Source organism: Mercenaria mercenaria, chromosome 5 (assembly GCF_021730395.1).
Source record: "Mercenaria mercenaria strain notata chromosome 5, MADL_Memer_1, whole genome shotgun sequence".
NCBI lineage: Eukaryota > Metazoa > Mollusca > Bivalvia > Venerida > Veneridae > Mercenaria > Mercenaria mercenaria.
The window spans coordinates 21,975,004-22,039,554 of NC_069365.1; the positions used below are offsets into that span (position 1 = coordinate 21,975,004).

Below are 64,551 nucleotides of genomic sequence, written 5' to 3' on the forward strand. Positions count from 1 at the left end.
AAATGTTAAACATATTGTTATACTAGTATTGTCTTGTGCTGGGAATAGGAAAGTGTGATTATGTCAGAAAATGTTTATGAGATATGCACGCAACAGTATCGGACGGACATACATAGGTACGAACAAAGGCAAATATAACTGCCCTCAACTCCCTAAAAGAATTGTTTGGCTGTCATAAATATACATAGTTAAACAAGGATCATCGATTGATATGCTTCCACGATCATGATTCGCTACGTTTTTGTACGATTCAGTTTGTTCTTAGTAGGGATAAACAGTTGAATAAAACACAAAACACGTTCTCAAACGTAGCTACTAACATGCTTACACCAATTACAACCAATAAATGCCATTTCAGTTTTATAGAGCAGATCGTCAATAAATAAAAAAAATGAATGGCCTTTGATAATATTGCCGCCGATATGATAGCCCTGAAGGGCAATTTAAAATAATTACTTAAAATTCATAACTTAAAAGTAAATTATGAAAGTTACATGATTAAAACTTCACAAGCTTATTATGATGTGCACGAGAAGCAAGCATATGCATCTGGCGACAATCTTCAAATAGTACATCAACGGACAGGATGAACAACTCTGGCCAGGTCAAATGACTTTGTAATATTGTTACATGTACATACGTTTTTAAACGCTTCGATTGTTTGTACTTGTACAGTTTAGAATAGAAATTATAATTATAATTTACCAAAATATCCCAAGTGTGTAGCATTTACTACTCGGTATTTAGCAGAAAATATTCCTTTTGAAAATTTGCCATTTTCATTGCGTAAGAGTAACACTTTAAACTGTAGATGTTGTTTGAAAACTGAATATACACGAATTTTTTTAATTGATATGTAGCTTTGAATTTTAACTAGAATATGTCTGTAGGACACAGGGTGTGCCCCCACCCCGACTAGTACATATGTCACAAATAAGGGGAAATAATTCAAATGTTTGCAGTCTTAATAGGGTATAGCCTAAACAAACATTTTATGAAAAGGATTCATTATTCTAGGCCATATACTTTTAGAGCTATGAGCATAAAAAAACAAAACTCCACTATTTTGCTGTTTCATAACTTTGTAATAAGCGCTAAGATTCTCAAGAAGAATGCCAAGTGGGCAAGGTAACATTATGATTAAGACTCTAGCAATGTTACATGAATTTACATCATTCACAAATACTTTTTGAGCTAGGCACATAATTAGGTAAAAATGTGCATTGTTTGACTATTTCAGGGGCCATAATTTATAAAAATATGGGAAGAAGCCAGCCAAAAATAAAGGTTTTCAGGTTTTTATCATGATAAAGACTCATGCAAGTTTTCATCCATTTATATCATATACTTTTTGAGCTAGGTGCACCAAAAGGTGAATATGTGCAATTTTTACTATCTCAGGGGCCATATCTCTGAAAATAGAGGCGGAGCCAGACAAAAGGTAGAAGGTGCGCAAGTTCGTATCATGATAAAGACTCATGCAAGGTTTAATTAAATTATATGTAATACTTTTTGTGTTAGGCGCGTCAGAAAGTGAAAATGAGCATTTTGACTATTTCAGGGGCCATAACGCTGAAGATGTGGTGCTGATCCAAATAAAAAATAGAAGGTGCGCAAGCTCATATCATGATAAAAACTCATGCAAGATTTTATAAATTTTTATTAGATACTTTTGGAGCTTGGTACGTTACAAGGTGAAAATGTACATTTTTGACTAATTCAGGGGTCATAACTGAAAATATGGGGCAGACCCAGATGATAAATAAGAAATGCGCAAGTTCATGTCATGTTTAAGACTCGTACTCGTGCAAGGTTTTCATGAATCTACATCAAATACCTTTTGAGCTAGGTGTGTCACAAGGTGAAAATGTGCTTTTTCAGGGGCCATAACTAATATAAAATAGGGGGCGGGACCAGGCGAAAAAGTTCATATCATGATAAATACTCATTCAAGGTTTCATTAATTTTTATCAAATACTTATAGAGCTAGGCGCATCCCAAACGTCGGACGGACGGATGTGCGGACGCACGCTCGGACAAGACCAAATCTATGTGCCCTACCACCCGTGGGGGGGGGCCACAGAAACCTCCCCCCCCCCCCCCCACCACACACACACATTTTTTCAAGCCTGTACATAATGAACATCGGCACCTACCTGTGTTATATATATATAACTGTGTTGTGAGAAACAGCATTTAGTTTAAATACAGAGCTTAGTTTTGTGCAGTCTATGTGGACCGAACAGAAGAAAAAAAAGTAAACACAATGGTAACTTTATGACAATTATTGATATCTGCTCTCTTGAATCTAACGGTCGATTGATCTCTCCTGACAAAGTTTAAAAACAAAATATTTAAAGAAAAATGAACAACCAACTTAAGCGGAGCATCAATAGTATTTTTAATAATACTAGAGACAAAAAAACTTGCTGAGATTAATGTCTCTAGTCTCATTAATGCATTTGCGTTTTAAAAATGGAAAAAAAATAAAAACATTTACATTATTTTTAAGACGTTTATTCACACCAATATTTTGCTTATTCACACATGACTTTCAAAAACAAATACCTATTCACAATTAGGGAAAACAGTGAAACGCTCTTATTTAGTTTTGATCCCTTTCTCGCCGAAACAGAGTCACGTGTAGGGTGTAGTTTCCGATGTATTGTTTAAGCCGTGTTAGAAATTTGCTAGGAAGGCCATTTTCAAATGTAAACCGTAACAAGCCCATTCAGTTTTTGTACGTTTATTGTTATTTTATATATCTAAAGCCATTTTATTCATATTTGATTTTATGGAAAGTTTATAGAATTAACGGAAACTCATTTTAAGTAATGTGAATTCAACAAATTGAAAATTCATTAAAAACTGAAATTTAAGGTGACTCTGGAAAACTGAATTTTTCTTTCCCTTTACATAAGAAGTATTTTTTGCAGGGTCTTACCAGAGTTTCACCCTAACGGTAATACTTTACCATCATGTAAGAGGATGAATATGAACATGTACTGTTTAAAAATATAAAGTGAAGATATACCTCATAGTATGATCAGTAAGTAAGCATACGTTTCATATTTTACGATACCTTTTCAATTCATATCTTTTCAATATTTCCATTTAATATGCAGAGTGTTTCAGAAAAGAGCTACATTTAACTGATTAAGCACTATAACAATGAAAAGATCAAGGTACCAGTTTGGAAGTAGGTGTTTCCTCCACGTCAGTTCTAATTATACGTTACTTTGTGCAATATTTCGAACAATATATAGGATGAAATCAGAAACCATTGTTATCAATATATTAGTGATTATTTTTCTGAAACTTATTACGCTAAGCGTAAGTTATTCCAGACTTCTGCAAGCTTAAATTTGATTTTAATGTATTTATATGAATGACATACTTTGAATCTCAGTAAAGTAATCTACAAGAAATCATACAGAAAGTATCGATCGTAAAGGAGCAGAATTCTTCTTTTTATAGCAACGTTCAGATGAAAATTAAACAACTAATCAAAACTAAGCTCTGTGACGTACAATAGAATAACGAAGGCTTTAATACGAGTCTTTTAACGCAACATTTCAGAATGACAGCAGGCTCGGTTTGATATTAAGTCTGATGGTTAGACGTAAAGAAATATACATAACCATTAACACCTTTAGAATCCCCTTAAGCAGATCTTCATTTGTATATTTAATGGTCAGATTTAATTTCGTTTACGGTTAAGAAATAAATGAAGAAAGAAAACTTACCTTTAGAACTAATTCTATCTAATTACACTAGTCGACAACAGCACTTCAAAGATAATATTGAGTATAAATATTTACGATTACCTCATCAGCTCAATACATTCAATCTATAATCACGGCGTTCAGTCGTTACTTTGAAAACCCGGATAAGTAACGTGTGATCTCGACTCAAAGTGGGCGGTTTCGATAATGTTTGTGAAGAAAGTTCTCTTTTTCTGTTATTTAGAAGTTATACAGCGCAAGGTGTGATCCGAGCATTGCAGAAAACTCGTTTCTATTTGTTTTCCAGTAAATCTTTTCTCGATTACTTCGGAAAACCATGCCAAATTAGCAGGTAAACAATGTCGTGGTACAGAAAAAAAAACATAATTTCCAGTTCATTACCTGGTAAACATACACTATTATAAATTCCATGATATCAATGGTCTATACATGTTACACGTTTATGCTACAAATGATAAAATAAATTTCATGGAAGACCGATATAAGGCTATTCATGAAGGACGCAGGTGTGACAAGACGGTCGAACCGAGGACAACACTTACTAGAACAGTTTAACACGTAGAGCCTCACTTCTGGGAATTCACATCAGTGCGAGATAAGAAAACCACGGGAATATCGTTACCGGGTTGTGACATCACCAGGAATAATGTCGTCTGGTGGAAGACGCTAAAATGTATAACATATGGTAAGCATCACCACAAATACAATTCAAAGGGCTAACTGCTAAGTTGGGTTCACCATACATCCATAGGCTCCCATAAATAATACGTGCTAGTTATACATAGTAAACGTGCTATTAAGTTCATAGGTCATTTGAATATAATACGCAACTTAGTCTTCTATCAATTCTCAAGTTAATAACATACAAGTCTAACTAAAATTAAAGTATATTCTAACACGATCCGCAGTAGTTGCTATATAAACATATAGCGAAATCGCCTATACATGAATCTACGATAAAATATAGCTCTTCCATTCCGCCATACGATTGTAACATGACTGTGAGATTTACTCTGCTTCGACCCGTTATATACAGTATAATACCAACTAAATATTCGGCTTTTTCAGTGCTAGTAGTAATAAAAAGTACATCAAATTTTCTGAAACAAACAATTTCTAACTGATGAATTTATTTGTTTATATTTTACCGTAAGAAAATGTTTCAGCCCGGTAAGTTTCAATTTCAACACCAGTGCATCTATGTCTGGTCGTGTGTGTAGTTTACAATTTTTGCGTTGAAGGCACCACAAATGTCAACTAGATTCTACTTTGACAGTAAATAAATCATAACTCATGTTCGAATCTTCCAGACTCAAGTGTTTATGTGTTTATATGCCGCCGCAATGTTCTGGCGTGTATGTTTCAGTGCCATCATGTAGGTGACGTGTACTATTTTTAGAAACTGCATATATAAACTTTGAATTAAGTATTTACCTCTGATTTCTATACCCGACCTTACATGTTATTGAAAATAACATTTTCACGGCAATACCTACTTAACACTTTAATTAAAATTTACTGAATATCGGAAAATTCCGTTTGATGCAACGCTTTCTATTCGTGGGGAGGTTTTTATAATAGCATATGGCCAGCCGAATGACATATCGCGCTAAAATGTAGTGCTGTAAAATGCGAAGAATTTGCGTGGTTAGAATCGAAATAATAAATATGTTCCAATAATTTTATCAGTTAATAAAATATGGGCAGTCGTTCGGATGCGAATATTAAATCACTCGTGCTACGCACTCGTGATTTAATTATTACGCATCCGAACTCCTGCCCATATTTTATTAACTGATAAAATATAGGCACATATTTATTATTTCTTAAATAAAGACATGAGAAGATAATGGTGAAAAAGCATAGACAAGAGGATAATTAACTGCAGCTTTTATTTACAACCACAAATTAACGTAATGCAATACAAAAAAAAGATAATGCAACGATAACTATATATTATCAACTACCATGGAACAAAACGGACACTTGATAGTTATGGAACACACAGGTACACAACATCTTTAAATTGCAATTAAATATTTAATATACGGTACTATACTAATATTTATAGTATAACATACATTCTAACACGATCCGCAGCAGTTGCTATATAAACATATAGCGAAATCGCCTATACATGAATCTACGATAAAATATAGCTCTTCCATTCCGCCCTACGATTGTAACACGACTGAGATTCTACTCTGCTTCCGTTATATACCGACTAAATACTCGACTTTTTCAGTGTAATGTAGTAGTAATAAAAAGTACATCAAATTTTCTGAAACAAACAATATCTAACTGATAAATTTATTTGTTTATATTTTACCGTAAGAATATGTTTCAGCCCTGTAAGTTTCAACTTCAACACCAGTGCATCTATGTCTGGTCGTGTGTGTAGTTTACAATTTCTGCGTTGTAGGCACCACAAATGTCAACTAAATTCTACTTTGACAGTAAATAAATTATAATTAATTTTCCAATCTTCCAGACTCAAGTTTTTACGTGTTTATATGCCGCCGCAATGTTCTGGCGTGTATGTTTCAGTGCCATCATGTAGGTGACGTGTACTATTTTTAGAAACTGCATATATAAACCTTGAATTAAGTATTTACCTCTGATTTCTATATCCGACCTTAGATGTTATTGAAAATAACATTTTCACGGCAATAACTACTTAATACTTTAATTAAAATTTACTGAATATCGGAAAATTCCGTTTGATGCAACGCTTTCCATTCGTGGGGAGGTTTTTATAATAGCATATGGCCAGCTGAATGACAATCGCGCTAAAATATAGTGCTGTAAAATGCGAAGAATTTACGTGGTTAGAATCGAAATAATAAATATGTTCCAATAATTTTATCAGTTAATAAAATATGGGCAGTCGTTCGGATGCGTAATAATTAAATCACGAGTGCGTAGCACGAGTGATTTAATTATTACGCATCCGAACTCCTGCCCATATTTTATTAACTGATAAAATATAGGCACATATTTATTATTTCTTAAATACAATACAATGCAGTTTCGTGGTATTGTTTTGGCGTTGTCCGTCCAAATGTTCGTCCGTCCGTGCGTCTGTGTGTTCGTCCGTCCGAAATTGAAAATGCATATGATTCAAAAAGACTTTAGTGTTAAAGCTAGAATCACCAGACCTTAAATAAATATAAAGCAGTACACGACCTTTGCTCATTCGTAGAATTATCCCTTCGGCACAGTTAAAACAGAAATTTCAATGTTGATTTGTTTGAAAGAAAATGCTTATAATTCATAAATTATTCCAGGTAGAATAATCACATCCCACAGAAATAATAATTAGTACTTGACTTTTGCTCACATATGATATTATCCTCATTGACTCAGTAAAGGCAGATATTTCCCCCTTAATTTGTTTTGAATATAAAATGAAAATGCTTTGTATAATTCAAAAAGTATATCAGCTAGAATCATCAGACATCACATATGTTTTACTTACACATGGTATAATCCCTTTTACTAAGAAGAAGTGTATTCCCCCTTAATATGGTAAAACAAAGTGTTGAAAATGCTTATTATTTAAAAAGTACTTTTAAAATTCAGACACGGTGATCCTGTCTTTAGTCCTACACATTGACCTAGGGCATTAAACGTACCATATAAAAGCTGTTTCTCAAGAGGTACTGTTGCAATGTAAGATAAGTCCACAAATTTCCCCTAACTGTTAGCATAACATTTCAAGTGTTCTGCTGGAGTATTCAGTTGGACAACACTACAAAATTTTCACTTTATCTTTCTTGTCCTTATTACTTCCATTAATTATGATAAGAAGAAAAACAACATAATATTATAATAAATGCAATATCGCGCTTTTGAAAAACGACAATGTGACACGACACTACGATATTCTTGTCGTGTGTCATGTCGCATTGTCATGATGTCGCGTCGCATTGTCGTATGTCGATCGTGTCGCGATGTTGTGTAGCATTGTCATGCGTCTACCTCAAAGCCCGACAGACGGCATATGACATGGTCCTAAAAAGATTCCGTATAAACTGGTCATTAATGTATCGTTAGGCATATATATTAATAAGTTATAATGATACTGTTTATGTGAGATATATTAGTCAGAAAGTCAATTGAAGTACGAGAAGTAACCGAAACAAACATTGTTTGCGTACGTACAAAGTCATTATTTCAGCCTGCTAATCAATACTATCTTCCGCTCCAGCATTGCAATATAAATGAGTACTATAAACTGGGTTTTCATCTTTTCTTCATTCTGTTTACCTTTACAAAAGTCACAGATTAAGTGTTATATAACATATATGACACTTTATTTATCTAATCATCAGGAAATACCCTAATTAGGTCATATTCGTTTTTTGAAAATGATTTAAACTCACGTTAGTCATCTTAAAATTTAATATCTCTGCGGTCTGCAGTATAAACACCCTACTTTTGGTTTCAAGTAAACATCTCGAAAAATGCAAATGTAATCAAACGTTTTCTTATTTCATGTCAATTTGTATAAGCGCCAAAATTAGAGCATAAAGAAAAAATTACATGACTTAACCGGAAGGAATAACAAATATCTCCCTTAACAACTATCGGTTGAATGAGCATGCAATATAAGATTTTGTGGATGTGATATTTACGTGTGAACTTTAACTGCTGAATTAACTTTAAATCTAGTCTGAAAAATGTGATGTCTATAACCATGATTAAGAAATAAAGGTAGTGTTAACTAGTGAGGAAATAATTTATCATGGTAAGTAATTTGATGATTTTATGTTCGACATTTATACTTGTTACATTGTTTTAAAGTAACATTTCATTGCTTTTTTTATTGAAAAATATGAAATACTTAAAACTTAAATCCATGGCCCTGATCCGAAATATTGTATTTCTTAAAGTTTAATAACTATTAATTAAACGATATAATTGCTGATTAACCCGCCGCATAGAAAGAGAGATAATTCTATCAGGAATACTTGTTTTGTTGTAACTGGTTAAACATTTGCACTGTCCTCTAGTTTCGATGAATATATATCACACGCTTTGTATTTCTTTTAAATTAAATATACTATGGATGACAACAATATGATGCTAGCATTTCAACAGGTTTAGGCTGCTTGTAACCTTAAAATAACTTTATATTCAAGATAATCATGGACTGGTGAGACATTCTGGTCCTTTCTCTAAAGAAAACTTTAAAGGTGTCATCGGAAAAGCGATGAGCTAAACTTTATTTTGATAATTTTATTATTATTATGCAGAACTGAAATATTTACTTATGTGATTAAAATATTGGCAAAAAAGTTGCAATATAGTGTTGAGGTTATCAAGCCAACCAGTTCATAATTTTCAAAAGATGTCTTTGGAAAGGTTAATAAAACTGCTATTCGGAAACAATATATGTGCAAAATACAGTCTTTACTTTAAAGCTATATCTTAGTTTAACAGTTATTAAATATACTTCAAGTCAATATTTTACAAATAATTATTTAAAGAGCTCTGTTATTATCAATTTGCGTAAGTGACAGATGTATGTTTATACGCAATTATAAAGATATAAGTTTAAACGTGTTTCTTTCAAATAGGTCAAGAAATAAAGGGATATTCAGGGTTTTTTTCAAGAGACAGGTCCATGTATTTTTTTATACTTTCTACCTTTCTACTAAAATAACTTTTTACAATAAATTGCAAATCATTTAAACAGGAACCTAATTTTGACATTCCGACAGACACACAGCCAAGTACTTTTGATGCACACGGAATGAGACAGCATGTGAATGAAGCCACTCACGTCGGTGGACACATCCTGGATGTTGTCATTATAAGAGATAATGATGACATCGTGTCAAACATTGAAGTCACTGATCCAGGTCTCTGTGTGCGTGCGTGCGTGCGTGCGTGTGTGTGTGTGTTCGGGTTTAACGTTTTGTTCAGTCATATAAACGACGGTGTCTACTTGTAGCTGTGAGCACAGTGCCCAACTTTATAGTGCTGCCTCACTGACACCGGGCTGACCAGTCCTAACACTACCCTCTTAATGCTGAGCACCAAGCGAGGAAGCTACTAGTACCATTTTTTACGTCTTTGGTATGACGCGGCCGAGGCTCGAACCCAGGACCTCCCGCACTCGAAGCGGACGATCTATCACTAGGCTACTGAGGCGGTTCCAAGTCTATCTGACAACAGCGGCAAGGCCTCTTGCGATCATTTTTCCATCACTTTCAAAGCAAAGGCGGCCAGACCTCCATCAGTGAGAAAAACTGTTTCCTTTCGAAAACCTAGAGCAATTGATTTTAACTCATTCAAAGGGGATCTTCTGAACACAGAGTCTTTGAAGGCAATCATGCAAATGACAGATGTTGACGAGTTAGTTAACACATACACTCAAAAACTGACATCAATTATTGATAAGCTTGCACCATTGCGCACAAAAATCATCATTCAGAGACCAACTTGTCCCTGGTATACACAAGAACTTCATGATGCTCAACATTTAAGGCGCAAGTTGGAACAGAAATGGCGCAAATCAAGACTGATAATAGAACACCAGTAGAGAACAGTGTGCAACAGTAAATACATTGTAGGTTTCTAAAAAAGGCAATCATAATTTCTACTCCGATAAGGTAGATCTTGCCAAAATAATTCAAAGAGTCTTCAAAATCACAAAGCACATGTGCTACAAATGACATTACTTTGCTAAAAGAAGCATCTTCCAAACAACTCGCACAAAAAAACAAACAAAGACAGTATCAAGCAGGGAATGCCACGTACAAAACTCGCAGCCTCCCCAAAACTAAACCTACAGCACGTAGACGTGCACACACACACACACACACACACACACACACACACGCGCGCACACACACACACAAAGCCAACAGATGAGGACAAAACGAACAAACATAGGAACAGAGTGGGGCACCACCTTGGAACGGTCAGCGGCAAAACCACCACTGGGGAGCATAAACCGGTTTTTGGTGCGCACCCAACCTCACTCTTACCCCCACCATGTTCCAAAGACACGGGACACTGTAAATAAAAGTAATCCCTTCCAGGTGAATCTCTAACACACACGTAATGGAAACAAAAAGGCATGGCATGTAAAAGACTTCAGTGACTCTTTCATAAACAAAATAGACGAAATTCGGACAGACATAACATCCTGTTCTGTATCTGGCATTTCTGATGACACTGAAACACACCCACCGATGGCGGACTGCCTAAACAGTTTTTCTCCAGCTACACCAGAAGAATATTATACAGTCATCCCAAGTAAGTCGTGTGAATTAGACCCAATACCAACTTGGCTCTGAAAGAAATGCCTTGATGATCTCCTTCCAACTATGTCAAAAAATTATCAACACATCGCTGAAAACTGCATAATTATGTTCCAAAAGAATTCAAAAAGTCTCATGTTAGACCTCTTTTGAAAAAAAACAGACCCTGATTCCAATGAACTAAAGAACTACAGGCCTGTATCAAACCTACCTTTTGTCTCAAAAGTGCTAGAAAAAGTAGTAGATAAACGCATTGAGTGCCACCTTATTTCGAAGAATCTACATGAACAGCACCAGTCTGCATACAGACAGCATCACAGAAACTACACTTCTCAAAGTTCAAAATGACATTCTTCAATCCCTTGAACAAAACGAAATAATAATTTTGGAAATGCATGACTTATCAGCTGCGTTTGATACCAGCGACCATGAAACGTTGTTAAAAAGCTTGGAAAAAGACTTAGGGATTATTGGAAAATCACTTGAGTGGATGACTTCTTATCTGAATGACCGCTACCAAACAGTCTCAGTAAATTGCCAACTGTCTACACCAGTCCACATAAAATACAGTGTACCACAAGGTTCTGTTCTAGGACCGGAAAACTATATCATGTACATAAAATCCGTCGGTTCAATCTGCAGAAGCCATGGACTGAGTCATCACTTTCATGCCGATGGCTCACAACTATACTTGTCGTTTAAGCCAAAAATGTTTCCTACAAACATGAAGCCCCATCTCTAATTGAGATCTATCTCAAAGACATAATCTCATGGATGCATCTTCAAAATTGACAAAATTAAGGTCATTTTGTTTTATACAAATCACACAAAAACTCCCGAAGATATCTGTTTGAAAGTAGGACCCTTTCGGATTAAACTATCAATTTGTGTGAAGTACATTTGTATCTCGGTGCTAGAATGGATTCAAACATGGTCATGACACAGCATGTTAACTCTCTATCTAGTGCTAGTTATGCACAACTTCGGCAAATGGGCCATATTAGGCAGTACATCACAGCTGATGCTACCAAGTCTCTAGTGACCTTTCTGGTTACATCGAAAGTAGCCTACTGTAACTCGCAGCTGTATGGAATGTAAAAAAGACACACTGCAAAAAAAAATTCGATGTGTACAAAACACAGCAGGCCGCATCATAACCAAGACTCCGCAATACAATCACATCACACTAGTTTTGAAGGAGTTGCATTGGCTTCCGGCTTAGCACCGAATTGAGTTCAACATCTTAACACTTACATATACAAAGCCATGCACAATGAATCTTCCAAGTACATTGTCGATATGCTGGACATGGACAAGCCTCGTAGAGACTTTAGGTTGGCAAATGGCCCAGTCTTTTGAGTCGAACATTAAAGTATTGTGACAGAGTTTCAAGCATGCAGCTCCAAAGCTTTGAAATGCCTTAGAGATTCACCTGGAGGGGATTACTTTTATTTACACTGTCCCGTGTCTTTGAAACATTGTGAGGGTAAGAGTGAGGTTGGGTGCGCACCATAAACCGGTTTAAGCTCCCCAGTGGTGTTTTTGCCACTGACCGTTCCAAGGCAGTGTCCCATTGTGTTCCTTTGTTTGTTCGTTTTGTGTGTGTGTGTGTGTGTGTGTGTGTGTGTGTGTGTTTGTGGTGTGCACGTTTGCGTGCTGTGGGTTTCGTTTTGGGGAGGTTGCGTTTTTGGTGCGTGACATTTCCTGTTTGATACTTGTCTTTGGTTTTTTCCTAGCAAGCATCAAAGATTCAAGCTCACTGTCCGCATTTAAAAAATCTTTGAAAACGTATCCCTTTCACACATGTTATATAAAATAACATAATCTGAAATGCTGTTGAAAATGGCGTTAAACCCAAAACAAACAAACAAAGAAAATCATGACAGGTTTGTTTCTTGTTGAGAAAGGGACTGCTCTCCTTTAATAAATTAACGTTGAGCCAAAATTTAAGGACAATCTCGTTTTAATTACTATTCCTTTTAATCCTTTACCAATGTAATTACATGTATGTATGTATGTATGTGCGTACGTACATGTATGTGTTCTTTAATGTTTTGTAATGCACTTTTGAACGCACATATTTTGTATGAAAAGAGTGCTTTATAAATGTGGTATAATAATAATAATAATGATAATAATAATCAACATTAATAATTTCACCAAAAATGTAATTACATGAGTATCTTGAAGATGAAATATGGTATCTTTTAGCAATGTTCATGTGTTATTGTAGCCAGACAACAATGGGTCAGGTTACAAATCATGAAAAGTATACATCAACACTGTAACAGACAGAACAAATAAAATTCGCATTGAATGAAAAGTGCGAAACATCGTTATTATAATCATTAAGGGTCACAGTGACGACAGTTCGCGGCATATTCATAACATTTCTTTTTATTATAATTTAAAAGAAAACAAAAAGTTTTTACCTGTGCATCAGAAGTATCCAGCATTGGAAGTGTCATCTGTAAACTGTACAGATTTCAAACAAAATGATAATTTAACAGGTGAAATCGTTCTGAATCTTTCGTCTCCACCTATCAGTCTTGAAAACAGTCATTTCGTACCAGAAGAGAGGACGATTATTATTTTTCAAAAATGGTACGTTAAAGTGAACTCAACATTTTTGTTTTTCGGCGACGCCGTCTTAATTCGTTTTCGTTTTCCTATGCCACGTGACTTCAGTTTGCCAATCAAACTACTTGATAACGCATTATAGATAATTTATCAAAACGGAAGATTTATGCAACACTCTGCCTGATTGGACGAGAGTGTCAATTTCTTTCACTCTGTTGACTGTGCTACGCTGAGTGAAATGTAGACAAAGCGTTTATCCTAAACGACGCTGCTCACAGTTTGAAAGCCAACTTTGGCTCAGTATATTTAGCAAGAATATTGATATATCTCAAAATAATAAGTAAGTTTAATAAATATGATAAAAACCTGTTCAAATACCAACATATATCAAATTAAAGAAAGAGCTGAGTACGGTCTGCGTATCACATGAATAAGAGTGTGATAAGAGTCTTTTATGTAGAGAAGTGCTTTTTAAAAGATTTTCCTTGTTATAATTGAATTGTCGTCTGTATATGAAAAGGTTTCTTGCTTTTGTGACTTATTCAGTTTGCATATTAAAATGAGTACTTGTTTGCTTTGATATATTTGTTACAAATTATTTAACTGATTTATTATATATGAATATTTTTTTTAGTATTGTATGCAAGTATTGAACTCAGTTGAAATCTGTTTCATTATATATATGCTATATAATGACTGAATCTCATTTTACACTGAAATGAAGGTACGTTGCATACAGTTTATCTGTGTGATATAACTACGGTCAAACTTTGCTTAAGCGGCGCTTATGAAACAGAAATATTGAAATAATAACAATTGTATGTTTTGCTTGACCTTCACTTTTTATAGGTGTGACGTCATTGTCCAAAGATTCACGAATAGCGAATATGCATTTGTTAAAGCGGGATCAGTTGGCCTATTTTAGAAATAAATAAAAATAATAAATAAAAAAATCCTTTAATTGATTTTTTCTCATGTATTCTAATCAAACTTGATTTGTAGCATCTTTATTAGGCCCGCAGCCAACTTTGTTGAGCTGGGACATTTGACCCCTTTAAGGGGCTGCTAGAGCTAAAACTAGAAATGCCTTTATACAGCGTCTCATGAACAGCTTGGTGGATCTTTGTCATACTTGGTCTGGAGCATCATTATAAGGTCCTCTTCCAAATTTATTTATATAGGAACTTGGGCCCTATTAGGGACCACTATAGCTAAAAGTAGATATGCCTTTCTTCGCATTAACCACTAAAATGTAATGGATTTTTATCAAACTCGATGTGTAACAATATCGTAAGGTCTCCTGCTATTTTGTTACAAATGGGAATAGGGACCAATTTAGCTAAAAATATACACGTTTAATGACCTCTTCTCATGAACCGCTTTATGAATCTTCATCGAACTACTGCTGTAATTATTCGTCTAAGGATATACGAAACAAAATTGCAACCCTACGAAACCTTTGCGAAAAATTAAAAGAGAACCATTTAAATTGTTAAAGTGCGGTGTTTAGTTTTGCAATTTGAAAAATGTTAGATGAAAGATGAATGTTAGATGAAAAATTTATAAACTTCTTTCCTTATTACAATTCGCCGACCATCATTTTTAAAGATATTTCTTGTTAATATTTCTGCTGGCAAGCGGTAATGTACATTCTCATTAGGGACCAAGTAACGTTTTTTAAAAAGTCTGCGGCAATGTTCAGGAATAATATTACTAAATAGGTAATCAAGCAGCTCTTCCGGGCCACATTCGGATAATGGCGGAAAGAAAAAATCCTCAATATTTTCCCAGTTAAAGTGGCATTTTCATATTTGATGTAAGCCAGTTCCTGTTTTTATTTCATGGTGGACCTGTACTTGACATTTTGGAAGCATGTTCAGGGACATTTCTTGCATTTATAGAAATGTAAACAAACCTTATTACTCATGTTTTCATACCCACATCTTAGCTGTTAGTTTGGAACATATTCTATATTATTCACATGTCAGACAAGAAAAATCTCTCTTAGAAAATATATGACTCCTACTTTTCTAGGTGTGTTTTGGTGGTTTATAGGTCATTCAAGAACATAAGGCTGGTAAATCTTTATTTTAAAAAATAGGCCTGGCAATGTGTATATAGAGCATATAGCAAAATCATGCTTTCATCGGTCATGGAAGTTACTTAAGCCAATGATCAGAAAAATCACTAAACACAGTGATTTTTTTTGCCCGGTCATTTAGCTGTAAGATTTGGTTCCCCTTCATTTATAGGTCAACATCACTTAGATAAGTGAATACTTTAAAGTTCACTAATCAATTAAACAAGTCATTTCTTGAATTAAATTAAATTGGGTAACTCTATTTTTTACCACGGTTCCGTTTACAGTAGTTTCTTCCCTTGATATACCGCAAAACACTTAAACAAGTGATCTCAAAGAATAATCTACATTTCAAATTATAATTTGATACACAATTTATGTGATAGGGCTATGTTTATTTTCAGTTTGGGCTGTTTTTATTGGCTCAGTTTTTCTGATCGCTCGATGTCCGGCGTCCGTCGTCTGTTGTCTGTCAACATTTAGCTTGTGTATGCGACAGAGGCTTATGTTTCAACTGATCCTTTTGGAATTTGGTAAGAATGGTTACCTTGATAAAATCTAGGCCGAATTTGAAAATGGGCCATCTGGGGTCAAAAACTAGGTCACTAGGTCAATCAAAGGAAAACCTTGTGTATGCGATAGAAGTTGTATTTTTCAATTAATCTTTATGAATTTTGGTCAGAATAATAAACCTTGATGGAATCTAGGCCGAGTTTGAAAATGTATCATCTGGGGTCAAAAGCTAGGTCACTAGGTCAAATCAAAGAAAAACCTTGTGTATGCGATAGAGGCTGTATTGTTCTATTGATCGTCATGAAGTTTGGTCAAAATGATTGCATTGACAAAATCTAGGTTGAGTTCGAATATGGGTCATCTGGGATCCAGAATTAAGTCACTAGGTCAAATCAAAGAAAAACTTAGTGTATGCGATAGAGGCCATATTTTTTTCAATTGATCTTCCTGAAATTAAGTCATAATGATTGCCTTGATAAAATCTTCGATAAATTTGATTATGGGTCATTTTGGGTCAATAAGTAGGTCACTAGGTTAAATGTCTGGAATTCCGAATTAACTAATTTTTCCTCCCGCGGAAATATATCCGCTTATAATACAGTAATCCGTTCCTCTGTAGTCATAAAATAATCCTGAAACTGGCGAGTTATTCTAAACGCATTTAAATGCAAAGGTATTTCTTGTAAAATGTATACGTATGCTGATTGCGGCTGTGTCAGTAAGGAGGTTCTAAATTCGGAGGCGGCATATACATGCGCACGTTACAATTGTATACATTTAGGTACATGTAAACGTCCATCTTTGTAAGCAGTTTAGCTGTTTAACCAAATGCATGTTTGAAAACAATAATTATTTAGTTATGCAGAAAAGCTTAGTATCAGGATATCTTTTATCATTTTTTATAACCCAAGGTCTATCGTGGATATCCTGATTTTATTTTTTATTATATCTTATTTATCCACACATTGGATTTAAAATAAAAGCAAAACCTTATTATCAAAGTTATTTCATTTTATTTTTACCCATTTATTTTATCATGAACACAACCTTCCGTTATTACATCCAACTTATTTCGAGTCCTTTTTAGTCGACACAAGTCATTCTATTTATGTAAGGCTTTCCCGCCAAGAATACTATTTAAAAACAAAAGAAAGGCATGAAAACATGAAATACATGTTAAATGTAATCCACGAATATAAGTGCCGACGGAGAACTTAAATAAAAGAATAGGGTCCGCCGGAAAATATAAACAATATATTTTATACAATCGCAAAGTCTGCGACAAGGTCTGTGTGTCTGAATCATCTTATTAAATCACGTTGAAGGAAAAAAATCTTCCTGATTCGATAACAGAACAAACAAAGGGATTGAAACAACCATCTATTTGTTCCTATAAATTTATCATTTGTAACATGACAATAATGGGAAATATTTCTTAGTACATTGTACGTTGCTAATAATGACAATACGAGAACCATGTTTTAATGCATTCAATCGTGCACAAGATATCTTGTTTGAACACGCGTTTGAAATGAGTCATGGAATAGGAATACACTTTAACTATTCAAATACACTTGAGGTTCATATAAAGAGCTTACTTGAGGTTTATATGAGACGTAGTCTTAGGTGGTACAGAATACTAAAAGTGTTTTGTTTTAATTTTTAGAAGCAAGAGAGAAAGTTCCAGGAGCCATGTCCAGGCAATAATGTAAGTAGGAATGTCTTTGTCATTTTGGAACATATTTCTGTGTAAAACATAGCTCTTATTATTTTGTCTTCTGGTACATGGACATGTATGCCTTAAATGGAACACTAGGGCTAATATGAAATAGAAAACATTTATTTTTCGTGCTCATCTCATAGAAATTTGTGCAACTAAAGGCTTATGTTTTCTTCACATTTCTTGCATTAAATCGTCGCCTTTGTTAGAAATAGTATACCTACGCCGTCATGCAAATTAGGGTTATATATATATATCGAAAGACTTTTAAGAATGAAAAAAAATGACAGCGCAATTACCTTTCTAAATACAACATTTACCTGTGCATGAACCTGCCTTTCCTTATTTTCGTACATATTAAATTCAATAGATCGAACACCTGTCTGCATCTATGGACTGTTCAATACAGTACTATTATCACAAAAATGATAATCTTGAATGTATTCAATATTGAATTGTTGGCACAAAATATCACTGCGAAAAATATGTGCATATACGGGAGTATACGGTCCCTTATATGTCTAATAGATCGAGTATCATATAAAAGGTATCTTTCCTGAAAGTATGATCAAAACCTACGCCTTAAACATACTTTTGGACATTGACAATCCCTAACTTTGAATACTGACATAAACTGTTGAAACGTGTTTATGCTAAGTATGAATGAACGGATCCATGTGAGAAAAAAATGAATGTCCAATTAAAGAATACGGGATTCCCGTATATGGAATGTTCCATATACGGGAAAAATGTTTCCGTATACGCCCGTATATTAGGAGTATACGGAATGCGTACACTCCCGTATACGGAACTATTTTCCGCAGTATATTATCTAAATTTGAATTTCAACATTGTTTTCAAATTAAACCTTTTTGCTTGTAGCTGTATTGTAAACTAGAAATGCTGTGACATTAACTGTGATGTATACACTTGCATGCTTATGTTTAACTTGTGTGAGATATAAAGTTCTATATTAACTGTGACGTTATTCAACAATGTTCAAGATATTCATGCACCGATGATTTAAAATATGGTTGAAATATGTGCCCAGGATGGAACACAGAACTCAGCCAACATTTGCATGTTTTGTTAGGATATTGTGCAATGCCACTGTCTTGATTCAATGATGATGTTTACATTATTTCCTTTAATTGATTATATATTCTGAAATATTTTTATGAATACTGGAAGCACATTAAGTGACACAAATAATACTGTTTATCGTTGAGACTATCAACTTAAATCAGTTGGTACTTGTATTTTAAGGGGATACCATATCTGAACGTAAAGGTTGTTCCAAATGATAAAACATTCTACAGCTAATTAACATACATGTACTAGTAATATACCAAACGTACAGAGTCAAGTTCATAGGTAACTATAAAAGATAACGTCCAAAAATATGTATTGACTATTACCAGGACACAAGGGTACGTGGGCAGCCTGTTAAGTTACATTGGTGGACAACCTATTTTCCGGAAAAGTGTCAATAAACTTTTTGACAGATATGCTGATGTTGTCAGTTACGTATTTAATGAAATGACTCATGGCAAGCATAAGATAGCACATTTTAAATTATTAATGAAGTAATGTTTTGGAACTATACTGGAATAAGCTTTCGTGAAGTGAAAATTGGTCCGACGAAATAACATCATCGAATTTATTGTTAAATGCTAAATTCCTTATTTTTATATTACCGCTTTCAATTTAATTAAAGTCTACACGCGTGACATTCCAGTGATCGTAAGTACTACTCAAACAAGTTTACAATTTTGGTACAAACTTCGTCTTATAAGTTAAGAAACATTTTCTAACTGTGATATATTTATACCTAATTTGTATTTATGTTGTTTTTAGTATTTCTCATAATTTAAGTCACTGAATTTTGCAGCCGTTAATAGCAGTTGCAATACATTTTGATATGGAGACGTCTGCTTGGGCTTTCTGTTTCCGACACGACCTTGAAAAAGATTTATCAAGTATCAGCAGTAGATATTGGAGTGGTGTGGACAATTTATCTGTTAGGACACCGGCATGTTTACTAGTCAAACCGGATGGAAAAAGTCTACACACCTTTGGAGCAGATGCACAAAAGCAATACACATTGTTCGAAGAAGATGGTAGACATAAACAGTACTACCTTTTCAAAACAATTGCGACGACATTAGCAAAGAACTTTAGAGAGGTATCTGGTGTTTGTTTTTAGCCCGGATGAAATGTAATGACCTTGGTTAACAAAAATGTATGTCAAGAGAAGTTGTATAATTTAACAATATGCATTCATTTATGTTGACTTGATATATACACAGGTGACTTAGTTGATTCTTTTATGATAAGATATCCGACACTACCGCCTGTGAAAGTACGGACTTCCACTTACATTAGAGTTTGGAGAGAAGTATCGATTTAATTGTTTGATGTAACTGTTTTGCACTGTATTTACCCAGGAAAGGGAATCACAAGTTCTCATCAACGACGAAATGGGAAAACCTCTTCCTGCGCTCACTGTATTTTCTCTGGCGCTATCGTTTTTCAAAGAAGATATACAAGAGGTATTCAGAAGACTCCAGATTGATTTTGATACTGACCTGTATGTGGTTCTGACTGTGCCCGAAGTGTTTCAAGACATTGGAGCAATCGATTTTATGTGTAAAGCAGCATCGAACGTAAGAATTGTTAATACTTGTCAGTAACATTTTGCAGCAGACCTGATTGTTGTAAGACTGTGTTTTTAGGCATATATTTTCTAACTCTCGTAGCGTTCTGCGCCCCTTCTCTCTCCTAGTAAAATGTGCAATGTATGCGATTAAGGCAGATATGGGTGATTAATAACATTCTAATGTTAATGGTCACCACCAGCCTGTTTAACAGGTACATTACTCTAAACAGGACAGGCACAAGGTACAGGCACAGGTTAAACCTCATTCGAACTAATAATTTATATGTCCAGTGTCTTTGATATTTACTTAAGATTCGTCTTAATGTATTTTAGTGTTTATAAAGTGTGCTATTATAGTCGTCTCGTCAGAATTTTACACAAACCCTAGGTCGTTAGGGATGCGAATGGTAACTTTAAAATCAAATACTAGAAAGTTATTAAACTAATTTGCCTAGTTTTTAAATTGTCTACTGTCCGTTTAAATGTATGGCTAGATACGCTATCGTAATAGAACAGCAAAATACTCCCCGAAAAACGTATACATGATATTCTATATTCTTTTTCTATATAAAATTTAGTTCATTTTCCGAGAATTCGATATTATCATAGCACTCAAAGAGACTAAAGCCCAAGCGCTAAATCGATACGGCATCACCTTGACAAATGAGCACAATATATAAATGCTACAAGACCCACTTGTTATTTGAAACTGTGCTTAAATGAATGATCTTTCATTGTAAATGGGCCACATAACTGAATATTTCAACGCATTATTGAAACATGATGGTAAGATATATATCTATCAGTTGATTTATTTAAAATTGTTGTATATCAATATGTATTTTTCATATATATATATGAGGAAACGATGGCTTTCTGAAGATCATACATCAATTTGTTATGTACGGTAACCATAATACAAAACTAAGAATATAAATAGGTTTGGTTTTTTACAGGTAACATACTTTACATACCTTAAGAAAAATATATCAGTCATATTAATTCATTAATTCGCATGTCTTATTTGTATATTATACACTTTCAGGCAGGATTTAATGTTAAAAGGGTATCTGTCGTGACGGAAGTTGACGCAGTGTCAATTTATTACCAACATCTCTCATTAAATCAGTCTGCGATATATGACCATTTTCGCCGTACAAACCAACTCACTCGCTCATCAGATCAAACGTTTGGCAAGGAAACAATGTTCAGATGTACCCCAGGAATGACCTACATGATTGCCAATGCAGGAGGTAAATTCAGATTCAGAAATACATAAGTCGCGTACAACAGAAACCTATAAGTTTCACTTTATTTGTGCATTGTCTTATAATGCACGTTAACATGTTTTTCCTTATATATATCCTTTGTTACTGTACAATGGTTTATACATGCTATGTATTTATTTCATGCTTTCGGATGCAAGAGAAAAAATTGTTTGTTTTCACAGTGAAAAATAAATATCAATAAATGTTTCACTCTGTAATCCGTTAGGACTACTTTAGTTCTCTTTGGGCTCCCTCAAACACTGTCTTTCATTGCGACGTTTAGAGTAGTTTCAAGTGAAAGGGCCTGTTTTGTAAGTTTTAAGCCGTAAAATGTCGCCCGTTGTTATATTTTCTGGTCCTTTGGGATCATTGATTTCAACTTATTTAGATTCGAAGATTGAATGCTGCTTACACCGATACTTGGGGGCATGGGCAGTATTGTATTTTCCATTACTGCTCATTAACAGAGCCAATCCAACCGGGTCTGCAATTTTCACTGTTTGTCTTGTTCACGGTCCTTCCGAGGGATCTAATTTTCAGATCTTATTAGATTAAATTTGAAGATTGTTTAATATACTCACGTCCAGCACATCAAAATCTTGCATTGCATTAATAAATGACCAAAAAATTTGTATATTACCATGCTGGTAAACAAATATCCACTTTTCTCATTTAATGTACATGTTGGCAAGAATAAATCCTTCGGCTGTTGATTTTAACTACACTTTGAATGAAAAAAACATATCAGCATCCGTTATGCCTTTGTCAATAGGAACAATGAAGTGTATCCTTTTACACGCTTAAGCAAAATAAAAAAATACACCATTACCGTGAATTTAAGTAAAAAATATCTACAGATTTTTTTTTAACATTTCACAATCCGCATGCTTTCCAGTATGGCCGCCGTATCAGCAGTTAATTGACATGTAAATATTACTCCGCTGCTATGTAGTAAGAAAGTTGCGATGGTTTAAATTTAGCACTTCTTATATATGTCATATTAAATATGAAGATGATTTCCTGATGAGCTTTGGAAGAAGTTTTGCACATTTTGATTTTGCATATTGGTATTAGATCACGTATGCTTTGGTCCGTATTTTGAGCTAACAGTGGGGAACATTAAATCGAACAAAATGAAAAGTGTCGTACATTTTGTCATGATTTATGTTTATGGTGATTTTTATACGCCCGTTTGAAAAACGGGACGTATTATGGGAACGCCCATGGCAGGCGGATGGGCTGGCGGGCGGGTGGATTTCGGGCGGCGTCCACAGACTTTGTCCGGAGCATATCTTCTACCTGCATGGAGGGATTTTGATGAAACATGGCACATTTGTTCACCATCATGAGACGGAGTGTCGTGCTCAAGAACCAAGTCCCTAGGTCTAAGGTCAAGGTCACACTTACAGGTCAAAAGTCAAATTCAAGAATGACTTTGTCCGAAGCATGGCTTCTTCATGCATAGAGGGATTTTGATGAAAGTCAGCAAAATTGTTCATCATTGTTGAGACGGAGTGTCATACGAAGGAAAGAGGTCCCTAGGTCTAAGGTCAAGGTCAAATGATACAAGCATGAAAACTTTGTCCGGAGCATCATTCTTCATGCATGAAGGGATTTTGATTTAACTTGGCACAAATGTTCACCGCCACGAGGCGGAGTGTCATGCGCAAGAACCAGGTCTCTAGGTCTGAGGTCAAGGTCACACTTAGAGGTCAAAGAATACAAGAATGAAAACTTTGTCCTGAGCATTTCTTCTTCGTGCATAGAGGGATTTTGATATAACTTGGCACAAATGTTCACCACCACGAGGCGGAGTGTCAAGCGCGAGAACCAGGTCCCTAGGTCTAAGGTCAAGGTCACACTTATTGGTCAAAGGATACAAGAATGAAATCCTTGTCCGGAGCATTTCTTCTTCGTGCATAGAGGGATTTTGATATAACATGGCACAAATCTTCACCACTATGAGACGGAGTGTCATGCGCAAAAACCAGGTCCCTAGGTCTAAGGACAAGGTCACGCTTAGAGGCCAAAGTTCAGATACAAGAATGACTGTCCGAAGCATTTCTTCTTCATGCATGGAGGGATTTTGATGTAACTTGGCACAATTATATATCATCATGAGACGAAGTGTTATGCACAGTTGCCTTCTTTAGAATTACTTCCTTTTGTTGTCACTATAAATAACTTATATTTTAACTTTTTCATTACTAGTCGTAGGGAAAAATCGAGACCATTTTTCTGTAGTACAACACGCATGCTACAACATGCATGCTACATCCAATTTCAATACCGCCTCGGTTGCGGGAGGTCGTGGGTTCGATCCCCGGCCGCGTCATACCAAAGACGTAAATAATGGTACTAGCAGCTTCCTCGCTTGACGCTCAGCATTAAGGGGATAGTGCTAGGACTGGTCAGCCCGGTGTCAGTATAATGTGACTGGGTGGGGTATCATGCCACGTGTCTACGGCGTGATATTCCAGTGAGGCAGCACTATAAAGTTGGGCATTGTGCTCACTGCTACAAGTACACACCGTCGTTTATATGACTGAAAAATTGTTGAAAAAGACGTTAAACCCGAACACACACACACATCCAATTTCGATGTGTATTTTGACCAATCTCTACCTGGTAAAGATTTTTATGGGGACTTTTTTAGCTCAAAATCAGGTGAATCTTTTAGTATGGTCTTTTGTCCGTCGTCCGTCCACAATTGAGCTTGTGTTCACGATAGCGCTTTCATTTCTTATTTGATTTGAACCAAACTTGCACATAACTTGTATCTCTATTAGATATCGATTCCTGTCGAAATCCAGCCATATTGTACGATGGGTCTTAGAGTTGTGCCCCATGAAATGGCTAAAATCTGCACAATTGAGCTTGTGTTCACGATAGCGCTTTCATTTCTTATTTGATTTGAACAAAACTTGTACAAAACTTGTATCTCTATCACATCTTGGTCCCTTTCGAAAACCAGCCATATTGCACGATGGGTCTTGGAGTTATGTCCCCTAAAATGGCTAAAATTGCAGATTTTAGCCTTGTGTTCACGATAGCGCTTTTATTTATTTTTGCATGTTCACCAAACTTGTTTAACTCACCTCACCGAATTTCTAGAAAATTTGTTCAAATTATGGCTCCAGGGTCAAAATTGGCTCCGCCCCAGGGATAACTTGTTTTTTTTTTATATAGACTTGTATAGGAAAATATTTAAAAATCTTTTTGTCTGAATCTACAATGGCTAGAGTTTAGATATTTGGTGTGTAGTATTGTCTAGTAGACCTCTACCAAAAATATACAAATCGTGGCCCTGCAGTCAAAATTGGCCCCACCCTGGGGACTACTTGTTTTTACATAGACTTATATAGGAAAATCTTAAAAAACTTTCTGTCTGAAACCACAATGACTAGAGCTTAGATATTTGGTGTATATCATTATCTAGTTGACTTCTACCAAGATTGTTCAAATCATGGCCCTGGGGTCAAGATTGTCCCCGCCCCAGGGGATACTTGTTTTTACATAGACGTATATAGGAAAAACACTTGATTTAAAAAATTCATAAAAAATAGAAGACATGATATTTGAACCTGGAGAAAAAAATACGTATTATGATTTTCATCAAGGATTGCTTTGGTCGAGATGTTGAGGGTGTGGGCCCAACCGGGTTGGCCGAGCCTATATTGCACCATTATCTCCTGTGAAACTGTTGAGCCAAATTTAAGGAAACTTTACAGGAATGATCCTTGGGTGGTCCTCTACCAAAATTGTTCAAATAACATTTTCAGTCATTAACTTTTTCTCCTACAGCCATAGTGTCTCATTGGCTTGTCAGGTGAGCGACCCAGGGCCACTTGGCCCTCTTGTTTAACTTCTCTTAGTTGTTTCTATGAATAACTTATATTGTAACTTTTTATAATTGACCGTAGGGAAAAACCAAGACTACTTTTCTGTGGTGCAACATAAATGCTACTTTCCAATGTTTGGTGTATTTTAAGGTATCTCTATCTGGTAAGGAGTTTTTTGTGGGCTTAGAAAAACGAAATACTTACAGTGATTACTAAACAACCACAATATTAAAATTCCATTTGCAAATACAGGTGCTGGAGTAAAGAAATTTGCTGTGACGGGTGTATATTGTGACATTCTGGCACTCTTTTTGTATTGAATTAAATTCTATTCCACACAAAACATAAAAAGATATTCTCCTTTTTATTTCATGTTTGCAGTGCAAGATATACTGTATGCAAGGTCAATCATGATTTACTCTTATTATAAAGCGAGCTGTTCAACAACATCCAGATCTGCATTATGGATTTTAATATTGCTTTTGCCAAAGTAGTTTATATAGCATTCTGTTTTTATTTGTGTAGTGACATTTCATATTCAATTTATAGGTCAATCAACAAGCATAGCTGTCCATGAAATGGTGCGTATAGGTGTTGTTAAAGAAAACACAGTCGTTAGTATATACAAAGGCGGGTACAGTATGGTAATTAAAGCCTTCGAAGAGTTCTGTCAAAATGTATTCACCAAGGATGTGTTTGAAAAATTCAAATCCACTTCGAAGGAACTCTGGTTAAGCATGAAAAAAGAATTTGAAATTACGACACGTTTGTTCAGACCATCAGACTTTTCGACTGTTAGGATAAAATTTCCACCAGAACTAGAAACCTTGTTTGAATAAGAAAAACGTACACTACTGAAAACTTCAATAAGTGCCTCAAAATTTTCTGAAGATCTTAAAATTACTGCGAACAAAATTGCAATAAGCTCAGCATTATTTTGCAAATTCATCAGACCAGCAGTTGAACGGACAATGTCGAATATTCGTTTAGCTTTAAGTTATTCAGCTGTCGAAGGCGTTGTAATTTTTGGACAATTCGCCGAATTACCCATGTTCCAAGATGAAGTACTGACATCTTTCAAAGATGTCAAAGTAATGCTTGATCCGGCTGAGAAGTTGCCGCTCTGAAAGGATCTGTTATTATCGGCTTACGTTTCGGATGTATCGGGAAAATTGAACGGGTAAGTGTAAAACAGATATCATTTTAGCTTTATGCGAAACGCAGAGCATGTAAGGCCAAACGTATTGTATTTTGCTCTTTATCCTATTTAAAAAGTTCAAGTCAATTAGTTTTCACCTTGTACGTGTATGCTTTCGCCCATCATTACTGAAAGTGTTGTCCTTCTACAGTTTTTAAGGGTCCTAATCCAAAGATTGATAGCCATAAAAACTGCAGACAGAAAATAAATGATATCATTAACATCGGAAAATTAATAGATATTTGGAGATTATGTAATCCATCAAAATTACAATATACATGGCATTCAAATACAATTCCAATCATCTCCAGTAGACTTGACTATTTTTTATTATCTGAGTGTTTAACGCACTATGTCAAAAATTGCACTATACAACCAGGCTACCAAACAGACCATTCATTGGTTGAACTAGAATTGGATTTTATTAACACAAAAAAAGGCCCTGGTTATTTTAAATTAAACAACAGCATTTTACTTGAAAAAGAATATCAATCAATAATAAGAAATGCCATTCGAGAAACCGTAACAATTAATAAGGATGCAAACCCAAACATTCTATGGGAAGTCATTAAAGGCACTATAAGAAATCAAACAATAAAATATTCCACCCATAGAAAACGAGAAGAAAATAAAATTGAAAAAGAAATAAACAAAAATATAGAAGTATTGGAAGAAAAGATTTTAAGCGAAAATAATAATAGCATTAATATAAAAACTTTAAAGGAAGAACTTGACAAAAAACAGCAGGAATTAAATCAAATCATTGATAACAGAATTAATGGAATGTTGATCAGAGCAAAAGCAATAAGTATTGAAGGAAATGAAAAAAATACAAAATATTTTGCAGCCTTAGAAAAAAGAAACGCAGAAAAAAAAACAATATACAAATTGAAAATCAACGATAAAGAAATAACTTCTCAAAATGAAATTTTAAAGGCAGAAGCAGAATTCTATAAACAGCTATATAACAAAAAAGAATCCAAAACTTGTGATTATGATTTCTTTAGACCCAATTCGCGAACTTTAAATGAAAACGAAAAACAAAAATGTGAAGGGATATTAAACGAAAATGAATGTTTCGAAGCTCTTAAGGAGATGAAGAATCAAAAAAGTCCAGGTTCAGATGGCATGTCTGTTGAATTTTATAAGATATTTTGGACAGAGATTAAAACGTACTTTATTCAATCTATTAACTACTCTTACAACACCGGACATCTGACTAGTTTGCAGAAACAAGGTATTATTTCGCTTATGCCGAAACCAAATAAAGACACACAAATTTTGAGTAACTGGCGCCCTATAAGTCTATTAAATGTAGATTACAAAATTGCCGCCAAAACCATAGCAAACAGGATAAAAAAGATTATCAATTCTATCATAAGCAGTGCACAGACAGGATTCATAAAAGGCAGATATATAGGGGAAAATGTTAGGTTAATATATGAAATAATAGATTTCGCACAACAAAATAAAATACCAGGACTTTTACTGTTCGCAGATTTCGAAAAAGCTTTCGATACACTAGATCATAACTTTATGATAAGGTGTTTAAAACACTTCAATTTTGGTGATTCTCTTATACAGTGGGTAAAATTATTTTATAATGATATAACCAGTATGGTAATAAATAATGGCTATCTATCAAAACCCTTTTCAATACTACGTGGAGTGAGACAAGGCTGTCCTCTTTCCTCTTCCTTATTTATTATTTGCATTCGCAGATTTCGAAAAAGCTTTCGATACACTAGATCATAACTTTATGATAAGGTGTTTAAAACACTTCAATTTTGGTGATTCTCTTATACAGTGGGTAAAATTATTTTATAATGATATAACCAGTATGGTAATAAATAATGGCTATCTATCAAAACCCTTTTCAATACTACGTGGAGTGAGACAAGGCTGTCCTCTTTCCTCTTCCTTATTTATTATTTGCATTGAAATCCTCTCAAATTATATCGAGACTGATGAGATCATAAAAGGCATAACAGTTAATAATGTTGAAATAAAACAATCCCTGTTTGCAGATGATGCAACCTTTATCAATAATGGTGCAAAACATTCATTTGAACAACTAATAGATGTTATATCGAACTTCGAGTGTATATCTGGATTGAAACTTAATATCAACAAAACTAACATACTAAGGATAGGATCATTAAAAGATACAAACCTCCAGTACTGTAAAGATAAAATGTTTAATTGGACATCCGAGTCAGCTCAAACATTAGGAATGATATTTACAAATGATAAAAAAGACAGCATAAAGTTAAACCTGATACCCAAGATTCAAAATTTTACTAACTGTTTAAAACAATGGGAACATAGAAAACTAACACTACTTGGAAAAGTAACTGTTATAAAATCATTAGCTTTACCAAAACTAATTTACCCTCTTACAGTGTTACCAAACCCATCAAATGAAGTAATGAAAGAGATTAAAACACAATTGTTTAAATTCTTGTGGGATAATAAACCAGATAAAATTAATAGGGAGATTATTATACTGGACTACAAAATGGGTGGTATAAAAATGATAAATCTAGATTACTTCATAAATGCTATAAAAGCTTGTTGGATCAGAAGGATAATAGATAAAAGCAACCAAGGACAATGGAAGATCTTTTATAGTACATTATTATCTAATGTTGGAGGAGAACTTTTATTTGAATGTAATTATTCTCAGAAAGAAATTGAAACTATATGTAAATCCAACATTTTTATGAAAGATTTATTGACAGCTTGGGTAAATATTAATACACAGGACAACAATAAGAGCATAAGTAAACAGGTAATATGGAATAACACAAGCATAAAACTTGAAAATAAAACATTTTCTATAAAGACTGGTACGAAAAGGGAATAAAGCATTTGGAACATTTATTTGATTACAGAACAAAAGCTTTCTATACTTTTGACGAATTTAAATTTTTATATAATATAGAAAACAATCAATTCTTGAAGTACTACAATCTTATAGCAAGCATTCCACAAACTGTTAAACAGGTGCTTAAGCAAGAGAATATATCTTATGCACGAAATGAATTACTTATAGATAAATTAAGAAAGACAAAAGAACCAAATAAACTACTTTACGACACGCAAAGAAGAAACAGACCAAAACCAATAATTAAGTCGGAAATGAAATGGTCAGCGATTATATCAGAGAACCCCTCTTGTTGGTCAAACATATACATGCAAACACAGAAAGCAACAATAGATACAAAAATACGAAGTTTTCAATACAAACATCTGATGAGAATTCTCCCAACAAACAAATCATTATTTAAATACAAATTAACAGAATCAAATTTATGTTATTTCTGCAATATGCATGTTGAAAACATTAGAACATATGTTTTGGGAATGTAACTGTGTACAACAACTATGGAACAAATTACATATGTACCTTGACAAGAAAAATCTCAAACACAATTTAGCTTAGAGGTAGTCAGTTTTGGTATCGCTGAAAGGAACGTAAAACGAAAAAATGTGATAAACTTTATAATATTTCTAATGAAATCTTACATTTTTCAAATCAAAAATAGAAAACAAACACTCAGTTTTGACAGTTTCATATCATATCTTAAAATCAGGATAAAACTTGAAAAAGAAATTGCATTATCAAATGACAAAATAAACCAACATAATATCAAATGGTCTGGTTTTGAGGTATGAATGTAGATGCTGTTGGCTATAACAATAATAAAAAAAAAAAGAAAATATCTTACATATTTTATTCTTCATCTATATAATAAAATGATACTTTCTAGACAGTGTGCCTACAAATTGATTTTTACATGATTGTAGCATAAATAACCATTACAATTTTTAGACAATTATATGAGTTTGGAGACGATCTAAACATCCAATAATATCTACTCTTTTTAACTTTTTTCTCTCTTAGATGTTTTGTTCTCTAATTTTTTTCATCTAAAAATATATATATAGAAAAAGTCTTCTTGTGACATCCATTACTACAAATGTTTGTTTAATTAGATGACCATAAAATACATGTTTTGTATCTATTGTTAAAAACATTTGTCCAAGTCATCATATTTTGTAAATGTATGAAGATTGAAAAATAAATTATAAAAAAAAAAAATCCAAAGTCTACGTATTTTACTACAAAATGGTAAATTGCTCCTACATTCCCAAATCAGATAGTATTTGTCCTAATCCGATTTACGAAAGCTGTGACATTTTACATAATTTCGAAACTTGTGTTGTTGATTATAATATATTGGATATATACTACTAACAAATAAAGCAATGGAACACTGCTTTGTAATTAAATTTCAGATTGATACAGTGACAGTTAGCTCAGTTTTACATTTTTGCAGTTTGTTTTTAACAGTCACCAGGATGTCTGTGCAAATCCCAGATTTTGGTAATTTTACTACCATTTCCACACATCTACTATAGTTAAGATGGTAGTTTAGGGGTCAAGGGGAAATAAATGGCACAATTTTATTATATTTGAAATATATTTATGTACAAAATGATCAATTGAAATATTGTCCAATCGAACTTTTCCAAACCACGATTGAATATACACTGTCCAGTTGGATATATAAAAAATGCATTCAGAAAATTTTCCCATATTTTTGCGAACTTAAATTGTGTCTGGGCGGACATAGTGAAGTTTTATAAGTTGTGTAAAATTGCTTGGATAATGTTAAAATGGTATGATTTAAGAACGTTAACATCATGAAATAATCTTGAAAATCCGAATGCAATTGTCTCCAGTTTTTTTCGTTTTTTTTTTTTTGTTTTTATTTGCTGGAAAACGACCGCTCGGAAAATTTTCTGATTAAATGTTTTAAAAGCTGAAAAAAATTCAATTGAAAACTTTATTTTTGTTTTTGTATGTGTAAACATAACTGAAAATGTGTACACTTTAAGTGATTGTGCAATAATCACTTGGAAGTGAGACAACTGAAAATACTTTCACGCGCACATAGCGTAAGTAACAATGAAACAAATTGCCTTGTTTTTAGGTGAGGTATTTTTTATATTCGCAAAACCAGCCAAATTATTTTTGATTTTATTATAGGCTTATTTACGTTGAAATACTCATTTTCAATCTAATCTGAGCGCGGGGACCAACAGCGCGTATATTAAAATGACGACAGATGTCTTTTCACATAAGACGCCATTATAAACATCCTCCATACTTTTTCATTAGCCATCATTAGAAGTATTTATCAACATCGTCATCGTTATACCTCATCTTTATGATTATCAGCCATTATTAGTATTTATTGTCAGCTTTATCATACAGTAATCATTATTCCCATTAATTATTACCATTCATTAGCCGCAATATCAGCAGATTTTATTCATTTCAATAATATATATCCAAAGAAAATATTTTTTTCATTAATTCTTTCTGGGAGTATCATACGATATATGTTTATTGATTTAAGAGCAATTTACATACGCAAACAATTGCAACAAGCTTGATATATATATATTTATTTCAGAAAAGTGGTAGTTTAGGTATTAGAATATATACACATATTTAAAACTGGAAACAAAAGTCACATTTACTAAACTGGATATTTTTCCAACGTTTTATGTAAGAAAAGAAATTCAGCATTCTAAATTTGAAACAAATCCAATTGGATTTTACATTTTTTAAACACAGGTTTGATGGCATAGTCAAATGACATGATGCTATTAATTAAATTGGCTGGAAAGTCGCCATATGACCTATAATAGTGCCGGTGCGACGTTAAACATCCCCCACCCCCAAAATGCTTTATTCAGGTCGATGGCTGATGGGGTTGGCCAAGGGTCATGATACACAAAAGTCCATCCCACTTTTCCATATTGCCCTCTATCTATCTGAGTGTCATACAATATTGTAAATCAACGATGTCACCGATAAACTCACTGAAGAACTGACGGTTTGGTTGGGTTAACGGGATGGGGGTAAGAGTAAGCAATTTCTTCTTGTAACACTTCATTAGTGATTAACAAATATATCATTACTATTATATCTTATTTTTAATCTTCAGTTTAATTAATACTATGTCATTCCAGAAGTAAAAAAAAAGATGTTCTACGGGGCGACGTCAGTCAGGGTGACATTCGGCGGGGCGACGTTTGTCAGGGCGCAATAACGACATTCGGTAGAGCAACTTCTAGCGGTTGGCATTCGACGGGATAATGTTTGCCGACGTTTGTCGTTACGTTACTGCGACAGAAAGAAATGGCACAAATCAGCCGTCAATGATCGCAGTGGCATTTAAAACAATTATTTGTTTTGTTGGGTATAATGTCAAACAATTCTGGTCATATGTCGACTTTCCAGCTTTTGATGATAGAGGATAGATGTGGTGCGCTCGGGATAAGAGGTCGTGCGCTCGATATAAGATGACATGCGCTCGAGATAAGATGACGCGCGCTTGAGATAAAATTTCGTGCGCACGAGATAAGATGTCATACGCTCAAGATAAGATGGTTTATGCACGAAATAGTTTCATTTTAAAAATAATAAATGTAAGTCCTAAACATACTAACGTGTACCATTATAGAATTTAGTACCAGCTCCTGCGTACAAGCTGCCTATGGGGCTATAAGAACGTCACTGGCGTTCCGTTCACTGGAATTGCGATAGTGCCGGAAAACGATTTGCCTACATAAATTCAACAAATTATAGATAGTATCTCACTTATTCTATTTGGTTTTTTATTGTTTTGTTTTTTTGCTTGTTTTATTTTTGTTTTGTTTCGGGTTTTTTTTAAATAGGAGATTATAAATTGGGTTTTGTAGCCAGACCTGTATATAAACAAAGAGTTATCCTGGAAAATATGTGCTTGATTAGTGAAAGAACAAGTGGGGTACGTTGAACATAATGTAGACCTACTGGCCAGAATATCGTTCAATGATATCTGAAAGTTGTACGTAAATATTTTAATTGCTATTTTTTTTTTCACAATGGCGTCTCTGTCCGGTTCGCACATTTTGTATTCATACTTTAAAGGGATTTGAAATGAAAAAAAGAAAAAAACCCTAAGTCCAGAAATAAACCTCTAGCACTGTCACTTACGAAACTTCAACAAGTCCAGCAGGCGCAGCCAATCAAAGTTGCACAGCACATCCATCAACAGTAACAAGTCCAGCAAGCGCAGTAAATCCAAGTTGCGCAGTACGTTTAGGAAAAGTAGCAAATACAGCAAGTCCAGTTGCCAAGCAAGTCCAGTAAGCATAGAAAGTTCAGGTTGCAGAGGAATTCCAGCAAGAAAAGCAAGTCTAAGAAAGCGCAGCAAGTCCAGGTTGTGCAACAAGTTCAGGCTGTGCAACATGTCCAGTAAGAAGATCAAGTCCCGTAAGCGCATCAAGTTCAAGTTGCCCAGCAAGACCAAGTTGCGCAACAAAACAAATAAAAAAAAAGATAAATATCAAACAGGGAATGCCAAGTACCAAAAACGTAGCCTCCCAAAAATGAAACCCACAGCACGCAGACATGCACCACACACACACACACACACACACCCGCACACACACACAAAGCAAACACATGAGGACAAAACGAACAAACAGAGGAACACAGTGGGGCACCGCAATGGAACGGTCAGTGGCAAAAACACCACTGGGGAGCTTTAACCTGTTTATGGTGCGCACCTAACCTCACTCTTACCCCCATCATGTTCCAAAGACTCGGGACAGTGTAAATAAATGTAATCCCCTCCAGGTGAATCTCTAACACAAGTAATGGAAACAAAAAGGCATGGCATGTAAAACACAAAAATGCTCGTGTATAAATATATAAAAAGCAAACCTTTAGAACCAAAAACGTATGTACTCAATGCCTTTTCAGAAGATAGAGAAACACCCTTAAAGGGCTGACGAAACAGGCCAGAAGACAGATATCAAAACAGTTCAGTCCTGGTAGGATTTAAAAACTGCTCATCATAGAGTCCTCCCCCTCTTCCGTCAGACGCAATCAAAGAGGGAAGCGTAGTGTCCAACTGTAAACGGGTTGAACACTAAACATGCGGTATGTAGGCATTGTACCTAATTTAAAGAATATTTAAATAATGAAATAAAAAAGTAAATATTGTCATATATGATGCCATTGCATGATACAACAACTTTTATTTTCAATGTTCTGTCATCAGTAATGGAATAATGTTCGAAAGATGATCAACAACAAATAGTCCTACCTGTGTAAAGGGAAGGTAACTGTGTAACTAAATATTGGTTACTTAAGACAGTACTAGTTATCTCCCTTATCAATTTGCATATAATGTGTCAGAATTGACCCTAAATTGACCTATGGTCTGTCTCATGTAGCAATCAAAGAAAACATTGATGTTCTTAAATATTTATTTAATTCTGTTTATATGAAATATAATGATTTATATAATGTTTTATGAAAATAGTACAAGTATGTTAATGGAAGTGATAAGTATGTGGTATTGCACTTTGTTGACAGTAAAAAATATGAATTATATAAAAATGGACATTTTCATGAGAAAAAGAACATATAGCTACAATTCATTAAAAACATAAGATCATAAAAAATCGAGGGGTAAGTGCCAGAACCTGCTATGTGCATTTTTTAAAATTTTACAGGAGAGCGTTTTTTTCTATTTTCTTTTTAATAGTAGGGTATTTTGAGATATCAAAACTATGGTTTTATTTACTTTATCATTATTTGATACATGGTATATGTATTTTGTTGATATCTTTAGTAAATTAGGTCAAATCCAAAAAAATTGTTTTGGCACAACTGAAAGGCCATTTATTTGCAAATATCAGAATAACTAAAACATTCCATCGAAAGATATCTGGTTTTGGCATGTACAATTCTGTTAAAACTTTCGAAACAATACTGAGCCAGAACATGCTATAGATTTATAGCTGGTGAAGATGTTGCATGTCATAGTTTTTGTAAGTGTCGAAAACATTCTATAAAGCAATAGAATCTTCTAGCGTATGCAAAGTTGATATAAATGTAAGTTTTTTGGCATACAAATATATTCTATAAAAACATAGATTCTTATGGCATGCTCATTTCTTTGTCTTAGCTTAAGACTTTTCAAGTCACAAATAGCCTATATGTATATAGCTCCATGTTAAGCTCTTATTAGACTGTCTTATCATGTATTAAGAATCATCTACAACGTTTTAGGTAATGTGTTTATGTATTTCATAATACATTAATGTAATGTTATGAAATATAAACACTGCATTAATAGAGATATAAAGTTTGATACACATGCTTATGACTGTAATCTATGTAACTATCATTATTGCCACACACTAAAAAAGATAATAGGCAAGGGTAGATTTCTCGAAAGCACAGAGCACCAAAAACACAGCCCCAGAGCCACGCATTTACATAGTAGGCCCACAACAAAAAAAGCTGTAATGGAAAAATATTTCAGACTGGTTTCTTCAAACATCCAACAAGTACATATTAATATAAGCTAAATATTGATAAAGGGGAAGGAAACGGTAAGGGTCGAAATTGGGTCGGGGGTAGGGGAGGAATCCGAAGGGGGAAAGCTGAACAAGGACAAATATACTAGGGAATGCCATGTTCTTTAAAAACAGTCGCACTACAACTTAAACCAGAGTAGCGCAGACACTCATGTACCAAAGACAAACACACAACGACGATCAACTGAATAACATAGATAGAAAAACGAACAAGCAACACATAAGAAAACAGTAGGGCACCGTTATAGACTCACAAGCTTACAAACACACCCGCACAGGTAGGAAAAAAAAACAATCAAGTACCGTCTTGGGATTCGGCTGCCAAAATAAAGAGGAGCCACGAAAACTTACTAAAAGTAAAGGGGATGGGATGCAAAAAGTAGCGTAAATGCAAGGGAAAGGAGAGGGCTAAGTCTTAGGAACCACATTGTCAGTCACATTTAAAATGTAGTGGTAAATTTATCTGACTCTCAGTGTTAAGTTACTATTTGAGTCATTGCTTGAATCTTGAACAGCATTTGGTTCTGGTAAACAATCTCTGGTACTGTTTTTACTGTTAATTAAAGCCGTGTAATACATGGAAATATTCAGGAATATTACCACTCTTGCATAGTTGCGATAGATACTTTTTCTTTGCGGCAGAAATAGGTAGCTTTGAATGATACTTAATTGGCAACAGTATTTGCTTGTTGTCTTCTGGAGGGAAACATTTTCAGTTTTTCAAATTCATTACCTATAACCTTTTTAAAACTCTTTTAGTTCACTGATACATATAAAAGGGAGGTTATATATAAAACCAAATATTAAACATTTTTTGTCAAAATATGTTGTTTTAAAAACTATTGTCCCTGATTGTTGAGTCTTAATATCTACTGATCACTACAAATATTGTTTTATAAAATTGTTTATAATTAAATTTTTACACCCTAAACTTATTAAAACTGTCTCATAAACCTAAACAATTTTTGGAAAGACAGTTAAGTTTGCAAGACTGCGCAACCTTTTTTATGTTTACAAAGCTGCACGGGGCTCACAAATGTTTTTCAGTACACTGATATGTGTGTGTGTAAGCTTGCAAGTTTGCGCAAGCTTACAATCTTGTTATGATTGTGCGAGTTTGCAAGATTGCGCAAGCTTGCAATTCTATTATGATTGTGTAAACTTGCAATGTCGCAATTAAGATCGCTATGGTTCCAGTCGCAAGCATGCGCAACCTTAAAAGCCTGCAAGATCTTAAATAGGTTGCAGGAAGCGCGCAAATTACTTTACGCAAGCTTAAATTATGGTTGCGATAGTTTCAATCGCAATCTTGCTGCTTGCTTGTTAAGATCGCAACTGCAATCTTGCTGCGACCTTAATGCAAACTTAATTAAGCTTGCCAGTTTGGTTTGGGTTTTTTCTTTGCTTAGGTTTGTCAAAAGCATTATTTTGTTCATAAATCTTAATTCATTCTTGCCATGCCATGTAAAACTGATTACATCTGTTGCACTGGTCCTTCTTAGGTTCAACATTAATCTGTATCCTTCCAATAAAACTGGCTTTGTTTTAATTGTTTTACTCCTCCAGATACAGGTCATACATTTTTGGCAGTGTGAGATGCAAATCCAGGAACTGTCTCCTTTTCCCTTCTCGTACATAATGTGAACTTATGGGTGGGAAAGATTCAGTATGCTTTTTTACTGCATCTACTTTGAGAAATTACGTTATAAGGGTTTGTTTTCCTCTCTAAGCACTTCCTGTAAAATGACCGTCCTTTTTGTTCTTCAACGTATGATCAATATAGTTATGCCTTACCTATTGAAGTTTTCTTTAAAAAAATGTCTTACAGACTGAATACCTTTATTTTCAATTTCGAAAGAACTTCTTCATGACACCTGTTTTCATTTTGATTTGGCTTTGATATGTTTTAGTGTCTGTCTCTTCTACAGTTGACAAACATTTTTTTGTCTATCATAATTTGTCAATGACCAAACTGATTTAAAGAATTGTTGCCTTTGTTCTGATGTAACTTTTGTGTCACATTTTATCTGCAGTTGCTACAGCCTACTGGCTCAACTAGTGGTGTTTGGCTTTCCATCTGCTGATTTATACTCTGCACCTGACAGCCTGTAACGTTTTTTCCACATTCATTCCATGTTTCTTGTATTGCTTTTCCTTTTCTAGTATGGAACTCCTCAGGCATTATCAAAACTGTTTTTTTCTTGATGTAGCTCTTTTCTGTGGTGTTGATTTGTCATTAGTGGTAGGTGTATATTTGTTGTTTCTGTTAGTCAAATTGTTCATCTTGTAACGGCAAGGCAAATTATATTTTAGAGCCTGGATTTTAAAGGTATCTTTCAAACTGATCCAAAATTCCAGAAAGTATGTATAGGAGTTACACTTACTTTTATCTGCAGTGGCAAGTAAATCACTTTTGGTTGGTTTCATTGTGCTGACTGGCTCTTCAACATTATTTGTGTAGAATATAACATTGCGCTTTGTGTAATTAGCCAGTACTAATGGGAAAAGGTCTGCCACTGACACGAAATCAAGCTACAGCTATTCCTTCATAATCTGAATAATGCAAGTTTAACACAAAGCAATATACTTTTCCATTCTTTCTTCAAGAGTGTCATAAATGTGAAGGATCTTTGCCAATATGTTTCCAACTAGCTTATAAAAAGCAGTTACAATTAATAAGGTTTGATTTTTCCTCTTCCAAGACCATTTGCTGACAGTAGTAAGTCTACTTCACTTTTGATAAATTCCACTCTTTTTTCTAAAACATTTAAACAGGATAATGTTCAACATTCCAGTGCAAAATACAATATCTGCCACACACTCTAAACTTGATAGTCCGTTTTCATCACCTAATTATTGAAAAAACAGTAAAAGTCAACACTGCCAAATAAACCTATCGTGGAATGTCTTCTTCTTGACATGCAAATGACAAACAGTCTTACTACCGGGCCTTCAACCAGAATCTTCTATTATAACATAGCACAATATGGCTATTGCACTACTGTAAAATATCAGTAAGATTTAGGTCCTATCTTTACATGACTTTTTCTGGCTCAGTTGGGTTAATGCATAATATGTAGAAAACTGCTCTGCTAAAATGTGCTATCTTTACATATCATGTTATGGATTTTGAAAAATCCTCCCAAAGCCTTACAAAGCAGTCTGCCAAAAGCAGCTATTAGTATATAGATTGTTTTGGTTCATTTCAAATAAGATAAACTTACTTTGATAACGTGCTATGTAATGAAAACTGTTTTTGGCATAACTTATTAACAGAGATTCTGCAATGACTGGTTTGATCCCAATTAAATAACTTAGGAAAGAAATATGATATAATGACGCAGATTGGTGCAAAATGTGCAGCTTGAAAATCTCTACCAGAAAATGCAAAAAAGTGAAAAACGTAAAATGTGGTACATAGCACCTTCTGGCACTTACCCCTCGAAATAAGCCAACCAATTTCTAGGAAAAGGCAACTTCATAGTAACAGAGAAAATCAAAAAGTACTGGAAAAGAGGTCAAATGTTGTCTTATAGTACTACTTCTTAATGTTTGTATAATGCCAGTTCAAATCAAAATACAACATTTTTGGAAACTTTTATGAGTTTTTTATAAGTTTTATGAAGGCTGCTAAAGACCAGTAGCCTGTAATGTGATATAAAATCTGAAATATAAAACGTTTGACTAGTACAGTGGTGACATCACTTTTAAAGTAACCATGCCACTATCAAAGTTGACAGGGAACTTAAGGAAATTAACCTGCAAAGTTTCGTGAAGACTAATCAATAATATATTGTCCAGACAAACAAATCAGGACAGGCACAGGCACACCATTTGGACAACTAAGTCTTCATTTCCGTAAACTCGCACAACAAAAAGTAATGACAATATAAAATACTGAAAACATACTCATGACAAGTACAAAAGGGCCAACGTTTCTGAGTCCTAGAACTTTCTGATCTTATGATGCTTAATGAGGTAACATGTTACACAAAATGTTGCTATGGTAAGAAAAGGGCAATAATTACGAAAAAAGCCAAATGCAGTTATGTAACTAGTGCATTTAATGTCAAATTATTACAGTTTGCAATTGTAAGAAGTTAAATACAATTTTCTTTAACAAAGTGGAAGGTGTTTTAGGTATTTTTATGACAAAACATGTCTCCCACCTATGTATACCTTTGTGCTATGGCGGCTATTTTGTGCAGCAAAATAGCAAAATGGAAAGTGTCGGTATATGCAAAAATATACTTGGTACTGATCACTCCTGTGAAGTTTCATCAAAATCTGTTAAGTAGTTTTGACCTGTGAAAGCTGACAAGATTTTTCTACTTTTAGCTCTGGCTGCAATTTAGTGCATCGAAACGAAACATGCAATCGATATGCACAACACTATGCTTGGTACTGATCATTCCTGTTCAGTTTTATCAAAATCTGGCCAGCAACTTGTCCTCTTAAAGTCAGACAGGCTTAATGTGGACAGACGATAAGGCATAAACAATACCTCTCCCCACCTTTAGACGAGACATAATTCCGAGATAAAACCTTACATTCAACACTTTACAAAATCAGGATGCTAAAAAATGGATGTGCAATACCTCTACCTATCCTTCAGTGAAACGAAAAAGGACAAAACACAAGTAATATGGAGGAGTTATTGGCCCTGACATGTACGATAAACAAATGTTTTAAGACTTAAGAAAATGCATTGAATAGTTCAAAAATTTACATTAGCGTTTCAGTTCAATATAAACTTTGTCACACTAAAATGATATTGCAAATATAATGACTAATCACTTTTTAGATTTATGAAGGAGAAAAACAATTATGCCAACTTTAAACTTACAACTTTAAAAAAAAAATTATCAAACGTTTCACTGTGGTATTGCATGAAATTAAATTTTGTCACCATACAAATAATTAATGATTTTAATAATACTGATAACTATGATCTTAAGTTTGATTTGTGAACATACTGTGCTATAAACTGAGACAAAACAGTACTGATACACTACAAGACACAGTATTTTGAAAATTATAACAGTGTAATGTTTACATATTCTCAAAGTTTCTGAATCACATATACATGCACAGTTGGACAGGACTTGTTGCTCTCTACATGTGTGTCCTACAATAACAGCAAATATGTAACAAAATTGATTCAGAAGGCTCCTCTATACTAAACTGTGCAAGCTACAGACACTGATCTTGAACAATAGCTGAACGGTGACACTGAAGATTTCACAGGTATATATCTGAAGAAAGAAATGCATAATGTAGTAACTCTGTTTTCGAGGTGTCTGCAGCTCTTTAATATTCAAAATATTTATATTTCTGAATAACAGGTAGAATAAAAGTGTTACTGGATTAATAAAACTTCAACATATCTTATGCATAAGACCCATTTTAGTAGAATATATCAAGAGGCCAATAGTGACCCTAAGTCACTCACTCGACCTTACTATTTGACCTAAAATACATGTATGACACACTGTGTATTTTGGAATATTATGATGGCAGGCTATATCTTATTCTAAATCTTAAATACTTTGAAAATAACACACCTTATACTTGGCATTTCATAAGCTATATCTTACATTCACCTTTTTAAGCTTATAACAGTAGAATTGTGTTTACTTTTTTAATTAATTTCAGGAGGAAAATGTAAGATATTTGGAAAGTTACATTCATAAGTCTGTAATTATTTGGTACTCAGTCTGTATAATTTCTTTTTGTAAGTGTAAAGTTTATATATCATACTTGACCCTTGGTCTCCTGTGAAACAAACTTTACACAAGCCTCTTGAAGTGATATATGCCAAATCAATAACTGAATTACACTGTAACTCTTTGAATATTGTAAACAATTACCTGAATGTATCAATATCTGTGTTTAATTAAGTCATACAGATCAACATTGGCATTCTCATCATATGAATCCACAGAACATTTTACACTGAAATAAAGAAACAACTTTCTATAAATTTTGTACTTTCATTACTGAAATTTACAGACTTTACATTAAATTAGGACTCTAATCCATTGAAAACATCAAGTGACAGATATCAAGAAAACATTGCATTAAAGATATTTAAACAAAATGGTTATTGCCATAGTGTGTTTAAAAGCTTTGAAACATGGTTAGTGGCCGGCAATAGTAGTTCTTTTATCTCTGTATCATATGAAAGGCTAAGAGTTAAGAAGTCTGAATAGATATCTTTACCTAAGTCAAAATTTCTTGATTCAAAATGGTTGGCTGTACCATCCTTCATGAAACTTCATAAAATCATTTTAATTACATTTACAATGTGTATCTGTTAAATGTTTATGGGAATGTAATTTTAATAACTGGCATTATATTACCTTTGACATGTTAAACTTGTTAAAGAGTATCATTTGTACATCATTGTAACATCAGACAATCTTTCACTTCTGTCAACCTGACTAGACATGTTGGACACCCTGAAATATATAAATGATAAAATCTGTGAAAAGACTCATCATGCAAAACCATAACACCATCTTTATAAAATCACCTTAACACCTTAACCTAAAAAGAATATCATTATTTCAAATTATTATTGTCCATAAAAGTATAATGTATCTCATCCATAATCATTACATGACTCCTTATGTAATTTACCAGTTCATAGTTTGGAATGGCTTCCAGTCTAAATCCAGAAGTTGGAAGAAAAACAAATTATGAAAGTTTATTTATAGTGTCATTTAAAAGAATGACCTGCCTGTTAATTGTCAACTGTTTGCTCTTTTTAATATTGATAGGCAATTACATTTTATCAAATGCTGTCTAACAAAATCTATATATCAACTGTCAATAGTTTACAAGTGTTAATTAGATGTCACTGACTTGTTTACTTGTTTCAACATCATAAAGAGAGATAAAACTACATGTAAATTGTAAAACATTGTATGAGATACCCTTCCATCCTGTATAAATTGCCTTTAAAAAGAAATTACATAGAAGTATTATCCCACAGTTTTGACTGTCCCTGCTCTATCTAACTTTTCAAGCTTCTGCAGCCACTTTAATGTGTCATCTGTTCGCTTGTACTTCTGTCTGAAATGAGGTAATTATAATATTTCAATAACTTATAATTATAAATATATTATGTTATTCTTTTCCTACAATTTGCAACAGTTTATTTTGAAAATTCATTTTATCTCAATTACATTGTGTTCTGACTACAGCTAAAATACATAGAACAGACTATAAGCTATTATAAGGTCAAAGGTCACCCTAAAAGGAAAAATCGGTAAACTTAGGCCCAGTTAATCACAGATGCTTTAAATAAGCTGTCATTTCACACAATAATTTGCTATAGGGTTATGTATCTACAAACAAAAAAACAAGAAAAAACAAATTAATAGAAAGAACATTTTTGGGCAATTTAAAAAGCGACAATGAAAGTGAAAGTAGAAAGTCAATATTTTCTTATCGACTTTTCTTTCATAATTTCCATTTAAAGCGTAACAGTTTACTGTCATACTGTATTGAATAATCCATAAACATTATACTTACCGTTTAAATGCATGAAAAATCCTCATGGTACCCGTAAACTTATAATTTGTTGATAACCTCTCAGTTTTCGGCCGATTTCACGTGAAATACGAAACCGGTGTTGACATTTATGTTCTACTTCCGGCGGTATTCGATTGCGTAAATCGGCTCTAGTACTATGTCTACGGTATGTCTCAAAACAGTTGGGTCGTAACCTCTTTTAATAAAACGTTTGATAATATTTTCAAAAACATTTGGAAAATTACCATGACCCAAGATCTTACGAAGTTTGTAAACCACATCCCCATAAAAAGTGGGTTTAGAAATACCTTCTCGCAGAAGTGTCTTTAAATTACTATTGAATTTTAAAACTAAATCAGAATTACGATAATAAAATTTAGTAAAATATTTACGCAATTTGTAATAACGGTAGCCTTGCTGAAGAAGTTTACTTGTAATATATTGATTACGTTCATTGAAATGCTTGACATGACTACACGCTCTGGCAAACCGAATTAAGTCCAGGTTGCGTAGTAAGTCCAATAAGAGGAGCAAGTCCAGGTTGCGCAGAATGTCCTGTAAGATTGGCAAGTTAAGGTTGCGCAGCAAATCCAGTAAGATGAGCAAGTCCAATAAGCGCAGCACATCCAGGTTATGGAGTTAGGCCAAGAAGTGCAACAAGTCCATGCTTCATAGCACATCTAAGGAGTTGCGTAGTAAGTCCAGTAAGGGTATCAAGTCCAAATTGCGCAGGAAGTCCTGTAAGAGGGGCAAGTCCAGGTTGGGCAGTAATTATAATGAGCGCAGCCAGTATATAAGTGTAGCAAGTTGGGATTCCACAGTATATCCAGGAACCTCAGTTATTACAGGAATCCTATGGCGTGTACATTGATTGGAGGATACTGATATATTGTCACCTTGATAAGTAACCCGAAACTTGACAAATTGGGTCCGGGATTTACTATGAAAGGTATTACTGTTATCCATAGCAAGCAATGTATATTACGATGAATAGTGTAGACTTGAAGAGAGACTGGGTTTGTCCGGTAGAGATTTAGAACTTTTCATCAAAGATAAGGAAGACGAATGTATAGCAAGAGAAGAGGGAGCTCTACGACGTGATGGAGAAAGAAGACAAATGGAAATGAACTTTGAACTGCAGATGAATGAAAAGGATTTGGAGATCGAGCGTTCCAACAGAGTAGACAGTACCGGCGCTAGTAAAATATAAAGCCCTAAAATTTAAAAAAATGACGCTTATTTGGAAAGGTTTGAGAGATATGCCAAAAGTCAAAATTTGAAGGAGGACTGTTGGGCAATTAATCTCAGCTCACTTTTAACTGTAGTGGGACTAGAGGTTTAAACCAGAGGCTTGTTATTACGAAGCGCTGAAGAAATAGATTTTAAGGAAATATAAATTGACTGAAGAGGGATTCAGATCTAGATTTTGAAATAGAAGGCCGGATCCAGGAGAGTCAGTTTTCCAATTCGTGACAAGATTTAAGAGATATTTCAATTTTTGGGCTAAATTGGCTGAAATAGAAAAGACGTACGAATCCCTTTGTGATCTAATGATAAGAGAATTGTTTATAGAAGTTTGTTCAGCCGAACAATCAGTGACTCTAAAAGAGAGAGAACCAAAGTCGGTGTACGATAAAACGCATCTTGCAGAGCAATACATGGTACCACATAAGGGAATTTCTTCATCAATGTCGAGAAATTTCACACCACAAAGGAAGCACAACGGGTACCAAAAGGTCTGCTTTGTTTGTAATAAGGTCATTTAGCTAGAGAATGTAGGCATGGCAGCAAGGTTCCAATACCAAGAGTTTTATTATTTGTCATAATATAGAGGAAATTGGAAACTTTACAGGTCGCTCAACACGACAAAAAAGAAAATATTGCAGGCTCGGTTTGATTGAGCCTGTTCATGGACGGTAGGAGAAATGCATGCTACCGTCCACGCCCTCTAGCCCCGGGTTGAGCAGAACTCAACATTTACACATGCTAAAAGTACAAAAAGCAATTTAGAGACATTCGCAGATGTATTCAAACGGCGAACTGGAACCTTCAGTGATACACGTGTTGAGGCGTGTAATTCCATGAAGAGCGCCGTGTGATCCCCGGATAAAGTAAAGGGTTTGCCCTAAACGAGAAAACAATGGGCATAAAGCCGGATATATAGCTAGATATTGTATAGAGATGCGATCAGTTCCAGCAAAGAATGATCACAAGCAGTATGTGTGCGTTCAAACGAAAGTAGAAAACAGCTTATTGAAAAACAACACTGAAGACGGTAAATTGAATTTGGCAAGCGTGAAATCAGTTCCAGTTCGTGCAGGAGTTTGTACCATGGTCATTTTAAAAGGGGAGAAGAATTTAGAGGTACAGGAAGGATTCGTAGGAACATAAAACGTGAAAGTGTTAAGGGACACTCTATGCAAATTAGCAGCTGTAAGAAGGGAATTAGTGAATGAATTTCTAGACAAAAAAACAGTCATGATCACCGATGACGGGGATGCCAAGTTGTGCCTGTGGCGAAAATCTGGGTTGAAATACCGTATTGTAATGTACCAAATTCATTTATGTGTGGTTTAGTCATTGGAAAATGTTCCTGGTGTACTCAACAAACCTGATACTAAATGAATAAAGAAACATGTAGATAAATCAGTAGCTACAGTATTGACAAGAGTACAGTGTAGAAAAGCAGACTTACCATTGAAAGCACTGGATTCTCCACTCCAAAACCTTGTGATACCAACGTCAACGTGGGGACATTAAAGACATCACAGAAAGAAGATAAAACATTGCAGAAATTGTGGGATTTAGCAACAAAAGAAGATATGTTCGAAACCGAAGGATGTGAAAAATACAGATATGCCTTAAGAAGTGGAGTGTTGTACAGGATTTACATTCAGACGAAAGGGCCTTATGATTACGAGACAAAACAGTTGTTTCATTAAATATGCGGAAAAGAGTTATTGAACTTGCTCATGAGTCTTTTGTTGAAGGACATGTATCAACCAAGAAAACAGAAGACAGGAAAAAGTCCAGTCTCTATTGGCCGGGTATTACAAGTGACGTTGGATGCCGATCTTGTGATACATGCCAAAAGACTATTTCTAATGGCCGATTAGAAAAAGGTTCATTTAGGAGAAATGCCAGTAATTTAAGATCCCTCCACATAGAAGCCATAGACTTAATAGAACCGATCGCACAAGCATCTGACTTCGGGAGCAGATATATATTAACAGTTGAAGATTATGCTACACAATATCTAGAAGCAGTGGCATTACCACAAATTGATTCAGAAAAGGTAGCAGAGGCACTTCTTGGTGTATTTACCAGAGAAGGTCTCCCAAATGAAGTTTTGATATTACGAAAATAACTTCTCAATCTTTTCTACATTAATTTATCACTGAAATATAAAACTGAAATGTGAAATGTAACACGTTTATATAACAATCAATTTTAGATCGTATGTATTCAAATTCTCAAAAAAAGGCTGCTTTTAAATTTAGAAAAAAAAAACAATCAACATATCTTAAAAGAAAAATGATATTTTTTCACACCCACGTTTATACTTAAAATTAAACAGCAATAGACAAAGTCGAATGGAATTTACCTATGACTTCACTCTATACGCAGTTCTATCTCCGGTGCCGCATTTTGAGCATTAAATGCATTTGGCCCATTTTGATCCATGTCTTTGCACTTCAAATAAATAAGATATTATGCAACAAACGACAGTGTAACATGTTATTTCTTTTTTGTTTTGCAAAAACTTCCTTTGTAATTGACAGGAATTGAGAAAGAAAACAACATTTATGTACGATACTTTTGTTCATTTAGGCGATGTTTTGGTAATCATGTCTGCACAATTTTCATCTAATATCACATGCTCTGTCACTAATTAAGAATGTGTATTCCAGGATATGTCTTTGTTTATAAACAGGTCAGACTACGACACCCAAATGTTGATATTCTATAACAAAAATAAAGAAAACAGAAGCTACTGACCATACATTTGCCTATACTTCATGCGCAAATCATTTTACGGAGAGCCGGTATTCCATTAAAGCGGAGCACCGATGGTGTTCGAATTGCTCGATTAGCAGCCGTGATGTTGACCATGTACTACTAAATTGTGTGAAATTTGTTATGTTCTCACAATGCAGTTTAAACCGAAAGTTGCAAGCTTGGGTTACAACTTTACTTTTACAACTAAAAATATACCGTCGAACATAATAGTGATATGGATATTCTCTTTAAACACTATTGCATTTTATCATACACGGCTCTGTTTTAGCAGTTCCTACATGATGATGAAAATAAATATGTTTATGTTGACAGAGATACTGGCTTAAGGCATCACTGACACAACTCATGCTTATAACACAGATATGTAACACTAAAACGGTCCATGATTGGTGCTAATAGGTTAATGTTTGTTGGTTTAAGTTAAAACCTAATAAAAAGCTTATTGAACCTTTATCCGATGTCATGTATGAAAACATTTTTTGAAAAACTTGTCGGCCAACACTAAAAACGTTTGACTCTCGGTTCTTCAGACATTGGGCAATAGTTTTTCGTATTGGCCGGCAAGCCATTCAGTAAGTGTATACAGTGCAACATCTCCAGAGCGGCCCTCTATAGCAAAAACCTCTCCACAACAGCATCATCAAAATTTTCCATAGCGGAATTTTACTATTAATTCAACAATTAGAGCAACAATCTCTCAACAGAGGTCAATATTTGCGTTTCCCAAAGGGTGTTGCTCTGCAGAGGTTGCACTGTACTAAAAACGTATTACTTAACGGCTATGTCCATACTTTGAACTAAGATTCAAACAACACAAAGGCATAGAATTGTTAAACGTAGTTAAAATGCTTGTTGATTAGCTTTGTATTTTTATCAAAGTTTTAACATGTTTATTATAGTTGGAAACACCAATTAATAGGCGATTTCTGTTAAATGAGAATTTCCCGGATCCTCTGGACAAAAATTACAGTGAGATTATATTTATTCATAGGTGCATGATGCAGCAGTAGTGGCAGCTATTGATTTCGGTACTACATATTCTGGTTGGGCTTACTCTCTCCGGACTGACCTTGAAGTTGATCGAACAAAAGCTTATTCTAAATACTGGAATTCGGGTTCCACTCAGACTGAAAAAACACCTACATGCATTTTGATTCGACCGGACGGACAAACAGTAGAAGCCTTTGGATATGATGCCGAAGATAGATACAGGGATTTAACTGAGAGTGGGGAACATGTGAACTACTATTACTTCCGCCGTTTCAAGATGTCATTATGCAGAAAGATTGGAGAGGTATTATTTTTAAAACCATCTATCCATTATGCTTCAGTAAATCTGTTATGTCGCAGTACACATCATGTACAGTTTTAACTATACAAATGACGCAGGTGACTAACCAGTTCTGACTCCATCAAAGAGGTATACGTAGACAGTAGCAGTTTCAAAGTAGAAAACAAACTTGTTTCGTCATCAGTGTGAGACTGATATAGAAGTGAAGTGATTTGTACGTATGTAGTGATTGTGAAAAGAAATTGTCATGACCACCGCTGTAGAACGCAATAGTACGAAACTATAACAAAAGAAGACAAATAAAATCCTCGCAATAGAGCCACAAATTGTAGACTTATTTACCGTTCACCATGTAAATTAATATAGTATCAGCAGCCACATTATAACTTGTACATTCTCATCAATCATTCTGAGACGAATCTTTAATTAACTTCTTTCCTATTTTTGGTGAGCATGTATTTACTACCGCGATTGACATCATTATGTGTTCAAAATTCAACCCATCGATTTGGAGGATGTGTAGAAATTATACTTCAGGAAAAAGCTTTTCAGAGAGAATTTGTTCGTGATAATTTGTCAGAAAGATCGTTGATTCTCTAAAACGTATAACATGTAGTTTAAACCGATTGAAAATAAAACGAAATGTAGGCTTGCTTCAATGCTTCAGGAAAAGTGAATATACATGTACCTGTCACCGTTTCTATGTCAACTCTTAATGAATGAACTGTTTAATTTATTTTTAATAGAAACTGAACAGAAACATGACGATTGAAGATGTAATGAATCGCTCTCTTCCTGCTCTTGATGTGTTTGCAATGAGTATCAGATTTTTGAAGGACGATCTTTTGAGTGCTGTTCAGAGAAGCATTTTAGGAGGCGTACGAAAGCAGGACATGAATTGGGTATTGACAGTACCTGCCATTTGGACAGATGGCGCAAAACAGTTCATGAGAGAAGCAGCGATTAAGGTGTAAAAGTTATGGCATTATTGTAAATTTCACATAGTAAATTTAAAAAAAATGTATGAATACCAGTTACTGGTATTTGCGTATATACTGGTATACAGGTATATCCCGTCGCGTCCCGAAATCTATTATCTCAATTACTACTGTATGGATTTGATTCAGACTTCAAACAAATTTATCACCTTATCACTCACATCATGTGACACAAGGTGCATAACTCTAACACCAATTTTTCATGAATTATGCCCCCTTTTAATAAGACATTTAGGTTAATTTAATGCATTTTCACTATATCTCATGTATTACTGTATGGATTTGATTCAAACTTAAAATAGATGTTCCACCTTATCACCCACATCATGTGATACAATGTGCATAACTCTGACACCAATTTTTGCATGAATCATGCACCCTTTTAATTTGAATTTAATGTTAATTTTGATGCGCTTTCACTATATTTCAGTTATTACTAAATGGATTTAATTCAAACTTAAAATAGATATTCCACCTCATCACCCACATCATGTGACACAAGGTGCGTAACTCTGACACCAATGTTACATGAATTATGCCGCTTTTTACATTTAATTTAAGGTTAATTATGATGTATTGTCACTATATCTCAGTAAATACTGAATGGATTTGATTCAAACTTAATACAGATGTTCCACCTCATCACACACATCATGTGATACAATGTGCATAACTCTGACACCAATTTTTCTTGAATTATATTCCCTTTTACTTAGAATTTAAGATTAGTGTTGATGTATTACCGAATTCTCAAGGGGGATCCTACCCTAGAAAGGACATGTTACTATGAAAATCCGTTGAAATTTTCAAAATCGGACCAACAATAAAAAAGTTAGGTTTTGAGCTTGAACATAGGGAAAGGGATCTACCGGAAATGACACGGGCCAGGTAAAAACCCTTCGATTGATCCTCCGCTATGACACCCTAGTGTCTAGAACCACATCCGGTTTGGACTTCCGGTCCCCAAAAGGGGTCGAAGAATTTGGACCCTTTACCTATAAAAAAACAAGTGGGTGGAGCACGGATTACATAGGATAATCCAAACGGGGTAATGTTTACAGACATCGACATACCTGGACGATCGCCTGATTTTCAAGGTGGCGGACAAGGAGGACAACTCCTTGTAAAGGGAAGATAATTTATAAAATGACGATTCACGTCAAAAAGGATTGCGCATGCGTAAACAATACGAAATACTCAGACTTTATCATAGGACGTTACTTAAAACTGGTTCCAAAGGTGGCTCCAAAGTGTGTATAAGGTGATTTCGGGTCGCGTCGCGAAATCTATTATCTGATTATTACTAAATGGATTTGATTCAAACTTTGATGTATATATAAAATCATCAAGATTAAAATCTAAGATGTACACTATATCTCAGTGCTTACTAAATTGATTTTATTCAAATTTAAAATAATTGTTCCACCACATCACCAACATCATGTGACATAAGGTGCTTAAGTCTGACATAAATCTTTATGAATTATGTCCCCTTTTACTTTAATTTTAAGGTTGATTTTGATGTATTTTCACTATATCTCAGTTTTTACTAAATGGATTTGATTCAAACTTAAAATAGATGTTACTACTGAATGGATTTTATTCAAACTTAAAACAGATGTTCCGCCTCATCACCCACATCATGTGACACAAGGTGCATGGTACTCTGACGCCAATTTGTCTTGAATTATGTCCCCTTTTACTAAGAATGTAAGGTTAATTTTGATGTACTTTCACTATATGTCATTCTGATTGGCTTAGAACCAAAGGGAAGTAACCCTTTTTTAACTTTTATACTGAGTTTCTTCCCCTTAAATTCCAGGATTTAGTCTATTTTTAGAAATTCCATTTTTAGATTTTCAATATTCAGTATGTTTCTAACTTTTTTATTATAAGTCCTATACAAAAAGTAAATACATTTTTCTGTAGTAACATAGGTCGGTAAGTCACTTTTAGTGTATCTCTAATATTAGAGATTTTTTTTATATTTACCTCATCCCTAATCCAGGGCACATAACTATACTAGTATTACTTATATGTGGAAGCACAGGATGAAGTACTCCAGAGACGAGTAAACGTCTTTTTAAATATTGAGCTTTTTTTGACATTTTATATTATTCTAAGTATTTTTAAGGTTTCTTATGGTTGCCATTCTTCTGTGACAAGACCTTATGGTGAGGGTATGAGTCACTCCTGTGACAGTTCTAGTCAACTTTGTGTCCGCTCCATATCTTCTTATCAACTAGATGGATTTTCATCCTTGCATCAATTGTTAACTTCCCGTATGTACAGCAATATCTTCAAGGTCAAGATCACAATGAAAGGCCAGAAGCCTTGGTCACAATATATTACTTACCGTGTATCAAAGAGGCGTCTTGTGGTATTATTCGCCTTTAGCTCTCATTTTGATTACTTTGTGATGTGATTTAGGGACAAAATCAAATCTGTATGTATGAGGTTTTCGACAAAACCGCGACTATGAAAAGCCAAAAGTTAAACAATTAACTAGCGAAGTGAATTGGATATATCATCACCGCCGTTTCGTACTTCTAGTTTTGACCACAGTTGTCGTATTTGAAATTTTAGCTCACCTGAGCATAGAATACTTGGAGTAAGCTATTTCTTTGGTGATTTTATTCGAATGTAATTGAAATGCATTTCACATAGAAATCTTGTTGACAAGAGAGAAGAAAACTTCAGAAATGGATTATTAAAATAGTTCAAATTACTCGAAATCCCTAAAACCATGGCCACCAGAGCTACAACAAATATTCAAACAACATATGCTCCTAAGGTTCTGGTTGGGTTTTGTAATATTTTACAAATTGTTTTGAATGAACCGCTACCCAGAATGTTCCAATTCCATTTTTGTATTGTGTCACATAAAAAGAAAGGTGATAATGGTCTTCGTTGCTGACATTATGTTAAGTTAATTCTATTTTATCTGATTCGTCAAAACATGGTTGTCAAGAAATAAATTGATACAATTGTATTTTAGGCGATATTATGATAAACTTTAAAGCTATCTAGGAACACTGGTTAGGTTAACTGCCCGCAGTTACATGACTGAAATACTGTTAAAAAACGGCGTTAAAACCCAAAACAAAAAAAAAAACAAAAAAAAAACAAACTTTTAAGCTGCTGTGAAATTCAAATGTAGTGTCTAGGACAACCATGGCGCTTTATTGCATCGTTTGTTCGACTTTTTATAAGAGTCTTGCCGTTGTTTTGACTTTTCAACACTGAATTGTAGCAATATGTTTTTAATTGTGATGAATACCCTAACAAGACGCCAAATGTAACCTAATTGTAGGCGTTATGTTTTCGGTAAGATAAATGTCTTAATGTTTTATAAAGGTAACCAACACAAGAGGCACAAACTAAAACATTGATTTGTGCCAGTATAAAAAAAACAAAGACAAATATCAAACAGGGAATGCCACGCGCCAAATACGCAGCCTCCACAAAACGAAGCCCCCAGCACGCAGACGCGTGCACCACACACACACACGCACGCGCGCGCACACACCATACACAGACACAAGCACGTACACACACACAAAACCAACACATAAGTACAAAACGAACAAACAATGGAACACAGTGGGGCACCGCCTTGGAACGGTCAGTGGCAAAAACACCACTGAAGAGCCTAAACCGGTTTATGGTGCGCACCCAACCTCACTCTTACCCCCACCATGTTCCAAAGGCACGGGACAGTGTAAATAAAAGTAATCCCCTCTAGGTATCGTCAATCTTAATAGTTAAGTTAAAAGTCATAGCCTTAGAATACTGAACAGCGACAGTTTTCTAATGACTGAAATAATATATCAACGAACAGCTAAAAAGATCCATTTTGATACCTTATTTACAAAATATACTTAGTTAAATTTGAACTGGTTGAAATACATTTGCAGTGTGTTTTAACTTTTTAAATGTCTAATTCTTATAAATAGGCTGGAATCGAAAGGAGAAGACTAACTATAGCGTTGGAACCCGAAGCAGCTTCAATGTATTGTTGTCATCTACCAGTCGAAGCTACTGTATGCAACACTGGAGTCAGTATTTCATCGTTTCAAGTCTGGACACGGTACATGGTTCTAGATGCCGGAGGTATGTGTAGGATAGTGATATGTTAATTTCAAAGTTTATTTTCCAATATTATATTAGGCTAAATTGCCCGCGAAAATCGCATTGTGCATGTGTGTATAGTAGGTAAAGTAAGGTGTAACATTTCTGTATGGTCACACGTTCTTCCTATAAGCATTGCCGTCAAACCTTGTTATTTTGTACTTAGTCAGGATGATAATCTAGACATCTATAGGCCAAGTTCGAAACTGGGCCATGTGATGTCAAAATTATGTCACTAGGTCAGATCAAAGTAAAATCCAGTTAACACTTTAGAGACCAAATTTTCCTTGATCTGGCCTAGTGACATAGTTTTTTACTGCACATGACCCAGTTTGGAACTTGGCCTAAAGACGTTTGAAACCCATGAGAACTTGTCATGACGTTTTCTTGGTGACTTCAAGGTACAATTAGAATCTGGGTCATGTGGGGTAAAAGAAAACAGGCCACCCGATCAGACATAAAATAGGCATTGTAAATGAAAATACAAACTTCAAGTAGGAGCTATCTATATTATATGTATGTGAAGTTAACTGCATCAGAATACAAGAAATGAAAAAATTATTAAAATATCATTTCCTGTAAATGAGTTATTTGAGCTGAAAAAAATGATCCCGGATGAAATATTTTGAAAAAATGGAGACAACTCCGCAAAGACTTTTTGATAGGCTTAGGTGACAATTGACCTAGTACCTCATCCAAACTTCCCACTTTTTACCCCTAACCATGAAAAAAGCATGCATATTTGCCACATGGATAAGCAACCTGAATACAAAACTATGTAAAGAAATAGAGCATGTTAAATAACAAACAACCTACATATCATGAAATAACCATGTTACTAGGCATATAAGATTTCTTTGTAAAGTAAATTTGATAATGTCACACTTCCAATGTGTGCTTTCAGGAGGAACTATCGATATAACCGTGCATGAGGTAGATACGGATAACGGTGTGAAGGAAGTACATGCTGCTTGTGGAGGTGGATGGGGCGGTACAACTGTTGACGAAGAATTTGAAAATCTGTTAACCGATTTGCTTACAGAAGATGGTTATTTGCAGTTTAAGATGGAGAATATGGATGATTGGTGTGATTTGTGGAGGGATTTTGAGGTTACAAAAAGGGCAATTACTGCTGCAGCAAACACATCAGTCAGGATGAGGCTCCCACAGTCGCTAGGAGACACGATGCATCGGCTGAACAAAGGTAGTTTATCAAACATCATTAGCCGTTCAAGATTTACAGATGATATAACTTTGGTTCAAGACAAAATCAAATTTTCGCCTGAAATTTCGAAATCATGGTTTCACATTTCTGTTGACAAGACGATAGACCTGGTCCGAAGCATACTATCAAGGGATTTGGATATTACAGCAATTCTTATGGTGGGAAGACTTTCGGAGTCTTCTGTATTGCAGGACGCTGTAAGGTCCGCATTCAACAATATTAAAGTTCTCATTCCTAGAGAGGAATCATATTCCATTCTTAAAGGGGCCCTAATCTTCGGTCACTTACCAAAAGTTGTAACTGAACGCGTTCTAAAATACACGTACGGAGTCAGTTCGTTCGATACTTTCGTTGAAGGACATCATCCAGAGAGCAGACGTCTCAAGACGGACGTTGGTGTTGTTTGTCGAAACATATTAAGCAAACATGTAGAAATAAATCAGAGGGTAAGAGCCGGAGAGCCGCAAGTCTGGCATGCGTATAATCTCCAATTTAAATCTCAAACGCAGATGGAAATATCTTTATATGCATCTGAAAAGCCAAATCCAATCTACACAGATCAGGGTTGTTTTTTCGTTGGAAAGATGTCAGTTGACATTTCTGATCAAAGTGACGCCTTAGATTGAGAGATATTAGTTGCTCTCACTTTTATTGGAACAGAAATTGTCGTGGAAGCCATAGATAGGAAAACAGGCCATAAACATCGACTTTCTTTGATAACGTTTCCTTGAATGCGGCAGGTACTTGTATAAGGCAAATGTCTTTGTTAATTGTAACTTGAAGGACAGAAATATTCTCGCTTTAACAAATCAAAAATAAAATTGACTTTATATTCAAAGTATTAAAGGATACTTAACCGAGATTTTCATATGTTGAAATATATTTGCAAACTACAGAACTGAGTTTGGAATAGATCTCGGTCAGTTTGATATGAATTTGCAAAGAGAAATTATCAAAACATTTTGCAAATTTAATCAAAAGAAATGGCCAAATTAATTAAATGTTTGATTCTGAAAATATTGTTTTCATAAATGAATGATTAACATGTTATTTTCTATCCATCACAATTAATAATACTTTACAATATAACCTAAACAGAGATTATTATTATCAAGTAACAGGTGCCAATTTCCAAATTATTCATTTTGCATACACTTTTGTACAAATTAGTATATGTATAAGTCAGAAGTAGGTGGGGTACATTTTTACGACTTCATGAAAAGATGTAGGCCTTAAATAACATGTACAATTTGCTTACTAGTATCATTAGAATAGAAAAATGTTTTCCTTTTAAACTGAGCTACTATTTGCCTTAGATTGTGCGAGTATATGTACAGTTGTATGTATAAATGATTTTGAAATCAACATCTGGAACTTTATAATTGACCTTCATTATGTGTGTGCTTAATGTCACATTGAGTAATGATAAGCAGCAAACAATTTCATGACATAGAATACATGTAAAAAGGTTACTTTTTCTTTGAACCTCGTCATTCAAATTGATTATTACAGCAAAGGCGTTATAAAGTAAGAGAGCCTGTTTTTGTTATAATAAATCGCATTTATATTATAAGCATTAGGTAATCTACTAAAAGTATTATAGTAAGTATGTGTTTTCATGACAGCCTTGTCATTATATCATAGTTTCCTAGTACGACCCAAGACTCGTTCCACTCATGAATGATAATAATCATGTTATACTTTCATGTCATCAACAAACAAATTTCAAATACTTTTTTTTGCCTATCTTTATAGCCTCATGCATTTACATGGGTGTATGTAGCGTTGCTGCTCTGAGGGTATCGAAATTTTGTGTCTAATTAGCCTGATATACTTCGAACTTTCACAGGTAAACAAACTAGATGAGCAAATGACCATAAAGGAAGTTTTTTTTCTATGACTATTTATACCACAGTTATAAGTCTTTGATGGATGTGCTATGTAGAGTATAAAGAAAACAAATTGTGTGTTTAACTCCTCCTTTTAGTCTGATTTGTTTCAAATTTTCACAGATAAATAAGCTTGATGTTGAGATGCCCATAAAGGAAAGACTTTTTTCTGTGAATAGTTTTACCATCGTAATGGCCCTTTGATACATTTTGCTATGTTGAATATGGAGAAAAGTCGTGTGTAGCCAACCCCTCAAACACTATTTGTCTGATCTTGGTATGCAGATGACCAGGAAGGAAGGAAAGTTTCTGTTCATATTGTTTCAGCTGCTATGGCCCTAGGTTATATGATTTGCTATATAAAGGATGGAACAGTATGTTGGGACATCTGTGTCCTATGGACAGAATTCTAGATTTTCATTTATTTATTTACACTTTATCAGTTAAAGGTTTTGTATTTAAGTACCATGGGAAAGTCTGCTTTGAGGATTTACGATGAAGAATCAGTTTTAAGAGACGTAAATATCCATTAAACAAAGCATCGTGGGTGGGAATAGGGCTAATTACTCAGAATAAGGATGGCGTCCAATATGATTCGGCATCTATAATCGGATTCATGAGTCAAAAATTATTTCAATGCTTATTACTTATTTTGAGTATATCATTTTCTTAGAATTAAATATTTTATTTAGCTTAAAATAGCATCTATCATGTGCATGTAGTTCAGAGTTCACTTGCTAGATAAGCATATTGTGTACTTACGGAAGTAATCATAAAATACGTGTGATTCACACTGAACCCCAAATAAAATAGAGAACAGTAGAATCTTCACAGGTCGCTCAACACGGCAGAAAAGAAAATGTTGCAGGCTCGGTTTGATTGAGCCTGTTCATGGACGGTAGTGGAAATGCATTCTACCGTCCACGCCCTCTAGCCCCGGGTGAGCAGAACTCAACATTTACACATGCTAAAAGTACAAAAAGCAATTTAGAGACATCCGCAGATGTATTCAAACGGCGATGAAGTTATCTTTACAATATGAGTTTTAATTTTCATTTCATATCACACAAGAAACTATGTTACATACCTTAAGATTTCCGATTTTTTTTTAATAAGTGTTTAATTGTATTTATGCATTTAATATTTAGTTGCCAAATAAATCCTTATTTGCATCTTTGTTGTATAAAGAGTCTGATTCATTAAAACTACTGGTGATGTGAGTTCGTTGAATACTAGTAAAGGACCATGTGTGATGAGGGGTGTTTTGGGCCCCTCGATCCAATTTTGTTTTTAAATGCATCATTAGATTATAAAATATGTCTATTTTCTTGATTTAGTTGCCAAATACCTGAACATATACATGCGTCCAAGTGTGAATGATTGGTTTATGAGGTGGTATGCTTAAAAAAGTGCCATACTGAAGTTATTATTTACTTACTTTAGAACCTGACCTGATCATAAATAATGATTGCTAATACAGTAAAATAATTCATTTTGACATTTAATATCCATTATGATACTTGAATAAGAAACAAATATAAAGGGAGATAACTCTTCTTTACTCAAAACAGCTGAAAAGTAAGGTAAAATTGTATTTCCTCAAATAAAATAAAATAAAGACACATCAAGAAATGTTTATTGTTTTATATCTATTTTAGCAGGTTGACCTGATACTATAAGATTTTCAGCAAAGCATTTGATATAAAGTGAGCCATGAGAAATTCCTGTTTAAAATGCATAACTATGGTATACGTGGTGAAACCCTTAAATTGATTAAGAGTTTCCTGGACAACCGACTTCCATCCGTAATCCTAAACAGTACAAGCTAAGAGCCCATACCTGTCTCTCCTGGAGTTGTGCAGTTTTACATGTTTTTTTTTTCGCAGATAAACATAGATATATATATATAGAGGATATGTGTTTGTTTTGAGGGAAAATTAAATATATCTCACTGAGAAGTGGGAATATCTCAAATATTTTCATGAGCGCGTAGCGCAAGTGAAAATGTGAACATTTTCTCACTTTGAGATGAGATATTCCATATTCACGAAAAACAAACAAATTTACATTTTACTTTATGCCTAATTACGAGCATCGAGAAGTTGGCACTGACATCGAAGATCGAAATTCAACATTGAATATCAATTTCGTGCTAGCTTTTAACTTCTAGCCAGCTCTAAGATCGAAATTCAAGATAGAATTTCGAGCTGGAATTGAATTTCTAGCCAGATCGAAGATCGAAATTCAAATTTTCTAAAACTTGAATATCGAGATGGGGTTGAATTTCTAGCAAGCTCGAAGATAGAAATTCAAATTATCAAAACATTGAATTTCGAGTTGAGCTAGCTCGAAGACGGAAATTCAAATTATCAAAAAGTTGAATTTCGAGCTGGGGTTGAATTTCGAGCTAGCTCGAAGATCGAAGTTCAGATTTTATAAAAAGTTGAATTTCGAGCTGGGGTTGAATTTCGAGCCAGGTCGAAGATCGAACTTCAGATTTAAGAATAATTGAATTTCGAGCTTGGGTTGAATTTGGAGCCAGCTCCAAGATCGAAATTCAAATTTTACGAAAAGTTGAATTTCGAGCTGGGGATGAATATCGAGCCAGCTCGAAGATCGAAATTCAGACAATGAAAAAAGTTGAATTTCGAGCTGGGGTTGAATTTCGAGCCAGCTGGAAGATCCAAATTCAAATTATCTAAAAGTTGAATTTCGAGCTGGGGTTGAATTTTGAGCTAGCTCAAAGATTGAAATTCAAATTATCAAAAAGTTGAATTTCGAGCTGGAGTTGAATTTCGAGCCAGCTCGAAGATCGAAATTCAGATTTTAGAAAAAGTTGAAATTCGAGCTGGAGATGAATTTCAAGCCAGCTCGAAGATCGAAATTCAGATTCTAGAAAAAGTTGAATTTCGAGCTGGAGTTGAATTACGAGCCAGCTCGAAGATCGAAATTCAGATTTTAAAAAATGTTGAATTTCGAGTTGGTGTTGAATTTCGAGCCAGCTCGAAGATCGAAATTCAAATTAACAAAAATATGCATTTGGAGCTGGAGTTGAATTACGAGCTAGCTCGAAGATCGAAATTCAAATTATCAAAAAGGTAAATTTCGAGCTGGGGTTTAATTTCGAGCTAGCTCGAAGATCGAAATTCAAATTATTAAAAAGCTTGGGTTGAATTTTGAGCCAGCTCGAAGATTGAAATTCAGATTTTAGAAAATGTTGAATTTCGAGCTGGGGTTGAATTTCGAGCTAGCTCAAAGATCAAAATTCAAATTATCAAAAAGTTGAATTTCGAGCTTGGGTTGAATTTCGAGCTAGCTCGAAGATCAAAATTCAGATTTTAGAAAAAGTTGAATTTCGTGCTGGGGATGAATTTCAAGCCAGCTCGAAGTTCAACTTTTTGATAACTTGAATTTCGCTCTTCGAACTGGCTCGAAATTCAACCCCAGCTCGAAATTCAACATTTTGATAATTTGAATTTCGATCTTCCAGCTGGCTCGAAATTCAACCCCAGCTCGAAATTCAAATTTTTCAAAAATGTGAATTCCGATCTTCGAGCTGGCTCGAAATTCAACCCCAGCTAGAAATTCAACTTTTTGATAATTTGGATTTCGATCTTGGAGCTAGCTGAAAATTCAACCCCAGCTCGAAATTCAACTTTTTCTAAAATCTGAATTTCGATCTTCGAGCTGGCTCGAAATTCAGCCCCAGCTCGAAATTCAGCTTTTTCTAAAATCTGAATTCTGATCTTCGAGCTGGCTCGAAATTCAACCCCAGCTCGAAATTCAACTTTTTGATAATTTGAATTTCGATCTTCGAGCTGGCTCGAAATTCAGCCCCAGCTCGAAATTCAGCTTTTTTTCTAAAATCTGAATTCCGATCTTCGAACTGGCTCGAAATTCAACCCTAGCTCGAAATTCAACTTTTTGATAATTTGAATTTCGATCTTCGAGCTGGCTCGAAATTCAACCCCAGCTCGAAATTCATTTTTTTTTTAAATCTGAATTTCGATATTCGAGCTGGCTCGAAATTCAACTTTTTGATAATTTGAATTTCGATCTTCGAGCTAACTCGAAATCAACCCCAGCTCGAAATTCAACTTTTTGATAATTTGAATTTCGATCTTCGAGCTAGCTAGAAATTCAACCCCAGCTCGATATTCAAGTTTTAGAAAATCTGAATTTCGATCTTCGAGCTGGCTCGAAATTCAATTCCAGCTCGAAATTCTACCTTGAATTTCGATCTTCGAGCTGGCTAGAATTTAAAAGCTAGCACGAAATTGATATACTATGTTGAATTTCGATCTTCGAGCTGGCTCGAAATTTAAAGCTGGCTAGAAATTTAATTCCAATCTTCGATCTTTGATGTCAGTGCCAACTTCTCGATGCTCTAATAACGTTGAGATATGCATATTGCAACAAAGTTTAATGTCAGCGGGGAAACACAGACGGGCCTAAACGAACATGACGTCAAAGGTGTTGTGACATTAGAAAAAAGCCCACGGCATAAAGTTCCATTTTGTTTTATTTCTTGCTGCAAAATGTTTTGAAATTCTCATTAAGTGAAATAATTTGAATCGAGAAGTATACTATAAAGAACAAAGTGCGACAAAAATTTCCATCATGTGTTATGCAAAATAGTTTGAAGTTATACACAATATATACACAATGTACAAGTAGATAAAGCTATAAGCCTTTAGTGAGTGATATGCAGTGAGTGATACGGATTAATATCTCACTGATACAGTATTTCATCAGTTAGCATAAAATAAATGTCTCTTACTTCTCTCGGACAATCAAATACCCTCCAAAACAAGCTTAAAACACTCGAAAAGTGTCAGCTGGACTTGGATATGGAATTCAATTCTTTCAAGTTTCAAAATACCCGCGTCAAAAAGAAGCAAATATCCTATTCCCTCATAATACCACGTGCATAATACATTACTAGAATCTGTCGCCTCAACAGAATACCTTGTCGTGGATATCTCAAACGATCTGTCGTGGGACGCCCATATAAATAGGTCAACCAAAAAGGCAAATCAAACTCCTTAGCATATCAGACCCTGGTCAGACCACAGCTGGAATATAGTTCCAAAGTCTTGTCTCCATACACACAAACCAAAATAGATCAAAATAGAAGCGGGCAGCACGTTGGGCTATGTCTGACTTTGGCCGCAACTCCACTGTCACTGATACGCTGTACAGTCTAAAATGGCGCAGGCAAGATCTCCGGCGCCTTCACACCCGACTGTATCTTATGTATAAAATCTCAAATCAACTGGTTGCATTCCCCAGGGAAGATTATCTCATCCCCTCAACAAGGCAATAAACCGCTTCGGTAGCCTAGTGGTAGAGCGTCCGCTTCGAGTGCGGGAGGTCGTGGGTTCGATCCCCGGCCGCGTCATACCAAAGACGTAAAAAATGGTACTAGCAGCTTCCTCGCTTGGCGCTCAGCATTAAGGGGATAGTGCTAGGACTGGTCAGCCCGGTGTCAGTATAATGTGACTGGGTGGGGTATCATGTCACGTGTCTACGGCGTGATATTCCAGTGAGGCAGCACTATAAAGTTGGGCATTGTGCTCACTGCTACAAGTGGACACCGTCGTTTATATAACTGAAAAATTGTTGAAAAACCCGAACACACACACACACACACTCAACAAGGCAATAACGCCGTTATCATGAGCTGTCTTAAGGGCAATCTCTGTCACCAAGGACTATATGTACATGCATTTTGAAACTTTGTTTTATGCTGAAAGCATTTGCTAACTGGATACCTGGCCTTGTTGTTAGTGACATACATTGGATTCCACCAGGATTGTAATAATTCTTTAATCTATTATAAAGGATTTTGATAATCAATATGATGTGTAAAAGATTGTTCGAACATGTTTATTCCCATTCCAACGCGTAAGAGTACTTCAACTTATTTTTAAGTTTTTAAGCACTCGCCCTGTAAGCGAGGGGTCCCGGGTTCGTGCCCCAGACTGATTGCACGTTTTTCTCACCCTGTGACACCTATTTAATTGTTCAAATTTCTTCTTAGAATACCACACTTGTCTTCCCTTTTGTACTATTTGTCATTGTTAAAGATAATTAGTCCATACGGACATTTGAAATACGGATAGGACACAAGCACTTGAGATGCATTGTGTTTAAAAGCCGTTTTCTTAGAATACCACACGTGCCTTCCTTGTTGTACTATTTGTCATTGGTAAAGACAATTAGTCCATACGGACATTTGAAATAGTGATAGGACACCAGCACTTGTGATGCATCGTGTTAAAAGCGGTTACTTTCAGTTAATGATCATGAATTTTACGAAGATGAAATCTAAATTTAGTGGATTGTTCTCATCATTTAAAGTCAATTGAGATGACTGTTTCCCTTGAACAAATCACGTATTGGCCCTTGAGGCATCGCATGTTGTAAAATATCTTAATATTTTATTTCCTGATGTAAAGATGCAGAAGAGGTTTTCGGAAGTAAACTAGTTAAATACTTATTAAAAGACTAATTTGTAAATGTTGCTGACACCACTTGATTGTATATAATATTATTTACTTTTGTTTAAACTGTTTCGCACCGAAATATATTTTTAATAACACCGATCATTTCGTTTTTCCATCATTTGAAACTATTTTAGCGATGTCTGTATTTTGATTGCCAATGGAATGCTTAATGGCCAAACACCTGGAATGTGAATTCCTACAGGCTCTGTAGGTGAACTAAGTTGACAAAAATATAACAGAATTATTGAAAAACTGTAGAAAATGTAAAATTTGCTAAGACGGCAAGTCCGCTAATACGGCAAGTCATTTTCATGAAAATCTCGTATATGAAATCGCACTTCTTTCCAAACAGTCATCGGATGTTTACCAAGAGTAGATCACTGTACTGCGTGTCAAAACTACATAAAAATATCAAATAATCTTTGATGTAAACCAAGTCACAAAGTGTTCTTGCGAGGTTTCTGCTGATTTTGCAGACAAACCCTTAGGATGTTGAACATTTGAAAATCGCCCAACACAACCCAAACTAATACGCACCTTCAAAACTGTTTTCATTATATCGCTGTATATCCCAAAGCAGATATTTATCATTACCTAAGTTACAGAGGTAAAC

General features: G+C 34.7%; 1 protein-coding gene and 1 long non-coding RNA gene across 3 annotated transcripts; one reads left to right on the forward strand and one right to left on the reverse strand.

The window, feature by feature from the left end:
* The first annotated feature begins 8,213 nt into the window (after positions 1–8,213).
* LOC123556610 (heat shock 70 kDa protein 12A-like) lies at positions 8,214–59,046 on the forward strand. Its single transcript, XM_045347481.2, has 6 exons — positions 8,214–8,496; positions 17,860–17,901; positions 48,887–49,189; positions 49,933–50,154; positions 54,141–54,297; positions 55,220–59,046. Exons 1-6 carry the CDS (start codon positions 8,494–8,496, stop codon positions 56,164–56,166), a joined length of 1,674 nt encoding a protein of 557 aa, XP_045203416.2. The 5' UTR covers positions 8,214–8,493; the 3' UTR covers positions 56,167–59,046.
* Positions 40,378–44,042, reverse strand: LOC123556612 (uncharacterized). 2 transcript variants are annotated; one of them, XR_006687496.2, is made up of 5 exons: positions 43,876–44,042; positions 43,314–43,413; positions 42,699–42,797; positions 42,207–42,291; positions 40,378–41,591 (listed from the first exon to the last, which is right to left on the reverse strand). It is a non-coding gene; the product is annotated as an uncharacterized LOC123556612 (long non-coding RNA). The 2 variants fall into 2 exon arrangements; XR_006687495.2 differs by having other exon boundaries at positions 43,275–43,413.
* Positions 59,047–64,551: the final 5,505 nt, after the last annotated feature.

What these genes read in the sequence shown, in the direction of transcription:
- LOC123556610 (XM_045347481.2), top strand. An exon ending in AGCCATGTCCAGGCAATAAT is followed by an intron (nt 17,902 to 48,886) that starts GTAAGTAGGAAT and finishes ATTTATTCATAG; the next exon opens with GTGCATGATGCAGCAGTAGT. An exon ending in TGAGAGAAGCAGCGATTAAG is followed by an intron (nt 50,155 to 54,140) that starts GTGTAAAAGTTA and finishes TCTTATAAATAG; the next exon opens with GCTGGAATCGAAAGGAGAAG.